The 72,089-nt window shown below is 40.2% G+C and overlaps 2 protein-coding genes across 3 annotated transcripts in view; both read left to right on the top strand.

Moving 5' to 3' along the window:
* Positions 1-38,252: 38,252 nt before the first annotated feature.
* LOC145165793 (protein CLAVATA3 INSENSITIVE RECEPTOR KINASE 1-like) lies at positions 38,253-42,498 on the top strand. 2 transcript variants are annotated; one of them, XM_079084686.1, is made up of 11 exons: positions 38,253-38,922; positions 39,227-39,359; positions 39,476-39,547; positions 39,638-39,781; positions 39,868-39,939; positions 40,022-40,081; positions 40,171-40,268; positions 40,347-40,493; positions 40,627-40,968; positions 41,565-41,959; positions 42,047-42,498. In XM_079084686.1, exons 1-11 carry the CDS (start codon positions 38,811-38,813, stop codon positions 42,362-42,364), a joined length of 1,893 nt encoding a protein of 630 aa, XP_078940812.1. In that variant the 5' UTR covers positions 38,253-38,810; the 3' UTR covers positions 42,365-42,498. The 2 variants fall into 2 exon arrangements, with proteins under 2 accessions (XP_078940812.1, XP_078940813.1); XM_079084687.1 differs by having other exon boundaries at positions 38,260-38,922; positions 41,568-41,959.
* Positions 42,499-71,087: 28,589 nt separating this feature from the next.
* Positions 71,088-72,089, top strand: part of LOC145165794 (protein trichome birefringence-like 2) — a 3,412-nt gene continuing 2,410 nt past the window's right edge. Inside the window, exon 1 of the mRNA XM_079084688.1 lies at positions 71,088-72,089. This exon is cut by the window's right edge and continues 212 nt beyond it. Coding sequence (XP_078940814.1) covers positions 71,445-72,089 — 645 coding nt within the window. The 5' untranslated portion in view covers positions 71,088-71,444.

The raw sequence follows: 72,089 nt of genomic DNA on the forward strand, positions 1-72,089 counted from the left end.
GAACCTGCATCCTTTGCCACATAAGCTCTTCCATGAGTGGGCTTTCTCACCTCTTCATCCTCAGAATCGGTTGACCAAACTTCAACGCCACCGAACTCATCTTCATCTGCATTTTCCTGCACAATTAAGGCATTCATTGAACTGTTATATGCCTTCTTTTTCTTGATCTCTTCCAACTTTCGCATGTAGTACGCCTCAACGTCTTCACCATCTCTTTTCTCAGCCATCTTCCTCAGCATGCAATCTTTGGCAAAGTGGTTCTTGCCGTGACAGTAATTGCAGTCGAATCCAGAGTCTCCTGCAAGCTTGCTCTCCTTCTTGTCGTCATCCTTTTGAGAAGTATTCTTCGCTTCATCTTTCACCTTCTCAGAACTGTAACTTCCCTGCCAGTTTCGGTTCTTATTGACAGGAAATTTCATTCGTGCAAACTTCTTTGGATTGGTGACCATCATAGCATATTCTTCGCCTGTAAGGTCACACTCAGACATATCCGACTCCTCCTCTTCTTCTGCAACGCTTTTTCCTTTTGAAACAAGGGCCAATGATCCCACACCCGAAACTACCTTCGCCTCCTTGGTTACCACACTCTCATGGGACTTAAGTATTCCCATAAGTTTTGCTAGTGAGTAAGATTTAAACTGTTCATGTGCTTTCACTGTTAAAACCACAGCCATCCACTCTGGTCTCAACCCATTCATGAAGGTTACCTTTTGCTCGATCAGCTTCCTTTCTATACCATGCTTGATCATCTTGCTTAGGAGATGATTGAAGCGATCGAAGGTTTGTATCAGTTTCTCTTCTGGTTTCTGTTCGAAAACTCCAAATTCTGAGAGCAGCAAGGTTTGAATAGAGTGTTCTAGATCTTCATCGGTTGAGTAGAGTTCCTTTAACCTATCCCAGATTTCTTTAGCCGTCGTGTATGAACCAACTAACCGAAAAGTGTCAGATTGCAAAGCGAATTTGATCATTCTCATGGCCTTCACATTACATAACAACTTGTCCTTCTCATCCTGCGACATTTTATCTACGTCCGCTACCAGCTTATTATATTCTTTTTGACTTTTCACAGTCGTGTTCGTTCCAGAGTGAACAAACGGCCCAAGCGTGATAGCTTCCCAAATGAGATAACCATTATCTTCAGATCCTACCACGTAATCTTCAAAGTGATGCGCCCATACTTCATAGTCTTGTGTGTAGAGAATGGGAACCCTTGTAGTGGATCCAATGCTGTTAGAGATGTTGATGGGATTAGTTTGAGAATCTTCGTGAGACATGGTGAGCCTTTCCTTAGAACCGCTAGAATCAGACCTGTAAACTTGAGATTAGGGTTTTATCAAACACACGAGTTACCATCGACAGGAAGAAGACGGCTTCTATATATTTGACAAAAGCGGAAACCCTAAAGACTTCTTAACACAGAAGGAATGTGTATTGATCACACAGTCTCCTGCTCTGATACCAATTGTTAGAACAAAGTTCTAATAGGATCGATAGATTCTAAGCAGATAAACAATTAAAGACGTAATTAAGAACACAGGAATGGCTTTAAAGATGTCGAATGATTAAACTTTAACACCTCAGAAGAGCTCGATTAAGAACTTCGACTGTAGAGGTGTTTAGGGTTACAAAAGCAATAATCACTATAATCACGTTAGTTTCTAAGGCATACATGCATGCACTATTTATAGCTAAACCCTATAATAATCATGGATGGACAGGCCCAATCCGGATATACAAAATAAGCCCATGACGCAACATACAATACCCAATACAAACAAACCCGATTACCCCTTCCCGTTATCCTCACTTTACGTCCCTAAAACATCTAACACAAGGGACCTAGTCTAAGGACTTTCATCGGGGTGACAACACATGCTTCGGGGGTTCCTCAGCAATTCATGTCAAATAAGGCAACCATGTGGGGGATGGAGTACTGTTGGTGAGCACACAGTTCAAATAAACACCTACAGGTTGCGAGCCTGCTAGCGTTCCACTGGACTGTCTAGAATAGTCTGTGGTCGTCATCTATACTCCGCTAGATGACTAGATCATCAATAACATCTATAACGAGGCCTCTCATTATTTTATTTTGTCACACAGCAACTATTACATCTACCCATGTTTTACACAACACATTTTGTAGATATAAAATACATATACAGTTTAAATCATTTAAAACATGTATAAAATCGTTCATCCAACATAGATAGCAAGTATACAGATCATATGCACACGTAGCACGTAATTTATATAAAATACTTCATATCTATGTGTAAGATGAAAGTAACTATGCACTCACTTGATTAGGTGGTGACTCTGCACTTGGACATCACTTCGTTACTTTTAAAACAATTTCCTTCGACAAAACCTAGTATCATTACCACTAGGGTTTAGTCTAATATTTACCGAGACTAATTAATAGTCTAGCCATTATTACTATTATATAAGCGTTAAGCAACACTCTTATATAACTCATAATAATAGCCCAAATTATTATTTTAAGGTCCTAATAATGTTACTATAATTAATTAGAAGCTATATTAAAAATAGCGTAGGCGTAGCTCAATTACAACGGGTTTTCTTGAAAACCGGGCTTCGCTTGGAGCAGCGTTTCCGAACCGAAAGACCCTTTTTCTCGGGACTCCGGGAGCCTCGGGGCTTCCTTCGGGTGCTAGGGGGTTTACCTAGGCTCAAGGTTGTAAAAATCGCTCGACGGTATCTCGACGGTCGACTGTTGTTAAGGGATTAATCGGTCTTGGCGAGGATTAATCGGGGACCATAGATTATTAATAAAATATTAAAATTAATTAAATATTAATATATCTTAAGAAAAACAAGTACTTCAAAATTAGAAAATAAGAAAAATTGTAATTTGAAAAATTGGAAATACGAAAATATGAACATTTTGGTATAATATTCGAAATTTTTAAAATTTGAAAATTTTGGAGTAAAAAAAAAGTTGGTTTTTTGAATTTTTTTAATTTTTTTGACATTTTTTTGTCTTTTTTCGACTTTTTTGACTTTTGTTGACCGATTAATCCCGCTAAGGCCGATTAATCCCGCCAAACCCGATTAATCCTAAATTTCCGATTAATGCCCTAATCCTCGACGGTTGGAGAACGCCAAGCGATTAATCGCCGATTAATCCCGATTTCTGCAACCATGCCTAGGCTTAGGGGGGGGGGGGGGGGTTAGGGGGTAGTGAGAGAAAGTAGAGGGAGAAAGTTGTGGTGGAATAAGTGAAAAAGTCGGCTTCCTTCGCAAGGTATTTATAGGAGCTGATCTTCGGACTACGCTGGGCGTAGCCCTCTGTTACGCGGGGCGTAACTCGGATAGAAACGACAGGTGGCGAGAATCCAACAAAGGAGAATTCAACGCATCGGCCGCCACGTTGGCCTTCCCTGGATGGTATAGGATCTCACAATCATAATCCTTCAGCACATCCAGCCACCTCATCTGTCGCATATTGAGGTTCTGTTGATCCATCAAATACATCAAACTCTTGTGATTGGTATAAATGGTGCACCGCACTCCATACAAATAGTGCCTCCAAATCTTGAGGGCAAACACCACTGCCTCCAATTCCAGGTAGGGGTGAGCAAAAACCGAACCACAAACCAAAAAACCCGAAAAAACCGCAAAAACTGAAACCGAAATGAAAATCGATGGTGCGGTTTTTAGTTTTGCGAAAACCAAAAAGCTCGGTGCGGTGCGGTTTCTAGTGTTGCAAAAACCGCAAAAAACCGAACCGCACCGCATATATATATATATATATATATATATATATATATATATATATATATATATATATATATATATATATATATATATATATATTAAGTGTTGATATTTGTAAGAACCAAGAACTCACGACAATTAAAATTTCTATAATTATATAAATATCTATCTTATCTTTCATCGGATGGTTGTATATTTTTAAGCATACATTCAATGATATTTACAATAAAAAATAATGTTTATGAAATTTTTTAATATTTAAATATGAAGAGTACTAGTGAATATAGCATCATTTTTATGAATACATTAATTGATATTATCGCCTGTACCTGTGAAACAAATATTATTTTTAATTCGTATTATATTCAAGCGTTAGAAACGTGTTGGATGAGTGGTGATGTAATTTGATTACAAACCAAGAGGTGGTGGTATCGGTTCATCTCCAAAAAATGATTAGCACTCCTCATCCGAATCAAAGTAACTCGCCGACTTACTTGAGTTTTAGTAAAAAGGCAAAACAAAAACCAAAAAAAAAAAACTGACAAAAAACCGCAAAAAAACCGAACCGCAAAAAACCGCAAAAACCGAACCGCATAAAAACCGAACGGTGCGGTTTCTAACCTTACAAAAAACCGAAGTTGCGTTTTTCGGTTCGGTTTTGGCCAAAAACCGCACTGAACCGCAGCATGCTCACCCCTAATTTCAGGTCGTGAGTGGGGTAATTCGCCTCATGAGGCTTCAACCGCCTCGAGGCATAAGTTATCACATGCCCCCTCTGCATCAGTATCGCACCTAACCCTAAAATCGACGCGTCGCAGTACACCACCAAATCATCTAACCCCTCGGGCAGTACTAGAATTGGAGTCTCGCATAATTTCCGTCTCAGGGTCTCAAAAGCCAACTGCTGATCCGCACCCCATCGAGAAGTCACATTCTTCTTGGTCAAGTGGGTCAAGGGCACAACAATCTTGGAGAAATCCTGGATGAATCTCTGATAATAGCCTGCTAGACCCAAGAAGCTACGGATCTCGGAAGCATTCTTCGGTGCTTCCCACTGCATCACTGCCTCAACCTTAGTTGGATCAACTGAAATACCCTCCTGATTGATGATGTGCCCCAAAAACTGTACCTCCCGCAGCCAAAAATCACACTTGGAGAACTTGGCATACAACCTCTCTGCCCTCAGAGTCTCCAATACCCCCCTCAAATGTTGCTCGTGCTGCTCCTTAGTCTTAGAGTAGACTAGGATATCATCAATAAAAATGATCACCGACCGATCTAGCATCGGTCGACACACCCTGTTCATGAGATCCATGAACGTTGTTGGGGCATTGGTGAGCCCAAACGGCATCACCACAAACTCATAATGCCCATACCGAGTCCTGAAAGCCGTCTTCGGTATATCCTCATCCCGAATCCTCATCTGATGGTATACTGACCGAAGATCAATCTTGGAAAACCAAGACGCACCCTGCAGCTGATCAAACAAATCATTGATCATTGGCAACGGATAACGGTTCTTCACCGTTAGTTTGTTCAGCTCCCTATAATCGATGCACATCCTGTGTGATCCATCCTTCTTTTTCACGAAAAGGATCGATGCTCCCCACGGGGAACTGCTCGGACGGATGAACCCTCGGTCTAGCAGCTCCTGACGTTGCGTAGATAGCTCCTGCATCTCGGGCGGTACTAGTCGGTATGGTGCATTCGCTATCGAGGCAGCACCCGGCACCAAATCAATGTGAAACTCAACCTGCCTCTCCGGAGGCACTCCTGGTAACTCTTCGGGAAAAACATCTCGAAATTCATGTACAACCGGCACACTGCCCACCTCTGTCGTGGTCTCAACCCTCGTATCCGAGATATAGGCCAGCAATCTCGTACATCCCTACTGCAGAAATCTCCTTGCCCTCGCAGCCGAATAGAGGGTCGGCCCCTGCGAGGCCCTCTCACCATGTATAACCAGTTCTCCTCCACTTGGGGTTCGAACCCTCACTAACTGATGCTCGCAATCGATCATGGCCCCATTGGCCCCCAACCAATCCATCCCGACAATCACCTTCAGCCCCCGCAACAGTATCAGAACCAAGTCAACGCGAAACCTCTCTCCAAGCACATTCAAGACACAGTCCCAATACACCCTCGCAGCACTCATAGTGCGGTCGTCAGCAATCTCTACCTCAAGTGGGGAATCTAAGGTTCCCGACGCATCCCGAAACTTCTTGCTAAGCGCAAGAGACACAAATGATCGGGTAGCTCCCGAATCAAACAAAACATGAGCTGACACACCATTGACCAAAAAGGTCCCAATATATAAACACAATGCACATATAATCAATACAAATAAATAGAGATCAGAGAAGAATAAACATGTACCCGCCACAACGACCTGATTTAGAGTGTTACACCACTAATCCCTCAGTACGAGTCTGGCATGCCCTTCCCGGCCCTTAGCACGTATCTTGAATGCTCATGAGCCCTCAGTATGAGTCTGGCATGCCCTCCCTGTCCCTCAACTCATATCTGGTATGCTCCAGGGTTTGTTGACTGCAACACGGAGCAGTACAACCTTAAACCAACCCACACAATATGTCGATATATAACAGATAATAACATATACAGATAAACAGACAATATCACAGGTAGTCCTATAGATCTACCAACTAGCATGTATATCTATTCAATACTCTCTAGCATGCTCATACGCTCAATCCTCACACCCTAGATGAAGGTTATATATCTCAAAGCTGGCCGACTGACCCCACACCACTCATCCATGAAACTTCCACCAACCCTGCAACACTCGTATATGCTAGCCATACATAACATTGGAACCTATAGACTGTCGAATATCTGATCCTACCCTAAGCCCTTCATCAAACAAGAACAGGAAATAAGGCCAGACTAAACATTCTCAGACTATAAAATCTTAGTTATGCATGACCATGATGCATACACTAAGCTACTACAATAATGATGTTAATTCCATTAGAGAAGAACCCTAGGCTACCAGGCATCATATAATCAGGTAATTCTATCATGCAAAATCCTGAAGATCCCTAACCTATTGCTATCATGCTGTTCTAACATATCACAATATCAAATAACAGTATCGGATTTTGGGGTCTACTTACTGGCTCCGGCTGATCGTACAGATCGCATCCTCCTTGATTATTTTGAAAACAATTTGAAAAATCATTTTAAAATCTTTTTCCTTAGTTTGAGAATGGATTCACACGAGTGTTCCTCCAATTCACTCAAACCAAGGCTCTGATACTAACTTGTAACATCCATAAAATTCATGAAAATTTTAAACTTTTATAACAACCCTAAAATCATCATTGTTTACAAATAGTTTTCCAAAAACATGTCAATATCAGAGTAATCCAAAAATCATGAAACAAAACATAAGGAGGTGCGCGATCACGCCTTCACCTTCCCGCGATCCTCTAAGGTACCTAAAACATAGTCCAAAACCTTAAGGCCAAGGCTTAGTGAGTTCCCCCAAAATACCAATACACAAGGAAATTGCACAAACATAATAACAGCATGCACAATATCAATACACCCCCAAACCGAAACGGCGGAAACGTTCGGGGGTGGAGGACATCATGTACAGTATCACAACAATTTAATAATAGTAATCAAAGCAAACACAACCATTACATTGATAAAATATAGTATTTACATCTGTTCATAACATAGTTGTATGACATCAAAAGGTATAACAAAAGTATAAAAGACGCTACTCTATAAGGCTTCGTCTTCTCAAAATCTTGCGGTGTACCTGTCTACTGATTTCCTGAGAATACAAGTGATATTGAAAGTGTATCAACATTTAAGTTGGTGAGTTCATAAGTATGTTTTAGTGATGGAAAACTCGTCTTTGTACTTTGAAAATGCTAGTATGTTTCTCCAGAAAATCCAATATTTTCTATAGTGATTGAAATGTAGACATGTATGTTCTTTAAAAATGTATATTGTAGTGGTGTGTTTGGTACTAGAAAATAGTGTATTGAAACTGTATGTATACAAAAATCCTTGCATAATTGTCTGGATATCATTAGTTGTAGTGTAAAGTAGTGTATCATTGTAGTATTTGTATGAAAACTTTGTATGAATGCCTGGGCACCCCCAGCTGTAGTGTAGAGAAGGGTATCATAGAGTACTGTAATTTTATTAAATAAAATAAAATCACTGAAGTAGTAATTAATCCCGTAAACATATGTGTTAATTATATTGTTGTGAGTTTCATATAACCATGCTTGATATGACCTAGTGACCTCTAAGACGTTCTTCATGCATCTGAAAGTTATGACATTTGTCACCCCAGTCCTGCCGGCCTGACTGTAGCTAACAGTCGAGGTGCGGGATTGTCAGTCTCGTATAGATCTATACACAATCTCACGCTCTCCCTCTAGGAGACTCTGGTTATACTGTATAGGATTTAGTTCTGTACCATGGTGGATACTAGTGAAGTAGTGCCTCACAACCCTGTGTTAACTAGTTTACGTGTAGTGTAGTGTACTAATGTTTTCTTGTATTTGAACATGTATGAATATCCTTATAGTAATGTACTTGTAATGTAAAATAATTATATTTAAATAATTATTTAGCAGTGTATACTTGTACCAATGTATTAGAGTAGTGTTTCCCAAACTATACCTATTATAGTTTGAATAAATGGTTTGATTATGTGTATTGTACTTAGCGAAATAGTGTAGAGGTTTCCAAACTATACCAATTATAGTTTATTCATAATGTTCTGTAATGTACAGAAAATGTTTGCAATTTAATCGTATGAAAGTAAAATACCCTTATGTTCGACATATTACAAAAGGGTTCAAATATATAAAATATTTTTAGAAAGTGTAGCGAATGCTCGTTTTGAAACAATTGTAAAGGTCTTAAAAATGTTCGTATAAACACAAAAGTCCTTGTGTTTTACTTGTATCCCCGCCCCTAAAAATATAAAAACATTGAAAATGTAGGGGTATGAACTCACTTGTATGTGCGCTTGAGTTTGGAATAGCGAAGCGGTAGAGACGATCCTCGGGTAAGCGTAAGCACGAATAACGTTATCCTAAAATAATTATATTCAACGTCGTATTTAAATTAATAATATATTAATTTAAATAAAGTGTTAATTAATTAATTAAGTAAAGAATACTTACAAGAATTAATTGGAATAAATGGGAAACGTTGGAAAAATGGGGTTTACAGCTGGAACAAATGAGTTTACGGTTGAACAAGTGTGTTCACGGTTGGATCTTGAAGATTATGAAGATTTGAAGATTTGTTTGAAGATTTGAATGAGGGTTGAATGTTCTTGATAGGAAATATGAAGATTTGAAGGAATAGGGGCGTAAACACTTGAAGATTGAGAGAAAAAGGAACTATTCGCGGTTGAAGATTGAGAGAATTTTGGGGTGGTTCACGGTTGAGAAATGAGAAATGTATTGATTTAGGGTGTAAACATATATGTAGGGGTGTTTACAGTTGAAATGGTATTGGGCCATAGGGTTTACGGTCCATTAATGGACTTGAATTGGGTTTTCATCCCAATAAGAGGGTGTTCACAGTTGAGCTTGGCCTTGAACACATGCTTTCATTTTGACTAGGCCGTAAACCCTTCCTTGGATTACTTTTGGATCGTGAACTCAATGTTTCCTTTGACTTTGGGCCATGAACTACCCATTTTGATTTCATTTTGGCCGTAAACTCCATTTAGGAGTGTTTTGATGATTTAAACTTTGAATTAACTCAAGTATAGCCCCTTAACTTTGAACTAGTGTAAGTTTGAATCAATCATGTGTGATTTTATGTTAAGTGTTGGGATTTTAGTACCTTACTTATATGATTTTCACATGTATTTGTATATAAGTTAAATAAACACACTTGTAGTTTAGAATCTTATTAAAAGGAAATAACGGGTTATCACAGAATCTTATTAAAAGGCACCATATCGGTTGGCTCCTCCCGAGATGCATGAGTTGTCTATGCAGCTGCAAGAGCTGCTAGACAAGGGTTTCATGAAGCTGAGCAGTTCACCATGGGGAGCCCCGATCCTGTTTGTGAAGAAGAAGGACGGGTCACATCATATGTGCATAGACTACCGGTAGCTAAACACGGTAACAGTGAAGAACCGTTACCCAATTCCAAGGATAGATGATTTGTTTGACCAGCTTCAGGGAGCATCTTGGTTCTCCAAGATTGATCTACAGTCAGTATATCACCAGATGCGAGTCAGGGATGATGATGTGCAGAAGACAGCTTTTAGGACTCGCTATGGTCATTATGAGTTTGTGGTGATCCCGTTTGGGCTCACCAATGCTCCACCCGCGTTCATGGACCTCATAAACCGCGTGTGCAGACCGATGCTGGATCGGTCTGTAATAGTTTTCATTGGTGACATCTTGGTTTACTCCAAGACTCAGTAGCTGCATGAGGAGCATCTGAGGGAGGTGCTAGAGACACTTAGGAGGGAGAGACTTTTTGCAAAGTTCTCCAAGTGTGAGTTCTGGTTGCACGAGGTGCAGTTCCTTGGGAATATTGTCAACCAGAAGGGTATTCTGGTCGATCCGGCCAAGATAGAGGTCGTGATGCAGTGGGAGATTCCGAGGTCTCCAACTGAGATTTGGAGTTTCCTGGGTCTGGCAGGGTATTACAGGAGATTTATTCAGGACTTCTCCAAGATTGCAGTTCCGTTGACCCGACTGACCAAGAAGTCGGTAGTTTTTTGTTGGGGACCTGAGCAGCAGACAACCTTTGAGACGCTCAGGCAACGATTGTGCGAGGATCTGATTCTCACTCTGCCAGAGGGTGTAGATGACTTCGTAGTTACTGTGATGCTTCGATCACAGGCATGGGATCAGTATTGATGCAACGGGGTCATGTGATAGCTTATGCCTCGAGACAGCTGAAGCCTCACGAGGCTAACTATCCGACGCACAATTTAGAGTTGGGGGTTGTGTTGTTCGCCCACAAGATTTGGCGGCATTACCTCTATGGGGTCCGTTGTACCATTTACACGGATCATAAGAGTTTGAGATACCTCACGGATCAGCTGAATCTGAACATGAGGCTGCGTCGGTGGTTATATGTGGTTAAGGATTACGATTGTGAGATCCTTTACCACCCGGGCAAGGACAACGTAGTCGCCGACCCCTGAGCCGCAAGGCGGTACGGCCCCGATCCGAGGCATCTGTCTGAGGATGACAGTGATTACTCCACTATTGGAGCAGATTAGAGAGGCACAGGTTGAGGGCCTGAAGGAGGAGCGTCAGAAGTGCAATAGGATTGTGGGCCGGTGGCCTCGTTTGATTATGACAGTCAATGGTTGTTGACCTTGCATGGGAGAGTCTGGGTTCCGTACTGGGGCGGAGTACGGCAGGTTCTGATGGATGAGGCCCATAAGTCGAGGTTCTCCATCCATCCCGGGGCGACAAAGATGTACATAGATCTTCGACCCGATTACTGGTGGCCCTGCATGAAGCGGGATGTAGCTTGGTACATAGAGAGATGCCTGACCTGCAGGAAGGTCAAGGCAGAGCATCAGAGGCCTCAAGACAAGATGCAGCTGTTAGACATCCCTGTGTGGAAGTGGGAGGACATTACTATGGATTTCTGTAACGCCCTGACTCTCAAGTATAAACTTTCAGTCTTGTATTTCCAACTTTTAAAGTCGACTCGACGAGTTGGATGCCCTGACTCGTCGAGTAGGCACGGTTTTGGTCGCGGGTCTTAAGTGACCGACTCGGCGAGTAGGAGCTGAAGGATGAAACCCTAATTTACGGGGTTTCACAACCTATTTAAAGGATAATTAGCCTCCCTTGGCCTCCCCTCACCGTCCCCTTGAGCTCTAAAACCCTAATTCGTGTGTGTGCCCCATTTAGTGTGATTTTTCAAGTTTGGAAGGAAGATTTTGTTGCAAGGAGCTTAAAGATCAAGAAGTATGAGGCAAGGAACGTGTGTAGATCTGAAGTCTACCCCATTTTAGCATAATTTTAAGGTATCAAGTCATTACCTTGATCTTCTTCTAGCTAGATCCTTATATATTTGAGTTTTGGGGCCATTCTGGGCATTTGGTGCTACATTTCGAGTGATGAACCAAGATCTGAAGTTGCAACTTCAGATCTAGGCTCATCTTGGCCCTTACAATCATAAAGTCTCAGTCTTTAGCATGCTAGTGTAATTCCTTTGCCTAGAACCTCTTCTTTAGCTTGATTTAAATATTTAGCACCTTGTATGTACGTAAAGTTTGCAACTTTACGTAAGAAGTATGCCTTAAGAGCTTAGATCTACGTTATGGAGCTTTGGAATGGCTTAAAAAGCATCTAAATGGAGAAAAGACTGAAGGTAATCGACGATTTGCATGGTCAACTCGACGAGTCCGATGAAGATTGTCGTGCAACGACTTCTGCATGGACTCGGCGAGTCAGTAGGGTGACTCGACGAGTCAGCTAGGGTTTTCCCGACATTTGGACACGTAGGAACTCGACGAGTCAACCAAGGATTTTACGAATTCGCGAGTTCAGGAAGGACTCGACGAGTCGGTGAACTGCACTCGACGATTCGGGTCAACATGGACTGTTGACCTTGACTGTTGACTTTGAATTTGACCAAGGGTTGACCAATTTGACCTCTGGGGGTATTTTGGTAATTTGGAAATTTATGGAAATGGTTTATGGTAACTATAGGTGGTGGAGTTCTTGTCGGTGATTCGAGAGTTTGAGCTTATCACTTCAGTGCGACATTTGTGAGGTGAGTTATCCTCACTGTACTAAGGGGTCTAAGGCACCAAGGCCGGCCCATTGGATTCGATATCCCAGTAGTTGATTACGTGTTGAATATGAGATGATTATGCATGCTAGTTTGCTATGCCAGTTAGGTAGATCTGTAGAACTACCTGTGTTACTGTTCGATTATCCGTATGTGTTATTAGTTGTATATGTAGACATGTTGTGTGGGTAGGGTTGAGGTTGCACTGTCTCGTGTAGTGACTAACAAACTCTGGAGTATGCCAGATATGAGCTGAGGGCCGGGAAGGCATACCAGACTCATACTGAGGACTCATTAGCATACCAGATATGAGCTGAGGACCAAGTAGTATGTCAGACTCGTACTGAGGGCAAGTCAAATATGTTTCACTTGTAGGACTGCAGGGGGCAAGCCAGTCATAAGTTGTGGGCACGCAAGCAATCCAGACTTATGCTGTGGGCTTGGAGGCAAGCCAGATGTGAGCTGTGGGCCCGAAAGGCAAGCCAGACTCACACTGTGGGCCCAAGGGTAATCTAGTCTGTAGAGCTGTGGACCCATTGCATGTTGTTATTATGTGTATTGTTTGTTATGTATCAGTATATTGGGGGAAACTCACTAAGCTTCGGGCTTATAGTTTCAGTTTTGGTTTCAGGTACCTCAGATGGTCGTGGGAAGGCAAAGGCGTGATCGTACAGCTCCTCACTTTTTATGACCATGTTTCTGGGATACTCTGATATGGAATTATTTTGAAAACAAATTTGTAATAACTGTTGGTTGTAAATGTTTTAAAAAGTTTAAATTTGGCTTGATTTTTATGGATGTTACAATTTCATCACTAAGCTCCCCAGGACCGCGCGTGGGGTTGATGCGATTTGGGTCATCGTGGATCGGTTGACCAAGAGCGCCCACTTCATACCGATCCAGGAGAGCATCTCGGCCGAGAAGTTGGACGAGATTTATGTTCGAGAGGTAGTGGCACGTCATGGAGTGCCTGTCTCGGTGGTGTCAGACCGAGATGTCCATTTTACTTCCAGATTTTGGAAACGGTTTCATGATGAGATGGGTACTCATCTCCACTTCAGCACTGATTTCCACCCCCAGACAGACGGACAGAGCGAGAGAACAATTCAGACTCTCGAGGACATGCTTTGTGCATGTATTTTGGATTTCGCTGGCAGTTGGGATACGTATCTTCCGCTAGCGGAATTTTCGACATATTACAAAAGGGTTAAAATATATAAAATATTTTTAGAAAGTGTAGCGAATGCTCGTTTTGAAACAATTGTAAAGGTCTTAAAAATGTTTGTATAAACACAAAAGTCCTTGTGTTTTACTTGTATCGCCCCACCAAAAATATAAAAACATTGAAAATGTAGGGGTATGAACTCACTTGTATGTGCGCTTGAGTTTGGAATAGCGAAGCGGTAGAGACGATCCTCAGGTAAGCGTAATCGTGAATAACGTTATCCTAAAATAATTATATTCGACATCGTATTTCAATTAATAATATATTAATTTAAATAAAGTGTTAATTAATTAATTAAGTAAAGAATACTTACAAGAATTAATTGGAATAAATGGGAAATGTTGGAAAATGGGGTTTACGGCTGGAACAAATGAGTTTACGGTTGAACAAGTGTGTTCACGGTTGGATCTTGAAGATTATGAAGATTTGAATGAGGATTGAATGTTCTTGATAGGAAATATGAAGATTTGAAGGAATAGGGGCATAAACACTTGAAGATTGAGAGAAAAAGGAATTGTTCATGGTTGAAGAATGAGAGAATTTTGGGGTGGTTCACGGTTGAGAAATGATAAATGAATTGATTCAGGGTGTAAACATATATAGGGGGTGTTTACGGTTGAAATGGTATTGGGCCATAGGGTTTACAGTCCATTAATGGACTTGAATTGGGTTTTCAGCCCAATAAGAGGGTGTTCACGGTTAAGCTTGGCTGTGAACACATGCTTTCATTTTGACTAGGCTGTAAACCCTTCCTTGGATTACTTTTGGACCGTGAACTCAATGTTTCCTTTAACTTTGGGCCGTGAACTACTCCTTTTGATTTCATTTTGGCCGTAAACTCCATTTAGGAGTGTTTTGATGATTTAAACTTTGAATTAACTCAAGTATATCCCCTTAACTTTGAACTAGTGTAAGTTTGAATCAATCATGTGTGATTTTATGTTAAGTGTTGGGATTTTAGTACCTTACTTCTATGATTTTCACATGTATTTGTATATAAGTTTAATAAACACACTTGTAGTTTAGAATCTTATTAAAAGGAAATAACGAGTTGTCACATATGGTTCGCACCAGATGTGCATTGATTACTGGGAGCTGAACAAGTTTACAGTAAAGAACCGTTATCCTCTTTCGCGGATTGACGACCTCTTTGATCAGTTGCAGGGTGCATTTTGGTTCTCCAATATCGATATGAGGTTGGGGTATCATCAGGTGAGGGTAAGAGAGGAGGATGTGGAGAAGATCGAGTTTCAGAATCGTTATGATCATTACAAGTTCATGGTGATTCCATTTAGGCTCACCAATGCGACTGCAGTGTTTATGGATTTGATGAATCAGGTATGCAGGCTGATGCCTAATCGATCAGTTATTGTGTTCATCGATGATATCTGCAACGCCCCGTTCCTGGTACGCATTTAATCTATTAAAATATTCATTTTGTAAGAGCTACTCGACGAGTTGGTAGCCCTAACTCGTCGAGTAGATGCTAGTTTGGACGCGGGGTTTAAGTGGTCTACTCGACAAGTCGAAGCCTGGACTCGACGAGTAGGTCCATCAGGAGGAAACCCTAATCTTCAGGGTTTGCACCCTATTTAAACATCATATCTGGCCTCCACCCCAGCCTCTATCACCTCCAAACCATAATCTCGAAACCCTAATCCATCTTGAGTGATTTTGAGCAAGTTCTTGCCATTTTGAGTGTTATTGTGCCTTTTGAAGCTTGTAGAAGAAGAAAAAGATAGAAGGCTCAAAGGGGAAGAAGTAGATCCAGGAGCTACACTCCATTTACTGCATTTTCTGGTAATCTAGTCCCTAACTTGATCCTTCTTCTCTTAGATCTATTTGTTTACATTTTATGAAGGAATTGGTTCAAGAACCTTAGCCCTTGGGATTGGGATGTCCCAAGTGATGTATATCTCAGATCTGGGATCTAAGAAGGGTTCCATGGCATAAAGGTGCAAACTTTACGTGTCCTACAGATGATAAGAGCCTAGATCTAGTATACTGTGCTTTGGTTTATGGTATTATGGCTTGTGGACCAAGTTTTATGTCTTAAAGAAGTTAGGGTTTGGGTTAAACCCATTAGGAAGGACTAAGGACGGGTAAAGTTGGAAACTTTACCCTTAAGAGTGCATTTCCAGAATGTAGATGAAGTTTGGAACATAGATCTGAATGGTTGGAGCTTAATCCATTGAGATGGCTCAATCAGACAGGGGAACTCGACGAGTTGAAGCGGGTTGTCCCGATTATTATGACAACAAGAACTTGACGAGTCTGTTAAAGGACTCGACGAGTTGACTCAGTTGACCACGAGTTTAAGCATTTAGGGACTCGCCGAGTTGGGATATAACTCGACGAGTTGGGTTGACTGGGAGTTGACCTTGACTTTGACTTTGACTTTGACCAGGGGTAAAATGGTCATTTTACCCTAAGAGAGGATTAGCATATTCTGATTAAGTGTTATTATGGAATTGATAGTCGGAGAGTCGCCGGAGCAGCAGACAGGGATTTCTCACTTGATTTTTCAGCAATCAGTTTTGCAAGGTGAGTTTCCTTCAGTAGGAACGGGTCTACAGCACCAAGGTCGGCCCGTATATGTGATATGTTAGTAGCTGAATGTGGGTGGGGCCCGAATCTCATAGCTGAAGGGTTTTGAGCATTCTAACACTCCTAGGGTGTACATGCAACCCTAGAAACATTGGATCTATGTTTTACTTAATACATGCAAAATTGATTTTCCAAGGTTCTTAACCTATCTAGCATAACATGGGGAACTTTTAAACATAAATGCTAGAAGAAGAACATACCTTTTGTAGTTTGGATTCCTTGAGAACCTTGTGAGCCTAGCACCTCAAGTGTGTTGCCTCAAATGTATCACACAACACTACAACCCTTGGAATAACCTTGAGAGAAGTTTTACTAAACCTCAAAATCGGATTGCCCTCTATCTTGTACAAGTAGTAGTCCGCTTTTGCTTGCATAGGGTTCTTTAAATAGTTGTGGCACAAGTAGGGTTACACCATGTAAACCCTAATTGTCATGGCTTTCCATTTTCCATGCTCCATGGGTTTGTAACCTCCATGGATTATCCATGGATCACCTTATGGGTTTTAACCCAATCCATACAAACCATGGATCATTAGCCCACTATACAAGAATAGATGATTTACACAATCAACCCCATATATTTAATTAGTCTCTTTTTGATCACTTAATTAATTCCAAATTAATTCTTTGATCAATACTAATTAAATAATATTATTAATATATTAGAACTTATAATATATTAATAAACCTTAAGTGTCCTTTCTCTCATTTTGGTCTATCCAAGTATTGCAATGCCATGCAACCCAAATGGACCATGCCAACCGGGTCAAGTACATACCAGAAATAGTTATGGACTTAGACACCTTATCCAACAGTCTCCCACTTGGATAAGTCTAATAACTATAACTCCAAGTATGACTCCAGGAACCGATCAGCAATCGTAGCTCTTTCAAGGTCTCGCGGAATTGAGATGATGATGATACGCCATTTAAGATAAGTGATCATATAATCCTCTGTTCTAGATATCAGCCGGACAAATACATGGAACATTGTCTTACTTATTGTCCAGCTGTTTGTTTCACGATTTCCGATTTGTTTGACATAGAACTTAATTGAACACATTAACTTAGTTCTGACCGGGCCCAGTACATGGGTCAACACAAAATCATCGAGGGGCCCAGATATCGCTTCTAATCCAAGAAGGAACAGATAAACTTCGACTCATATGCTTGTTCTACTACTTGTTGAATCATACACAAATGCACGTTTTATAACATCGAGTTACCAATACGTTTTCATACAATCAATGCATAACCAACTCATATGCAACAAGTCATATCTCTAGGTTTGAAGACTTATATGATATTACCGTCTCGCGATCACTAGAGATAAATTCCATGAAGTGATACCAGCGAGCATGGGTTGAATCCAATACTCAGAACTTATGAGCACTCATGAGTGTTGTAGCAACACTTTGCTATGTCCAGTACCTTGGACATCTACAAGCCAACTCATGACAGTCTTGATTCATATCTACTTCCAACATATGACCGACTGTGGAGAATTTGAATAATATGATATACCATAACATAATTATTCTGGAAGTCAAAACATGCAAAATGAAACGATAGTAAACGATTGACAAAAGATAGCAACACTTTACTCATAAATAAACAACAACTTTTATTCATCATTAAATGTCAATTACACTTTACACATTTCAAAGCTATCTAACTACTAAAACTAATATCATCCTTCAGCCTTATGCGCCTCGCATGCTGGAGATGCTTAACCCCGCCCAGTCCCTTCGTGAGGGGATCTGCCGGGTTCTCATCCGATGATACCCTCTTTGCGACGAGGAGTCCTTCTTCTATTCGATGTCTGATGAAATGGTATTTTCTGTTGATGTGTCTGGATCTCCCGTAATCCCTTAGTTCCTAGGCTAAGGCAACTGCACTTTCACTGTCACAAAAAATCTCCATAGGCTACTTTATAGCCGGTACAACCCCAAGGTATCCAATGAAGTTCTTTAGACATATAGCCTCCTTTGCTGCCTCGCTTGCCGCTATATACTCTGATTCGCAAGTTGAATCAGCCACTGTCTCCTGCTTGGAACTTTTCCATGAAATTGCTCCTCCGTTTAAGGTAAAGACCCAACCTGACTGAGAGCGGAAATTATCCCTATCAGTCTGAAAGCTAGCATCAGTATACCCTAAAACTCTCAAGTTATCACTCACACCGAGGGTAAGGACCCAATCCTTAGTCCTCCGCAGGTACTTGAGAATGTTCTTTACCGCAATCCAGTGAGCCTTGCCAGGGTTCCCCTGATATCTGCTGACCATGCTCAATGCAAAGGCCACATCAGGACGAGTACAAGTCATAACATATATGATCGAGCCTACAACGGAAGCATAAGGTACTCGACTCATCTCAGCTATCTCAACCTCTGTACGCGGGCTCTAAGTCTTACTCAGTCTGGCGTTACTCTGGATCAGTAACTCTCCTTTCTTGGAATTTTGCATGCTGAACCTATTCAGCACCTTATCCAAGTAGGTACTCTGACTAAGTCCAATTAGTCTTTTACTCCTCTCTCTCAAAATCCTTATCCCTAGGATATATACAGCTTCTCCAAGGTCCTTCATAGCGAAACACTTCCCAAGCCAGGACTTCACTTCCTGCAGAGTTGGGATGTCATTTCCTATGAGTAGTAAGTCATCCACATACAGTACCAAAAAGTTAACTATACTCCCACTAGCCTTGACATATACACAAGATTCATCTTCACTCCTCGAAAAACCAAACTCTTTGACTTTCTCATCGAAACAAAGATTCCATCTGCGAGGTGCTTGTTTTAATCCATAGATGGATTTCTCAAGCTTACACACTCTATTAGGGTACTCTGCACTGACAAAACCCTCTGGCTGACTCATGTAAACATCCTCAGCCAACTTTCCATTAAGGAAAGCGGTTTTGACATCCATTTGCCATATTTCATAGTCATGAAATGCAGCAATGGCTAGCATAACCCTAATAGACTTAATCTTCGCTACTGGTGAAAAGGTCTCATCATAATCAACTCCCAGAGTTTGAGAAAACCCTTTGCAACCAGTCGCACCTTATAAGTGTGTACATTACCATCCATGTCGGTCTTCTTCTTGAAGATCCACTTGCACCCAACTATCTTACGACCTGGTACATTGTCAACCAAGTTCCAAACTTGATTGTCATACATGGATTGTATCTCGCTATCCATAGCCTCTTTCTATTTAGCAGCCTTAGGGCTTGCCATGGCTTCCATGTAGCTGTTAGGTTCATCCAGACTTACCAGTGTGGTATCACTGATAAGTGTATCACCTTCCGTAGTAATATGGAAACCATAGTAATGCTCAGGTGCATTCCTAACTCTCGTGGAATGCCTCAGAGGTACAGACTCTTATGTTGGATCAACAAGAGTTTCCTCCTCAGGTTGATTGCTAGGGTTTGAGGTTCCTTCACCACTTGACTCTTGAATTTCTTCAAGGTCAATTTGCCTCCCACTGTTTCCTTGGCTTATGAACTCTCTCTCACGAAAGACTCCTCTCCTTGCTATAAAGACCACATTATCACTGGGTCTGTAGAAGAGGTAACCAAATGATCTCTGTGGGTAGCCGATGAAAATACACCTCTCACTTCGAGGTTCGAGCTTATCGTGAGACTCGCGCCTCACGAAAGCCTCACAACCCCAAATCTTGATGTGGTCCAGATTGGGAACTTTTCCAGTCCACATCTCGTGAGGTGTTTTGGCAACCTTTTTGGTAGGGACTAGATTAAGGATATGGGTGGCAGTCTCTAAGGCATACCCCCAAAATGAGATTGGTAGCGAAGCTCGACTCATCATGGAACGAACCATATCCAACAAGGTTCGATTGCGCCTCTCAGCCACACCATTCAACTACAGTGTCCTGGGAGGTGTCAATTATGAGACAATCCCACATTCCTTAAGATAGTCAAGGAACTCTGTACTAAGATACTCACCACCTCGATCGGATCGAAGCATCTTAATGTTCCTGCCCAACTGATTCTCCACTTCCTGTTTGAACTCTTTGAATCTTTCAAAGGTCTCTGACTTATGCTTGATTAAGTAGACATATCTATATCTACTAAAATCATTAGTAAAAGTCACATAGAAGCGGTTAGCATCTATTGTGGTTGTTCTGAAGGGTCCACACACATCAGTATGTATGAGATCCAACAAACCTTCACCCCTAGCACAAGTACCAGTGAAGGATGACTTTGTTATTTTCCCAAGCAAACAAGATTCACAACTATCATCTGACTTTAGGTCAAATGACTCCAAGACTCTATCCTTTTGGAGTTGGCCTATGCGTTTTTTGCTTACATGTCCAAGACGACAATGCCATAATGATGCTTTATCCAAACTAGTTGTAGAATCGATACACAACACATTATTTTCTAGGTTATCTACAACCGACACAGGTTCATACACACCATCACAAGGTAATGCTTTAAAATAAAGAACATTATTAAAGAAAGCATTAATACCACCACTATCATTATCAAATGAAAAGGTAAAATCTTGTTTGTACAAACCATGAAAGGAAATAATATTTCTTGCCATTTCAGGCAAATAACAACATTTATTCAAATCTAATGTTAACCCACTACTTAGCAACAAATAATAAACTCCAATCTTGGTGACAGGTGTAACTTTCCTATTTCCCATGATCAAGTTTATCTTCCCATGCTCCACATTCTCACTTCTTCTTAGTCCCTGCAAATCACAACATATGTGAATACCACAACCTGTATCAAGGACCCAATAATTAGAATAGGGTGAGTTATTAGACAATATAGTGTAAATACCTGCATGGTTGGGTTTTACTTTCCCATCCTTAACATCTTGCTGGTACTTTGGGCAGTTTCGCTTCTAGTGCGACTTTTCATGGCAATAGAAGCATTCAGCCTCTTTAGGGTTAGCAGAAGGAGTGACAAAACCTTTCTTGGTTCCACTTGAAGAGGAGCCATCAAGGAACTTTCCATTGGTACCCTTCGAAGGGCTCTTCCTCTTCTTTCCTTTGCCTTGCCCGATTGCCAAGACAGGGTCCACGGAAGGAGTAGAATTAGTAACAACCGACTTACCTTTAAGACCACTTTCTGCGGTCTTCAGAAGTCCTTGAAGTTTGCTGAGTGTAACTTACTCCTTGTTCATGTGGTATGTCATACGGAATTGATCATGACACGAAGGTAGAGAGTGCAAAATGATATCAATTGCCAACTCCTCTGGGAAGTTCACATTCAGTTTCAGAAAACGGTCCACATACCTTTGTATTTTCTGCATGTAGCCCGTGATGGGTTCACCATCCTTCATCCTGGTTGTTATCATGGATGAGATGATTTCATACCGCTCTTGACGAGCACTCTGATGGTAGCGCTCCATCAAGTCCTGGTGCATCTCAAAAGGGTAGAAATCCTCATAGGACTTTTGGAGCTCGTCTGTCATTGTGGCCAACATGATGCATGCCACTTTGGTAGCATCTCTCTCATGTGCCTGATATTCAGCGATCTCCTCAGGAGTAGCAGATGACTCATCAAGTTCCTTAAGCTCCTTGTCAAGGACATATTCCTTGTCCTCATACCGAGTAACCATCCTGATGTTCCTGATCCAATCCATAAAGTTGGATCCATCGAATATGACTCTCCTACAAAGGTTCATGAGAGAGAAGGAGTCGGTAGGGTTTGAGCCAGAAGCAGCATTGTTGGAAGACATCTGAAAAGAAGAAAGACAAGTTTAGATTAGATAAAATGATAGTCCTTAATAAGACACCCAAATGTAATATTAATGCTAAGACCCAACACAATAGTTTATAACTTAGAAGAGGGATGCCGTAATCCAAGCTATAAAATATTTGAAGGTAGGTGAATGACGATTCACCAATTTCCACCATGAAAAACAAAATGAATTATTAGGTTTTAATTGGTTTTGAAACTCCTAGATACTTTGAGATTCATTGAACTTTTCAATGGCATGTTTCAATCTCGAGTGTGCCCTTCAGGTTTTGTGACTGAGATGCCGAGGATCACAAAACAAGGTGTGAAGTAACCATACAAATTACTTGGTACCCTTAATATTTACCCCTCAATCGATGTGTCGGTTAACCACACGCGCTCCATCGATACTATGATAAATATTAAGTTACCCTTTGCCTACCTTGTTAAGTCCAGGTTAGTGTGCCGGTTAACCACACACGCTCCACTAACGACTTAATCAAAGTGCAAAGTGTAATTTCATGGGTTAGCACCTTATTCACATTTTCCTAAAGTAACTAAGATTGGGAATTTATAAAAACATTTAGTTACTTTATTTTTCATCATACTTTTAATGAGGATTTAAAGTCTTTGTCCTACCCGTTCGGCTAACGACCCTCCACCAGTCAAGGAAGCGGTGGGTGACAGTGGACACCCATTAAGCTGCCATTTTATAGGCAACAACCTTATACCCCCCTTATAGACCGGCTTCGTGAATGAGGCCTACTAACGGTAAAACGACTTGCTCTTATACATATATATATATATATATATATATATATATATATATATATATATATATATATATATATATATATATATAACTTATAATATTATAAAGTATAAGGGTTGAATTTTAACTTTTAAAATTCTAGGGGTTGGAACTAAAGTTTTTAAAGTGACTTTACATGTTCCAAAACTTGAGGGCAAGTTTTGTAACTTTCAAAACTTTTCATCTTTCATAACTTATGAGTTAATAAAATGAGAGACTTTTCATTTTATGTAAGCTATGTGTTTAATAATGGACTTTAAAAGAATGACTTTTGGTAATCCATAACTTGAGGACAAATTATGGATTCCATTAAAACACATAATGATCAAGAATTAAACTAACAAGCAAGTTACACATAATTCCTATGATCTTCTAAACTCATAAGTTCATGAATGTTCATATCAACAATTTCAAGAATCATAAATAAACCATATAAAACTTGAAATTTTGATAATAGCCATTGAAAATGGATTAGCATAACCATTACACCATCTAAAACAAGTTTTATAACACCAAAACAGTGTAGGATAATGTTTCTAGTCCATTTCCAGCAGCAAAACTCGAAAATCTGCATTCAGGGGCTCCTACTCGTCGAGTGCAAGAACCTACTCGACGAGTAGGATGAATTAACTCATGGACTCGTCGAGTCCCCCATGGACTCGGCGAGTTCATGCTGCCGAATGCAGAAAATTGAGTTTTTTCAACAAGTTTGCATAAAGTATCAAATAAACAAGCCTAGGCTCTGATACCACTGAAGGGTTTTGAGCATTCTAATACTCCTAAGGTGTACATGCAACCCTAGAAACCTTGGATCTATGTTTTACTATGATACATGAAAAATTGATTTTCCAAGGTTCTTAACCTATCTAGCATAGCATGGGGAACTTTTAAACATAAATGCTAGAAGAAGAACATACCTTTTGTAGTTTGGATTCCTTGAGAACCTTGTGAGCCTAGCACCTCAAGTGTGATGCCACAAATGTCTCACACAACACTAAAACCCTTGGAATAACCTTGAGAGAAGTTTCACTAAACCTCAAAATCAGATTTCCATCTATCTTGTACAAGTAGTAGTCCGATTTTGCTTGCATAGGGTTCTTTATATAGTTGTGGCACAAGTAGGGTTACACCATGTAAACCCTAATTGTCATGGCTTTCCATATTCCATGATCCATGGGTTTGTAACCTCCATGGATTATCCATAGATCACCTTATGGGTTTTAACCCAATCCATACAAACCATGGATCATTAGCCCACTATACAAGAATAGATGAATTACATAATCAACCCCATATATATAATTAGTCTCTTTTTGAACACTTAATTAATTCCAAATTAATTCTTTGATCAAAACTAATTAAATAATATTATTAATATATTAGAACTTATAATATATTAATAAACCGTAAGTGTCCTTTCTCTCATTTTGGTCTATCCAAGTATTACAATGCCAAGCAACCCAAATGGACCATGCCAACCGGGTCAAGTACATACCAGAAATAGTTATGGACTTAGACACCTTATCCAACAGTAGCAGCCTAGAGTGGGCGGGGCCCGATTCTTATAGTATTATTTGAGTATAGATATGTGATTGTTTGGTAGATATACTTGTTGTCTGTGTGATACTTATATGCATGATTAGTAGTGGAGTGTGGGCGGGGCCCGAATCTCCTAGACAGCGGAGTGTGGGCGGAGCCCGAATCTCCTATACAGTGGAGTGTGGACCGGGCCCGAATCTCCTATACAGCAGAGTGTGGGCGGGGCCTGGATATCCTAGACAACGGAGTTTGGGCAGGGCCCGAATCTCCTAGATAGCAGAGTGTGGGCGAGGCCCGAATCTCCAAGAGAATAGGCGGGGACTGTATCTCCTAGTTGCATGATATTTTTATGGTATGTGGTAGTTTGGGGAACTCACTAAGCTTCGTGCTTACAGTTTTCAGTTCTCGTTTCAGGTACTTCCACTAGCAAGGGGAAGGGCTCGGGATGATCGCATGGCACACACCACAGCTTCAGCCTGGGATGTTTAGACTCTGATATTTTCATATGATTTGATACAGTATTTTGACACAATGTTTTGAGATACACGATTTATGGTTTTCTTTATGATGATGGATGACTTACGGTTTTATTATAAATGATTTTAAAAAGAAATTTTTGGTCTGTATTTTTGGGATGTTTCAATATCTTGGTGTATTCAAAGACCAGAGAGCAGTACGAGGAGCACCTCCGAGAGCTTTTGGGAGTATTGATGCGGGAACGACTGTATTCCAAGTTCTTGAAGTGTGATTTTTGGTTACGGTTGGTCCATTTCTTGGGGCATCTCGTTAACCAAGACGGGATTTTGGTCGATCCGTCCAAAATCAAGGCGGTTATAAAGTGGGAGGTTCTGAAGTATCCTATGGAGATCAAGAGTTTCTTGGGATTAGTAGGGTATTATCGGAGGTTTATTAAGGACTTATCCAAGATTGTAGTACCCCTCACTCACCTAACAAGAAAGGGCGGGATTTATGTTAGGGACTTGAGGAGCATGTTGCCTTTGAGACACAGCGACAAAAGTTTTGTGAGTCCCCGGTGTTGACCCTTCCGGCGGGTGTCGAGGATTTCGTTGTACTTTATGATGCATCCATCACTGGTTTGGGGGTGGTTCTTATGCAAAGAGACCGAGGGATTGCATATGCTTCTTGGCAGCTGAAGCCGCATGAGGCATGTTATCCTACTCATGACCTGGAGTTGGGGGTAGTGGTATTTGCCCTCAAGATTTGGAGACATTATCTATATGTACCATTTACACGGATCACAAGAGTTTGTGATATCTTATGGACCAACCAAACCTGAACATGAGGCAACTCATGTGGCTGGACGTGGTCAAGGATTATGACTACGAGATCCTTTACCATCCGGGTAAAGAGAATGTAGTAGCGGATGCCTTGAGCCGTAAGTCGGCTGGATCTTCAGTTGGGGATATATGTATGAGGATATCCATTGATTCTCTACTTCTGGATTTGATCAGAGGGGTACAGATAGAAGGAGTCAAGAAGGAGAACTAGAAGCAGGAGAGGATCAGGGGCGAGATCGACTGGTTTGTCACCGATAGTTGGGAATTGTTGACCCGGTGTGGTCGGGTTTGGGTTCCAGTTTCTGTTGGGTCGGACAGATAGTGTTGGAGGAGGCTCACAAGTCTCACTTTTCGACACACCTGGGAGCTACCAAGATGTATTGGGATTTGAGACTAAGTTACCGGTGGTCGTGTATGAAGAGGGAGATAGTCTGGTATGTTGAGAGGTGCTTGACCTGTAGAATGGTCAAGGCCGAGCTTCAAAGGCCGCATGGCAAACTGCAGGCTTTGTAAGTTCCCATGTGGAAGTGGGAACAAATCATCATGGATTTTACCACCAAATTACCGAAGGCTGCCAATGGATTTGATGTTATATGGGTCATCGTGGATCGATTGACCAAGAGTGCCTATTTTTTGGCCATTCGGGAGAGTTCCTCGGCTGAAAAGTTGGCCGATGTGTATGTTTGGGAGATTGTTGCTCGAATTGGGGTTCCGGTCTCTATTGTATCTGGCCAAGATGTTCGGTTCACTTCCCGATTTTGGCAGAAGTTCCATGAGGATCTGGGTACGAGGCTACATTTTAGCACTGCTTATCATCCGTAGACCAATGTCCAGAGTGAGCGGACCATCCAAACAATTGAGGATATGTTGCGGGCTTGTGTTATAGATTTTGGTGGGAGTTGGATTCCTACCTACCTCTTGCGAAGTTTTCCTACAACAACAGCTATCACTCCAGCATTGGTGCCCCGCCTTTTGAGCTCCTGTATGGTCGAAGATGTCGTACCCCAGTTTGTTGGGGAGAGGTTGGTCACAGAGTCATGGGAAAGACTGGGGTAGTCCATCAGACCACAGAGCTTATACGACAGATCAGGCAGACACTGCAGACAACTCAAAGTCGGCAGAAGAGTTATGCAGACCGATGTCGATCAAAGTTGGATTTTCAGGTCGGTGATATGGTTCTACTGAAGGTATCACATTGTAAGGGTGTGATACGCTTCAGGAAGAGGGGGAAATTGGGTCCTCGGTATATTGGACCGTTCCTTGGGATAGCCATGGTAGGTCGGGTGGCCTACCGGTTGGATTTGCCGAGTGAGATCAGTCGGATCCACATCACTTTCCATGTTTCGCAGTTGCGGAAGTACATGTTGGACGATGAGGCAGTGGTTCCTTTGGAAGATATTCAGGTCGATGAGCGTCTGAATTATATTCAGAGGCTGATAGCATTAGTGGAGAAAAAGATGAAGGTGTTGCGCAACAAGGAGATACCTTTGGTAAAGGTTCAATGGCAACATCGGAAAGGCTCCAAGTGGACCTGGGAGCCAGAGGCAGAGATACGAGAGCATTACCCTACGCTATTCGCAGTAGATGACTTCGACGATGAAGTCTAGTTTAATTGCGGGAGAATTGTAACATCCCGATGTTGAGGTAATTTCAGTTTTGGACCTATGTATGGATAAGTATAGCATTTTAGTCCTTCAATGCAAGAAAGAGGGCAAAAAGGCCCACAATGGCATTTTGGTAATTATTGACAAGGAGTAGTACGATGGGCGTACGTTGTGTACGATGAGCGTACTAGGGAGGACCCTAGTAGCTGGGCGTACACCACGTACGCCAGGTGTACGTAATAAAACCTCAAACCTTAATTTTTAGGGTTTGGTCCATATAAAAGCATCATTAACTCTTCATTCATCATCCCCCCTTCAGCCTCCAACTTTCATTTCGTTCTTTGAAACCCTAATCCTTTGTATGTGATCATTTGAGCTCAAAAGTGTGTGTGTTTGGTGCTTTTGAAGCAAGGTGAAGAAAGAAACATCATCTTGGGAGATCAAGGCCTTCAAGATCCAGGAACACCTCACGTTCAAGGTCTATTTTGAGGTATAAAGCTATGAACTTGATGAATCTATGCATATATCTAAGTTAGCCATGGAGTTTGTGTCATTTTGGTCCCACTATTTGGGTATTTGGAGTATGAGCCACTCTAACCCCTTTAAGTTGTCCTTTCAGTCACTTTGAGGTGTTTAGAAGCATAAAAATGTAGTCTTGATCATATCATTCCTTCCATGCATGTGTTTTGAGGTCTTAATGGGCTAAGTGGTTGAGGTTTTTGATGCTAAGACGTTTTTAGCGATGCAAGACCATAAAGTTGGAAGCTGTATGGTCAAAAACGTTATTTGGGACTTGGATCTGCATTTGGATGTGTTAAGTCGAAGTATTAAGCTCAACATCAATTAAGTGGGAAGCTACTGCGTACGCTGAGCATACTGAAGGGTACGTTACGCGTACGCAGAATTGGCCCGATGCCTCGGACCTTGAGTACGCCCCGCGTACCTTCGGAGTACGCCTCGCGTACGAAGCCTGAGTCGACTCGGCTATGTTGACTCGGTTGACTTGGGGATTTTGACCAGTTTTGATCAAGGGTATTTTGGTAAAATGTTATTAATTTGGAATGTGAAATGTTTGGCATTTAGGATTGGGTTGATCCAGTTGTCGGAGCTAGGAGCTATTCGGACCGCATTCAGACTGTGAGGTGAGTTTTCCCCACTGGACTTATGGGTTGAAGGCACCAAGGGCGGCCCATTGGATTGATACCTGGTTTTACCATATGTTGTTATGTTGTGGTGATCTGTTAGATCTGTATCCTGGTATATAGGATGTTGTTATGCTGTAGTGATCTGTTAGATCTGTATCCTGGTATATAGGATGTTGTTATGATCTAGTGATCGGTTAGATCTGTATCCTGGTATATAGGATGTTGTTATGCTGTAGTGATACGTTAGAACTGTACGACTACCTGTATATGCTAGCTATTGATTGTTATGGTATATATTGATATGTGATGGTGTACTGGGTTGAAGCGGTCTTGGTTTATGCTGAAGGCCAAGATACCCAGGGCAGTCCGGATAGACTGAAGGCCTGCATGGCGGACCAGTCAGGCCGAAGGCCCAGTAAGACGGTCCAGTCATGTTGAAGGCTCTGTGTGCATGTTGTTGTTTGTTATGTTTATGTGGTGGTACTTTGGGGGAAACTCACTAAGTGTTGGCTTACAATTTTAGTTTTGTTTTAGGTACTTCTGAGGGTCGTGGCAAGGTGAAGGCACGACCGTACACATCCTTGGTTTATGTTGATGGATCTTGGGAGACTCTGATTTTTAATAATGTTTTGAGAACAATGGATATGTAAACAACTCTTTTTATAAAATAGGTTGTTTTGAAAAGTTTAAATTTGTTGTGATTTTTGAGACGTTACAATTATGTTCTTAATAACAACTACACACTCACCTAACAAAAGTTCCTGGTGATTGGTGAATCGGGCAGAACTTCTCCTTACACCTTTTTTCCAAAAGAAATAGATGTACATAACGCTAAGTATTAGTCTAATTTCATATTTCATGGGACTTATTATCCTAAGGACTTAGATTCCTCAACAATCCCAAAGTCTACTTTAAGATCTATCAAGTAAGGATCATCCAGACAGGAAAGTTGGGAGGCATGACCATTTCGGCGTATAGCCTTTCTGAAATCCAACAACCAAGCAACATGACCATTATAATCACCTCTCCCATTAAGTAGATCAATCAATATAATGACTTGGAATTATTGATAAATCTTAACTATAGGTTCCTAGCAACGACTTATAATTGTAATTATAAATTACATGGAGGCAGAGTAAGCGTAGCCCACTTACAAAGTACTATTGATGAGAACTAGAATCTAAGCGGATAGAATACTGACTCAGGACTTCCTACTTAAAGATTACAACTAGCTGAGCACTGAGTGGTGTCGCAGGCCAGAAATGAAGAAAAAATGGTTCATAGGAGGGAATATCGAGAGAGAGAGAGAGAGAGAGAGAGAGAAATGTTATAGGGGCAATGGGTGATGAATGTATACAGAAATGAGCAATATTTATAGGATTTTGAAATGCACGCCGCACATGCCATAGGGGCGTGCCACGCACAGTGATCTCGCTGGCTCCAGTGGCCTTCTGCCACGTGTCGCGTCGCCGTTTGCCCACCCTGCTTCCTTCTAGAAGGTGACACATGTCACACTCTTATGGAGCCACGTGTTGTGTTTTTGTGGAGCCACGTCAACGCGTCTCTCGGAGGAAGGCGGACCTCGACCAGGCAACATGGCGCCCTCTTGTGGTGCCACGCCATTAGCGCGCGTGACGCACTTTGCGCGCACAATTTTCCAGATTTTCAAAATGCCGTAACTTCTTCATACGAGCTTCATTTTCGACGTTCCTTATATCCCCGAAAATCTCTCAACGATATCTACAACTTTCCTTCAGATCCTAACAGCTAACTCACACTTTATCAAAAAAAAATATTTTTCATAGTCTTAGGCTGTTGAATTCGCTGTGGAAAGTCATAACTCTCTCATCCGATGCCCGTTCTCGACTGTATTTATATCGTCAGAATCCTATTAACGAGACTAGGATTCTCGTTTATATTGTTTCGGCTAACAATCAACCGAAAAGATTTTCGATTTCTGCACGCACACTACTGCCTAAAACTTCGAAAAATCATAACTTCCTCTCACGAAGTCAGATTTGGACGTTCTCTATATGCACGTTTTCGGTTTAACGACTACTACGATTTTTGTTTAGATCACTAAGGCTAAAAGTACTTTATAAAAAAATTACTTTTTACGATACGCAGAGTCGTGCCGGTTTACTCGCGAAACTTCGAAGAAGCATAACTTCTTCATACGAAGCCGGATTTTAACGATCCTTATATCTTCGGAATCCTTAATACGTAAACTACAACTAGGTTAAAATTATTTGTCATAAATAATCTTTTATTTTTGTCGCGTATTTTAATCGTATTTATTTTATTATTAAATACTTATATAATTTACACATAATATTATATAAAACACATAAGAATATAAATATATGAATAATCCTTTCTTTTTTATTCATATAAATATTACAATAGCTGACCAAAGTAATTACAGACTATGAATAATCTAGCAGGAAACGCGGGCGTTACATATCTCGTTATCTTGTGGGTCTCCCTCATTGCCTCCATCGATGTCTCTACGAGGTTGACTGTGAGGCCGTCCATATCCGACCATTTGCAAGACCTTTTCTCTAATTTCAAATGATGCAAACACTACTCAAATGGCCTGAAAGTCAAATACGCAAACAAAAGAAATTTTTGTCTAGTTTCTTTTAGGTAAATTGAGTAATCTAACCACTTTTTTTATTGTTTTTTTTAAAACAAATAACCTTTTTTTGGCAAAATGACCACTTGGTCCGGAATGAGTTGTTCTAGACACGATTTCAAATTTGGTTAAACGGATAGTAATTCTGACCCGGTAATCTGGTTCTCCTATAAATACCATTTAAACCCGTTTCGAACTACACTTGGACATCCCTTGTTTCGGACTACACTTCGACATCCAATTCCAGATACATTTACAACTGAAAATGTCTTCTGATAGTAGTGAAGAAATATAGTTTTTATTTGTAAGTTTCAAATTTGTTTCTAATTAAATGCATTTATTTTTTATTAGACGTTAAAAAATGTTTAGTTTACGCAATTATATAGGTATTATAGGGTTTTATGTGAATTTTAACATTGTTAAGGAAATTATAGGATTACATAGACTTATACATCTATACTACATGATACATCGTAATAAAAAAACCCTAATTTTTGTTAGTCCGGAACGTGTCCGGAATCCGAAAATCAAGTGCGGAATACGAAAATCATGTCTGGGATACAATGAACTGGGTTCGGAATTTTGGTCCGGACTTTATGGTCCGGAATACCGTACCCAATTTTTGGATTCCGGAACATACATACAAATATCCTAATTCCAGAATACTATCAAAAACCCTAATTCCGGAATACAATCAAAAACTCTAATTCCATTTTGGAACATACATACAAAAATCTCTAACTAATAATTCTTTTGATTGTAGCACGATAAAACATACGCAATGGTTGTTACTACAACCTGCAGACCTGAACTTGGGCGCGGAATCATGGTACGCTTACAAAACTGACCAGTTTGTGCAACGATGTTTAGGAAATCTTGTTTTGGTGATTTCGTGCACATGTCGACGGGTGTCGAATGTCACCCTTTACTATGTCACTATCTTATGTGAAAGGAAGCTACTACTTTTGATCAAGTTGACCTAGAAGAGCTTCTATTTCCGGTTGGCGACTATCGGGTTTGCTTTGATAGGAAAGCGTTCTGCTTGGTCACCGGCCTGTGGTTTGGGGATTATTTCAATCCCAGTTTTGGTTTTGCAGCATTCAGAGAATGTGTGTTTCCATTTGTGCCACTTTAACGTTCGGTGAGTATGGATGACCTTACGAACATGTTCAATAACTCACTTCATCAATTAAGCAGTGAAGACGTGGTGAGAGTCTCTCTGTTGTATATGCTAGAGAAATGATTTTTGGGGAAATACCCATGACAACTAGTTACTAATGAACGTATGTCACTCGTCTCTAATTTACATGAGTTTAACAGGTATAACAGTTTTTTACCCACATTATATCAAAATGATACATATACTTATTAAGTGTAATTTTTTGACATAGGTACCCATGAGGCAAATTGATATGGGATTTCACTTACAAACAACTGTGTACTGTGTTTGATAATATTGATGACCATTTAAACCCAAATGCGGCAAGAATCAACAGTAGACACATATATACTCTGCAGGGATTTGTCTATGCATTTAAGGTATGTACACTATGTTTAATAACAGTTTTTAAACAACAAGTATTGTAACTTTGTTAACTTGGTAAGTTGTTTGTCATCTTAATTTTGTATATTTGGATCTTCGAGACATTTTCCAACAATAGTATTGTTGGTTCCCCTATACCGGGTGTTATCCCTCATGCAGTTGCATACCCTATGATGAGGCATTTGCATGCACCTGATTGTGAACGTATTCTTGATGTTACTAATGTATGTAGTTTAGTCCACCTTATAATTTATAAGTTGATATGACGTAAATAACTTACGATTAACCTTTATATATTGTTTTTTTATGCAACGTCCCCCCCCCCCCCCAACGAGTTGTTGCAGCCTACTGCATAGGAGGGTGCTGCTAGGTGGTAGATTGAGAGTGTCTAGTGGATAGATGTTGCATATTACGCTAATGTTTGAGTTATGGTTTTCTTTGTTAATGTTTTAAAAGAATTGTCTTTTGAAGATGTAATAAAAACAAGTTTATCCTTAAAACAATATTATGATATTGTACATACATCACTACGGGTTTTTTAAATCAATAGTATCATACTGTTGGCTACATTTTTGACTAGTATGTTTACTCTTAGACTGAACATTATTTTTGCCACTTGACTTGGTCCTACTTGAAGATTCATTTTTTGTTGACTCTGTGGGAAACGAAGCGTCACAGTTTCTGCTTGTGTGACCGATCCTTTGGCAATGGCTACATTTTTTCTGAATCAGACCTTCACCTTGGGATGTGATACGGTTATGGTTTTTAGGTCATCCAGCTTGTCGTTTGTCCATCAATGGTGGCAAAGAAACCATGACTTCATCCAATTCTTCGTATTCAGCTGGAACTGGAACAGGAAACACAAACTCTGTATATGTTAACCGATATGTTTCCATTGTGAAATATGATGACACCCATACATCGCAGTGTTGACATATCAGTTCCTTGAATACCGCCATAGCATGAGTATAAGGTATACCCAATAATTGCCATTACCCACACATGCAGTAACGACTTTGCAAGTTTACTATACCATTTTTCATTTGACAGTCACCTCATATCTGCTTTGATGAATCTGGTATACGCGAAAACCATATGATTTGTTGATCCTCCTATCGATGACCTTCTTAGCATACTCAATGACATTTTTTGCTTTCAGCTATAACAAACATTTACGTATACGTTGTCATGCACAGTAAATTACACTATAATTATAATTGAACTATTACAATATAGGGAAACACTTACCTCCAGCATTACGTCGGTGGCACCACCATTGTTGCATAGTTGCTCGAAAGAAATTGATCAACATTGTTATCGGTAGTTTCCTTACGTCTCTTGATAATGTATTGATTGACTCGGCACTGTTTGATGTCATAATATTGTATCGAACCACGAGGAAACACAACCTTGCCCATCTCTCGTTACCGATTCTATCTAGCTATGTCTGAAAATCATCGTTTGGTGTATGGTGTAGCCTACTCAAGCTTTCCTTGAAATCAGACTCGCGGTATGCCTTTGCAGCCTCCCAAAACAAAATCTATGTTCTCTCTTGCTTGCTGATCTTTGTTCTCATATTCATCAACAAATGGCGACAACAGAGTCCGTGATATGCATTCAGGAAGACGACTTGAATGGCCATTTCAATTGAATTGGCTCTATCTGATATAATAGCCAAAGATGACATGTCCCTAATATATTCTTTGAGTCTTGATAAAAACCTAATCCATGACTCTCCACTTTCAGTTTTCCCAACACCAAATTAAATAGGAAGGATTTGGTTATTACCATCTATGCTTATTGCTAGGGACATGGTGCCCAAGTATTTCCCTTTAAGGTGTGTACCATCAATGATAATAACAGGATGCAAACATCTTTGAAACGCTAGAACCTAAAAAGTAATTAATAATCTAATTAAAGCAAATGCATGCGTATGAACATTAAATATAAAGAAGTAGGTATATAAAATATATTACCGCGCAACCTATAGCCATGAAAAAGTATTCAAATTTGTTGTCATCACTCGTCTTTATATGAGTAACATTCCCTAGATTCCTCTTCTCCAAGTTGTAACAGTATACAGGTAGTCTAAGAAAGCTTTCTTCAGGGGTTCTTCTCAATAGATTTAGAGCATATATTTTAGCAGTCCATGCTTGCCAGTATGAAACACGTACACAAAGACAATCATTTAAAGTTCGTTGTATCTGTTTCCCCCGCAACATATTACCGTTACTATCAGCTAATATACCCTTCAAGAAGTGACCCAATACCTTTTTGTTGGCTTGTCGGTGATGGGGACGTAGCTGTGTGTTTCTCCGATAGTTTAACCATTTGAAATGAATCAATAGTATTATGTTTTGTTGCCCTAATCCGCTAGTCACAATTATCCATATAACAAACAACTTCAAAACTGTCTTTGTAGATTTTTTCACTTTATATTGGAAACCTTCACTAACACTTTTCTTTACTAAATTAAGCTTAAGTTCTTCTTTGTTTTTGAAGAGTTGGAATAAATTAACATGGGAATTATAGTTGTGTGTTGTGGCCCCTTTATGATTTTTTTGAGCTAATTCGGGCAGTGGTAAAGGATCAGGCATACCCTAATGGGTGAGTTGTGTTTCTTTAGAATCGGAAAAATAATAAGGAAACTTTTCTTGTTGTGCTTTTCCAGGTTGTGTTAAGGGATCAATTTCCTCTTTTCCATCTTCATGATCATCCTCATCAAATTCAGTGTAACTCTGAAAATGTTCTACTGGCTCTTCATGTGGAACTATATTACGATCATCAACCAACATCATTAGTTTTGCCTCATCATTTGCAGATCCATCAACATCAACAGTAAGGTCATCCTGAACAATGACCTTACCTTTAGACCTATAATCATCCCCATGTATAGGGTCCTCTTAAGAAGGAACATGGTTGGTTGTCATGGATAATAAATTACAAATTTGGTTACTTCCAGCACCGGAAGAACCATTTCCAGAATGATTTTCCCCGAGAAATCGATTAGTACCACTATCCATAATATTATTAACAACAAATAATTGTACTGTGTTGGGAGACATAGTAGTAACAAAACTAAGAAAATATCTAACATCACTATCGTTAAGAATCTGCATAACTATATTTGATCAATGACATTAAAAAGATAAACAAATTTAAATTGTGTATAACATAGACTTGGAAGCAACCAATGTAACTAACCCAATGAAGTTGATATCATTGGTTATATCTACACCAAAGCATGTGTAATCCGGAGCAAGATACTGTATACATCCGTCGATACGCTGCTATTGCCTTCCACTAGAAACTGGAACTAAGAAAAAACTCGTATACATACTCATTCCAGAATGTTTTTCGAAAGTATAGAACACACAAATATATTAAAAACACATATGTATTTCATATTTGCAAGAAAAACATAGAAAAAACCCTAATTCTATCTCTCCGGAACGGCACTCCGGAATGTATGGCCGTTTCAGACGTCAGTCCGGAATACACTTTTTCAATCTGGAAGGGTACACTTTTTCAGTCGTGTCCATTGCCCAAAATAAGCAATTGTATATAAAGCACCTTATGAAATTAGGCCATTGCTGAAAAGGGTATGTCAATCCGATGACTAATGACTGTAAATTACCATTTTCAACAAAATCAACATCGACATAGCAATACGTCATACATTTAAACGAGCAATTTGTCGGATCCACTTGTTTGTAGTATCGGTCTATTGTCGATTCATCATGACAAAATCTATTCTAATAAATGAAGATTCATTTTGCCACATGTCAATATCTTCTAAGTTTTGACACTTGTCATTTTATGGTATTTTTAAAATAAGTAATACTCACATGTCAATTTTTAGGTTTTTTCAATCTTTAAAATTAAAAACTCACATAATACTTAATACTTATACTTATATATAAAGTATTAAATTTATAAATGTTATAGTAAATTTCAATAAATACATTTATTCTTTCCTTATTTCAAAATTTATTTTAAAAAATAATTAATGTTTACATTTTGATATTTAATTTTTTTAATCAACCTGTGTAATACACATGTCTTACACCTAGTACTTGATATATGAAAACCATATGTTTTCCTACCTAAAGGGAAGGGGTGGCAAATCAGGCCAACGTGTCGTGTTTTTGTCTGACACGACACGACACGACAATGTTTTATGTAACACGAACACGACACGACATGATGTCGTGTTTTTTCTAACTAACACGAAAACGAACCAATTAAAAAACGATAAACACGACACGACACGACAAAAATAACATAATATAACAATCAGTTTATTTAATTAATGTTTAATTATACATAACACGACAAACACGAGTAACACGAAAAACACGACAAATAAATGCCAAATCGTGTCAATTTCGTCGAATTTTGAACACGAACACGACACGACACGACATCGTTTTTTACACTTGACACGAACACGACACGAACACGAATTCGGATTTCAGTTTCATCCCAGTTTCGTTTCGTATCGTGTATTTTTGTCGTGTCATGTCAACAATTGTCACCTCATGATTACACTTTGATTTTGAGCGAATTTGAGAGCATTAAGTGTGGATTTTTTATTTTTATTTTTTTTATTGGTTGGTGAACATCATAGCGACATCTTGATTCGAATTGGATATTACCCCATGAAAGTTATAGATGACACCTGTATAGTTCGTTATTTAAAATGAACCATATCAAACATTTTTCCATTGATTTTCACATACATAATATAATCTTAAGTTTTCTTTTGTCTATATCTTAACACGGTTTTCTTGTAATTCTTTATTACATGATAAGCAGGTTGCGTAATTCTCATGATAACTCAAACCTGTCAATTTTCGGATTACGAATAATTACGTTTAAAGCAACTATAATAATATAATTCGAACAACCCTGCATAAATGATATACCCCAACACTTAAGAAAATATATAAACAACTACCATATTTTAATATATACAATTAAAAATGTAAAGTGGAGAATATTCAAGGGACAAAAATACCTTTGGTATTTGGGAGTCGTAAGTGTGGGGAAAACAAAACCTAGAGATAACAACAACAGAATGTTTTGTCATTTAACTCCTCGTTTTCTTCCACATATTCCCATTTTACAATTTTCAAATAGTTTATATTCCCTAAACTAAATGGCTTAAATTATGAAGCTTATCATTTTATTAAAATCCTAATCCTAATCCATAATACGACCGAACTTGTGTCGTTTGGAATAATTATAAAATGTTTAACTTAATATAGTGTCTAACAAAATATCGATTAATAATAACAAATGAAGACACACTTCAGAATTATAATTAGAATGGTGGACCATATGAGGTGAGCTTTTTGTAGAAAAAAAGACACACTTCAGAATTATAATTAGCATCAGCTTTTTATAAAACAAAATCATATATCAGAACACTGTTTTTATGGGTAAAAGGTGAGCTTTTTGTAGAAAAAAAAGCAAAAAATAAAAATAAAAAAAAGCAACAAAGACCAAGACAAAGACAAGGCACGTGATCTGCCAAGATATTACCTGCAAGAAAAAGCTTTTCTTTTTTGCTTTTTTGGACATCTCATTGTTCTCTCTCTCACACAGATACAGACATCCACCCTTCAGTCCAATCACTGAATAAAAAGCAAATGTCTTTGTTTTCCCCCGAAAAAATCCAAACAATTATTTGATTCTTTTCATAAAAATAATTTGAAAAACTAACCAATTCAATTATTTAAATTCCCTTTTGTATTGGTGAACCCCCCTAATCTCATTGTGAGGTGTTCTTGGTGCCTACTCTCACCAGCTCTAAGATTTTGATTGTATCTTCAAAGGATAACATTCAAGGCTCAAGAACTGCGTACACCCAGATCTCTTAATTTCAGGAAACTTGCCATTTGGGGGATTTTATGACGTGGGTGAAGTGCATTTTTGAGATTTTGTTCCTTTTGAAACAAGATTAAAGTTGGGATTTGAAAGAAAATAGTGGGTTTTGCTTGATAGGCTTCTGATTCTGTTCTTAATTTTCAAAGCATAGCTTTTTTCGTATTTTGGAGTTGGAGAAGAAGACAAGCATATATAGCATATAAATATGGTGAAAAAAACCATTTCACAAATGTGTTGTGTTCATGTTCGTTGATGATTCTGTGCACAATTTGAAGATTCTTGAAGCATGGAGATGAAATTATGTGTGTTTGAGACATTGCGATTAGGGGTTTTATGTCTTTTAACATGGCTGAGTGTCGCATATGCAACTCTTTCTCCTTCTGGTGTCAATTATGAAGGTCAGTTTTCATTCTCTTTTTGTTTCCATATTTGGGCATTCTCTTCATAATCTATTTTTGTACGCTATCATTCCTTGTTCATTCTTACTCAACAATTTTCTTCTTCAATTTGGGCAAATTTTTATTAAATAAAAGCTTATTCTTCTTTAACTCCCTTTATCCGTGAGTTTTAATCGGATAAATAACATCATACGTAGTTATTTGCTAAGGAGTTTTGTTTCATAGTCCATAAAACATATGAAAAAACTAACAACTGTGGTGAAAATGGATTAAAGATCATTAAAATCGTTCGTAATTGATGCAGTTGTAGCTCTAATGGCTATAAAAGGCGATCTAAAAGACCCACGAAATATCATGGACAATTGGGATTTATCTTCTGTAGATCCTTGTAGTTGGAGGATGGTTACTTGCAACCTTGATCGCTCTGTATCTGCTTTGTAAGTTTTTATTAAAAACCTATTCTTTCTATTAACTTTATAAAACTTTTCGACAATTTTTCCATAAATTAGTTCTCAAATACTTCAAATTTTTATGGGTTTTGATTCTTGACCAGAGGGCTACCTAGTCAAAACTTATCCGGGACATTATCGTCAGCAATAGGAAATCTTAGTAACTTGCAATCTATGTAAGTTTTTCAGTTACTCTTGTTCTTCACAAGATATCAAACCACAATTATAATCTTTATATAAATTGATAATTCGATATACTTTTGTAGCACACTACAGAATAATGCAATCTTTGGGCCTATTCCGGATTCAATTGGAAAGCTTCAGAAGCTTCAAACTCTTGATCTATCAGGAAACATGTTCAATGGTCAGCTTCCTAGTTCTCTAGGGGACCTCAACAGCCTTAATTTTTTGTAAGTTTTGATCTTTATTTAAACAAAAGATTTATAAAAACACGTAAATTTTACTCATTTTGAATCAAATTCTTTGAGCAAGACAGGCGTCTGAACAACAACAGTCTTTCTGGCCCTGTTCCTCAATCTTTATCCCAAGTTGAAGGCCTCACTCTTGTGTATGTTCTTTTTCTTACATAAAAAATGTTGGAGATTAATATTTAATATTATCTTATTGTAAAATTTCACTTGTTTATGTAGAGATGTGTCCTATAACAATCTGACTGGTCCTTTGCCAAAACTATCAGCAAGAACTTTTAGGTGAGATTTTTTTCCTCTTTGTGTAAAAAAAACAATTTCATCGTTTTCTTTTTCTCATATTTCTTTATCTTTTTTTTTTCCGCCTTCAGAATCATAGGAAACCCTTTACTTTGTGGGCAAAATTCTGTAAATAATTGTTCAAATATTTACCCCGAGCCTCTCTCTTTCCCACCAGATGGTTTCACAGGTATTCATATTCATCTTTTTTCTTTTTCTTGTGTGTGTGTGTGTGAAATTAATGATTCTAACATTATACTTTCACCAGACCAATCTTCATCAAATGACAAAACTCGTCATTTGGCTGTTGCTCTTGGGACAAGCCTCAGTGGCATTTTTGTAATAATCTTGATTGTCGCGATGCTCATTTGGTGGCGATACAGGAAAAATCAACAGATATTCTTTGATGTTAATGGTTCGTCAATTGTCACTATTGTCTTTATTATATATATATATATATATATATATATATATATATATATATATATATATATATATATATATATTTGTCATATTTTTTTATAAGAAAATAAGGTTATGTTATGCAGATCAATATGATCCTGAGGTATGTTTGGGTCATTTAAGGAGGTATACATTTAAGGAGCTTCGGGCAGCTACTGACCATTTTAACGCGAAGAATATATTAGGGAGGGGCGGATATGGAATTGTTTATAAAGGGACATTGAATGATGGGACAATAGTGGCTGTTAAAAGGTTGAAGGATAGTAATACTTTTGGGGGTGAAATCCAATTTCAAACTGAAGTTGAAACAATAAGTTTGGCTGTTCATCGTAACCTGTTACGGCTTTGGGGGTTTTGCTCAACTGAAAATGAACGCCTTTTAGTCTATCCATTTATGCCCAATGGCAGTGTGGCATCTCGATTAAAAGGTTCACCGTCTTCCATTTTCCCACTTTCCATTTCATGCAATTGTAACATTCATAACGTTATTTACTCTTGTTCATACGCTTCATTCGGTCTAGAAAAAGAAAATCTTTTTCACAAAAGGGTAAAATGGTCATTTACTCTTATTCCGACTGTTCGTTCTGTCTAAAAAAGAAACAATCTTTGTTCACAAAAGGGTAAAATGGTCATTTGCTCTTAGTCACATGGTGCATTCCCTTTAAAAAAGTCTTTGTTCACAAAAGGGTAAAATGGTCATTTGCTCTTTTTTCGGTCGGTTCGTTCCTTTTAAAAAAGAAACACTCTTTGTTTACAAAAGGGTAAAATGGGCGTTTACTCATATTCAGTCTAAAAAAAAAGAAACACTCTTTGTTGACAAAAAGGGTAAAATGGTCATTTACTCTTATTCAGACGACGGTTCATTAAGTCTGCAAAAGAAATGCACTCTTTGTTCACATATAATATAACTTATTCCACAAAGACATTATTTTATCCACTTAAAGAATCTTGCTGCCTACCAATTTTGATGATTGATAGAGAATTTGATTTGTGTATTTATTTGAATAATATTGTACTTTTTTAGCAGATAATATGGAGGGAAGACCGGTATTGGACTGGTCAAGGAGAAAAAACATAGCACTAGGAACGGCAAGAGGTTTACTATATTTACACGAGCAGTGTGACCCAAAAATCATTCATCGTGATGTGAAAGCCGCAAATATTCTTTTAGATGAAGATTTTGAAGCGGTTGTTGGTGATTTTGGGCTGGCAAAGTTGTTAGATCACCGTGATTCCCATGTCACAACCGCCATCCGTGGCACTGTGGGCCACATCGCCCCCGAGTATCTTTCAACCGGTCAATCCTCATCAAAGACTGATGTTTTCGGTTTTGGCATCCTACTTCTTGAATTGATAACCGGACAGAAAGCTTTAGATTTTGGAAGAGCTGCCAATCAGAAAGGCGTAATGCTAGATTGGGTATGCTCTCCTCCTTCTCTCCTTGATTAATAGAATGAAAATGGAATGTAAAGATGAACCGTTACTGACAATTCATTTGTGTTACAGGTAAAGAAGCTTCATCAAGAAGGGAAGCTAAACCTAATGGTGGACAAAGCATTGAACAATGATTTTGATCGAGTGGAGTTGCAAGAAATGATTCAAGTTGCACTCCTGTGTACTCAATTTAACCCTAGTTATCGGCCAAAGATGTCGGAAGTGTTGCGGATGTTGGAAGGTGAAGGGTTGGTTGAAAGATGGGAAGCGTCACAAAGAGTTGAGACCCCACGATTCAGGGGTTTAGAAGGGATTCCACAAAGATATTCGGATTATATAGAAGAATCTTCACTTGTAGTTGAAGCAATGGAGCTTTCTGGTCCAAGATGACATGAATGTTTCGGTGTTATATATATATGTGAGTTTTTGTGTGGTTGTGGATATTTGTTGAATGGATGTGTAAAAAGGGTAGAGGGAATCTTGTGTTTGTTTATGATGGAATGAAGTTTGATGCAGAAGTGAAATTGAGCAAATAGCAAATGTATATCTTTTATTCTTTTTTCCAAAAGCGATTTGGTTTAACAAATACACGTCAAAGCGTTTATATGTTAATTTGTGTATAGTTTTACTTTTGGTGATTGTATGGTCTTTTTTTCGAAAGTAAAGTGAATCTTTCGATAATATTCTTTCCTAATGGATGATGTATGCAACTTTGAAGTCTGAGACTCCGAGGGACTATAGATGTAAGGCTGGCTTTTTGTGTAATTACTAATTACACAAAATTTCACATATGGTCCTTAAGCTTAAGCTTTTCTGTTTGTTCCTAAACTAGTCCTTACGAAACCTGTTTTTGTTTTTTTTTGGGATGGTCTACAAAGCAAACCTTATACACAAACAATCCTTATGACTAACACAATTAGTTTTTTCTGTTAAATTAAATGAAAAGACTATATTGCCCTTACACATCATAACACACACATTTTCTGTCTATCTATTTCTCCTTCACATAAACACTAAGCACAAGAACATACACCCTCTCAAGAACACACCACATACCAACGTCATCGTCCATCACCACCATACTCTACCACCGTCCATCACCGCTATCCACCTATGGCTACCATCAACTACTCTTTCCGCCGCCACCACTAGATCTGTATTGAGCCACCACCGATCTCCTCTTTAGATCTTGGTTCATTAGAATCTACAAATGCCAAAGCATATCTGATGGAAGAAACCTTCTCTCTCTCTCTCTCTCTCTCTCTCTCTCTCTCTCTCTCTCTTTCTCTCTCTCTCTCTCTCTCTCTCTCCATACCGTCACATTCCCCCTAAATCCTAAAGAAACCCTTACAAGAACAATCACGTTTTCCATCATATTTTACCATCTTGAACCTTCAAAACATCATCCTCAGCTTTTGATTTTCGAGTTCAAGCATCGAGACTTTTTCTTTTTGATTTTTGAGTTCAAGATAAGCCTAACTATTCAAAGTTCAAGCTCGATTTTCATCAGATCTGCCATTGTTGTTTGAGCATCAGATTTGTCATTGTTGTTTATCCAAGCTCGTTTTTCAAGTTCAAGAAACCCTAACTTCATCGGATTGCCAATGTGTGTGTGATTTGATCTCCACGTGTGTGTATGTGTATGTGACGATTTTTTATAGGCGTGTCGTTTTTCAGATATGGTGGTGGTGGTATATGATTGAATTGCTACCACCATTTTTATGGCAAATTACAAAGTTGTGATGAAATAACAAAACTAATGAAGGATGACAAAGGAAAATACATAGAGGATGCTCAACCTTATATTTTTCTAAGTTAGGGCTTAAGGCCCCAAATTCTCAAAACTTAACCCAATATTAATATATCTCAAATCTCAATTAGTCAGTTACTAACTGTCTGATAGGCCACATCAAAGTGAGCGATCTTGATTCTTGAAGACAAAACACATGCGACACATCAGTGTAATCTTGAAAAATGAAACGCCATATTTATTTTCTATTCTTCTATCTCGATTCTCAATTTTCAAATCATCAACACCAAACGGTATGTGTTTCACATCTTTTCAAGTTTTCCATGATCTATTAGGGTTAGCCGATTAGGAGTTAATTATTTTCAGTTATCCATTGATTACAAAATATAAATTTTCAATTGTCAAGTCTTGAATACTTCTATGTGAATTTTGCCTTTAAAGTTTTCGAATTTGGGTTGGAATGAAATCAAGGAAGCAGTGAATGAGTCAAGCCTGTCAAGCAACATGTATTTTCATTATTCCATGTATTTTCGAATTTCGGAGAGCATACTGTAACGCCCGTGTTTCTAAGCTAGGCACTAATGATGATGTAATAGTCTAGGTCAACCTTTGTAACTTGTTTTGAAATAATAAGATGTATTATTTGATTATTATGTGTTTTATGCTTAATTATTATAATTTAATGCAATAAGAATAAAAATAAGCGTCGAAAATAAATATTAGATAAACCCAATATCTATGAAGGAAGTGTAGTGGTCGTTACAAGGATTCCGGATATATAAAGAATGTCGAAATCCGAGTTATAACGAAGAAGTTATGACCTGTCGAAGTTTCACGATAGAACCGGTACGCCACTGCGTGACGTAAATAGTGAATTTATGATAGAACGATTTTTAGCCTTAGTAATCTAAATGAAAGTCATAGTGTTCGTTAAACCGAGAGCGTGTATAAACAGAACGCCCAAATCTGACTGTGTATGAGGAAATTATGATTTTTCTAAGTTTCAACTTAACAGTAGACAACTAAAAAACTCGAATTTTAGATCGAGTGATTTTTAGCCGACACAACCTAAACGAGAATCGAAGCTCTCGTTAATAGTAGTACAACGGTAAAAAGACAGACGAAAACGGACATCGGATGAAGAAGTTATGAATTTTTAACGCATTTTCTTGTTTCGGTCTGTTAAAAATAATAATATTAAAAATAAAGTCAAAATTACCCGACGGAGTCTAAACGAAAGTTGTAGAGCATAATTTTACCTACGCGTGCATATAAAGAACGTCGAAAACGGAGCTCGTATGCGAAAGTTATGGATTTTAGAAGTTCGGGACACAAAATTCGAGAAAATCACTAAAACCGAGGAATTTCGCATGGTCAGCCTCCGGCCACGTCACCCTCGCTCGCAGCATGCCGCGTGTCCGAAATTGATGAGTCTTCCGAGGCCAGCTGTCGACCCGTGTCGCACCCTCCTCGCACCGAAGGATCGGTCCAATCAGAGACTGACGCGTGTCTCGCCACCTGCCCTGTCCGAAGCTCGCCGCCTGCCTCCCTCGGATGCGAGCCACGTGCTTGCTTCTCCTTCCTTCGGATCCGAGGCTCGCACCTATATATAGGAGGTGCGAGACCTCCCGGGTAATTTTGGAAAATCCTCACTTTTTCACTCCTAAACCCTCTTTTAAGCTACTTAGCATCCCCGAAGCCCCGAGATCATACCCAACACCCGAAACACGTTCCGGAGTGCCCGAAGAGCCTGAGAAATTTGTCTTTTCAGTTTGAAGCTCAACCCTCACAAGACCTGTTTTTTTTTCATTAAAGCTCCCGGTTTCATCGGAAACGATCATTTTAAGAAACGAAGTGCTGCCCGATTATCGTTAAATAAAGTGAGTGTATAGTCACTTTCATCTTACACATAGATATGAAGTATTTTTTTATAAAATACATGCTATGTGTAATTATATTGATTGTTTATTTGAGATGACTGTTGAATAGATGTTTTATACAAGTTTTAAACTGTATATGTATTTTTATCTACAAATATGTTGGGTAAAACATGGGTAGACGATATAGTTGATGTGTGTTAAAATGATGAGAGGCCTCGATGTTGTTGTTGTTGTTGTTGTTGTAGTCATCTAGCGGAGTATAGATGACGACTACGGACCTTTCTAGACAGTCAGTGGAACGCTAGCAGGTTCGAAACCTATAGGTGTTGGTGAACTATATGTTCATTGGTGTACTCCATCCCCCTCATGGTTGCCTTAAGGACATGTATGGCTGAGGAATCCCCTTAGCAGTAGTGTTCATCCCGATGATGATCCTTAGGCTAGGTCCCTTGTGATAGGTGTTTAGGGACATAAAGTGAGGATAACGGGAACAAGTAATCAGGGTTATTGTTGGTTGACGAAATTAATAAATTTATTGTTTGTTGATGAAATTAATAGAATTATTATTATTTGTGGGTTGAAAACCCTATATACTCACTATGTAGCACCTGGTTCCTGGTATGTATTTTATTTAAGTATTTTGCATTTTTGGCCTGGGACTCGGCGAGTTGAAGGCCCAACTCGTCGAGTAGAAGCGGATTTGATACGGGATTTAAATGACGGACTCGTCGAGTCGGCTTCCAGAGTCGACGAGTAGACTCTGACTGGACAAAACCCTAATCTAAGGGTTTGCACCCTATTTAAGCATCTCATCCAGCCACCCTTCGTCCCTATTGCCCTCAGAACTCTCCATATCAAACACTAATCGTTTGTGTAAAGATCTAAGGCCTTTGTGGTGATTTTTGGTGGTTTTGGAGCATAAGAAGGAATAGAAAGGCTCGAGGGATCAAGAGAAGACCAAGGGAGTTCAAGTTTGTGCATCATTTGCAGCCCCCAGAAGGTATAAAGTCGATACCTTGCTTGTTCTTTTGATAGATCCCTTTTTGGGGAGAATTAGGGCTTTTATAAGCCATTATTGGTAACCAACCATGATTGCAAGCATGGTTGGGGGTTGAGGCTTCAGATCCAGGTCCATGAAGGAGTTACAAGGCAGAAAAGGGCTGCTTATGCACCCATGGAAGCCCCCATGCAACTTAAGAGTCTCTTTTAGAGCCTTTTAGGCTCAAAGTCCCATGCATGCATGTAAAGTTCGTAACTTTACGTGCTAGATCGAGTTTAGGGACCTAGATCTATCATTTGGACAAGAGTTGTACACCAGAAATCGAAGAAATAGACTTGGACAGTATCGACTCGGCGAGTCATTCTTGGGACTCGGCGAGTCCGAGGCTTGGCTCCCATTTTCTGTTATGATTCAAAGAGACCCAGTTGAGTGTCAGAAGGGTTTTAGAGGGTCCAAGGGAGTGACCCAAACGTATTGGGATAAGCCATAGTCTTGGAGTTCATAGGACTCGGCGAGTGGATGAACCAACTCGGCGAATCCAAGGCAATCTCCCAACTCTGAAGATGAACTCGACGAGTTGTTCATTAGCTCGGCGAGTCGAGGACCGGACTGGTTCATAGGATGAGGATGAACTCAACGAGTTGTTCATACAACTCGGCGAGTCGGATGAAGGTTCATTCGATGTTCGTATAGAAGGAGAACTCGTCGAGTCATTCCTAAACTCGACGAGTAGAGTCGTAGATGAGGACAGTTAAAAGGATAGGGACTCGACGAGTTGGCGGCCCAACTCGGCGAGTCAGGTCAACTGGAAGTTGACTTTGACTTTGACTTGGACTTGGTCAGGGGTAAAATAGTCATTTTACCCTAAGAGTAGATATCAGGTTCTAACTGAGTGTTTTGTGGGGATTATAGTCGGAGGATTTCCGGAGCAGCCGCAGACAGAGATTTCCCGCGCAGGTTATCAGCAGCTACTCGTACGAGGTGAGTTACCTTCCAGTAGCGGTGGGTCTACGGCCACAATGCCGGCCCACCAGTAGGAGTGTATGTTAGATGATTTAGGAGTGTATGTTAGATGATTGTCTTTGTGATATCATCTAGGTTTGCTACTACCTGATATGTTATATCCTGGCATGATATGTTCTATGTGATAGTAGTAGAGTTCGGTTGTTAGGACCAAAGGGTAGGTCAGACATCCCAGATATGTTTGACAATATGTGACGATATGTTTATATGCTGGCATGATATGTTCTATGTGATAGTAGTAGAGTTCGGTTGTTAGGACCGAAGGGTAGGTCAGACACCCCAGATATGTCTGACAGTATGTGACGATATGTTTATATGCTGGCATGATATGTTATATGTGATAGTGGTAGTAGGAGGGGAATAGTCCCCAACTTCGGTTGTTATGACCGATGGGTAGGTCAGCACCCCAGAATGGCTTGACATGGGTAGGTCAGCACCCCAGAATGGCTTGACACGGGTAGGTCAGCACCCCAAAATGGCTGTACCGGGTAGTTCGGCACCCCAGAATGGCCGTACCGGGTAGGTCGGGCACCCTAGAATTGCCCGGCAGTATGTATGCTATATGATTGTATGGTATGTGGTACGATGGGGGAATTCACTAAGCTTCGTGCTTACAGTTTATAGTTTTGATTTCAGGTACCACTTCAGCAAAGGGGAAGGAGCTGGCGCGGTAGCAGCACATCATACACACACGCATTGATTTTCCGCACTTGAGATATTCTGGGATTGTACTCTGACATGTTGCTATTTTATGATTTGGGTTTTCAGACATGATATATTGATTTACGGAATGATATATTTTATGTGGTTTTCTTATGAATGCTTTTATAATCAGTTAATTAAAATGAAATTTTTGGACTCAAAATTTGGGATGTTACACACTAGGCTTCCAAGCCTGACCCACTCAGCTTTTTATATTACAGGTAGTGGACCCCGAGCATAGTCAGATGATGATGATAGATTTTTTGGATTATAGGCCAGTAGTTGTAAATAACTGTTGTAAGGCTTATAATGTACTGTTTATGCTTTTGATCTGTATCGGAACATGACATCCCGAGGTTTTGATATAAAATGAATCGAGAAAGGCTGAGGCAAGACCAGGGAACTTGTGATGGATGTGATCCCTCTAGATGTATCAGTATCACTGACGGTTGTCATTGTGTATTGCAGAATGGTGGTACTACGTCCGAGGCCAGCAGTTGGCAGCTCAGGAGAGGGATCGGGTTCGGGCTCAGGTTCCGAACCAGTGGATGAGAGGCTACGCGAGTTCATCGCGTCCGAGATCACTAGAGGCATCCTTGATGCGACCGTGGTCATCTTTGGGTCGATCAAGGAAGGGATTGTCGAGCTGATGGAGGATCGCCTCCGGACGTTTAGGAGCGACATGGCGACCAGCCAGTCGGGATCATGCACACTGTCCTTTAAGGACTTCAGGGGCAGTGGTGCGCCGGATTTCCATGGGGCGAAGGACCCCATTGTGGCCAGACGGTGGATTGCGGACATTGAGTCTGCACAGTTGACCAGCTTCTGAGATATGTAGCAGGGTGTTTGAGAGATAGGGCCAGGGATTGGTGGGAGTCGGTTGGTGACTCTCTGGGAGCCTCGGCTGTTGAGGCTATGACATGGCCGGACTTTGTGACCCAGTTCAGGAGTGAGTTCGCGCCAGCTGTGGAGCTTCAGCAGCTGGCCAGGGAGTTTTTGGATATGAGACAGACTACGGAGACTGTGGCGGAGATCACCGCCAAGTTCCGGGAGAGGGCGTTACTGGTGCCCCAGTATGCGGGAGATGAGGACATGAGGAGGACCCGCTACCATGACATGCTACGAGCTGACATTCGGGAGCATGTTAGTTTTTCAGTTTGCCCTTCCCTGGATTCCATGATTGCCAGGGCAAGGGAGAGGGAGATTGATCTGGAGCATATCCGGAAGAGGAGGGTAGAGGAGGGGCAGACGACTGGGGCTTCGGGGAAGAAGCCCAAGGGATCAGATGGTAGGCCGAAAGGCCAGTCAGGACAGGGCCGCTGCAGGAAATGCGGCAGGCCGCACGAGGGGGCGTGTAGGTTGGGATCGTCGGGCTGCTATAAGTGCGGAAAGACGGGGCACTTCAGCAGGGATTGTACCGCCCCTGCACCCACTATTCAGACATCTGAGTTGCTGTGTTTCAACTGCAACCAGAGGGGCCATAAGAAGGCCAATTGCCCTCAGTTAACAGCAGCAGCGCCAGTGAAGGCGCCGGCTCCAGCGACCCTGCGGATTACGGATGGCCGACAGGGCAAGGCAGAGGCTCCAGTTGTGAGGAGCCGGGCCTTCCAGTTGACTACCGAGGAGGCACGCGCCGCACCCGATGTGGTGACGGGTATGATTCTTCCCCTCTGATCTATTTATATGATGTTTATGATATTGATATATGCTCTGTATATACGTGTTAGGATCATTCCATGTGAACTGTATTCCGGTACAGGTGTTGTTTGATTCAGGTGCCACTCGATCTTTTGTTTCTCTTGCGCTCAGCAAGAGGTTTTCTGAGTCTTCGGGCGTTTTGGATTGCCCTTTAGAGGTAGAGATTGCCGATGATCGATCGGTGCGAGCATCAGCAGTTTTCCGAGATTGTGTGCTGAGGTTATTCGAGGAGCGTTACCTGGTAGACTTGGTTCCCATTCCGTTGCGTGGGAACAAGGTGATTATAGGCATGGACTGGTTGAGCCCTAATGGAGCAGTGATTGACTGCGCGCAACAGTTGGTACGGATCAGGACCCCAAGTGGGGGAGAGCTGGTGATTCAGGGTGAGAGGCCACAGCAAGGACCGACTTTATGTTCAGCAGCAAGGGCTAGGCGCTACCTACAGCAGGGTTGCGCCGGGTACGTCGCGTATGTTATGGATACCCGGGAAACGGGTAAGGCGATGGTGGGCGATGTGCCCGTAGTACGAGAGTTTGCGGATGTATTCCCAGAGGAGTTGCCCGGGATACCTCCGGAGAGACAGGTGGAGTTCAGGATCGACCTAGTCCCTGGTGCGGCTCCGATAGCCAAGGCACCATATCGGTTGGCTCCTCCCGAGATGCAGGAGTTGTCTACGCAGCTGCAGGAGCTGCTAGACAAGGGATTCATCAGGCCGAGTAGCTCGCCTTGGGGAGCCCCGATTCTGTTTGTCAAGAAGAAGGATGGGTCGCATCGCATGTGCATAGACTACCGGGAGCTGAACAAGGTAACGATGAAGAACCTTTACCCACTTCCGAGGATGGATGACCTCTTTGACCAGCTACAGGGAGCATCTTGGTTCTCCAATATTGATCTGCGTTCAGGATATCATCAGATGAGGGTCAGAGAGGAGGATGTATAGAAGACTGCGTTCCGGACACGCTATGGCCACTATGAGTTCGTGGTGATGCCTTTCGGGCTCACCAATGCTCCTGCCGCGTTCATAGATCTCATGAACCGCGTATGCAGACCGATGTTGGATCGGTCTGTGATAGTTTTCATCGATGACATCTTGGTTTATTCCAAAACGCAGGAGCAGCATGAGGAGAATCTGCGAGAGGTTTTGGATACCCTGAGGAGGGAGAGCTTGTACGCCAAGTTATCCAAGTGTGAGTTCTGGTTGCGCGAGGTGCAGTTTCTTGGGCACCTAGTCAACCATAACGACATTCTGGTCAACCCGACCAAGGTGGAGGCCGTGATGAGATGGGAGGTTCTGAAGTCTCCATCTGAGATTTGGAGTTTCCTGGGATTAGCCGGCTACTACCGGAGATTCATCCAGGATTTCTCCAAGATAATCGTACCCTTGACGCGACTGACGAAGAAGGTCGTAGTCTTTCGTTGGGGGCCTGAGCAGCAGGCAGCGTTTGAGACACTGAGACAGAGATTATGCGAGGCGCCGATCTTAGCCCTGCCAGAGGGCGTAGAGGATTTTGTTGTGTACTGCGACGCGTCTATTTCGGGTTTGGGCGCGGTATTGATGCAGAGAGGGCATGTCATCGCCTACGCTTCGAGGCAGCTGAAGCCTCACGAGGCGAACTATCTGACGCATGATTTGGATTTGGGGGCTGTTGTGTTCGCCCTCAAGATTTGGCGTCATTACCTATATGGGGTCCGTTGTACCATTTACACGGACCACAAGAGTTTGAGGTACCTCATGGATCAGCCGAATCTGAACATGAGGCAACGTCGGTGGGTGGACGTGGTGAAGGATTATGATTGCGAGATCCTTTACCACCCGGGAAAGGCCAATGTGGTGACAGACGCGCTTAGCCGCAAGGCATCACCGATCAGGGACATCTGCATGCAGATGACCGTGGTGACTCCGCTGCCGGAGCAGATCCGAGAGGCCCAACAGGAGGCTATGAAGGAGGAACATCGGAAGAGTGAGCATATTGTGGGTCAGGTTTCCTCCTTCGACTATGATATCCGAGGATTGTTGACCCTTCACCATAGGGTGTGGGTCCCCTATCATGGAGGCGTGCGTCAGACGTTGATGGAAGAGGCACACAAGTCCAGGTTTTCTATCCATCCCGGGGCGACAAAGATGTATATGGATCTTCATCTCGACTATTGGTGGCCCTGCATGAAGCGGGATGTGGCATGGTACGTGGAGCGTTGCTTGACCTGCAGGAAGGTCAAGGCCGAGCATCGGAGACCTCACGGCAAGATGCAGTCGTTAGATATTCCCATGTGGAAGTGGGAAGATATTACCATGGATTTCATCACCAAACTTCCCAGGACCGCGCGGGGAGTAGATTCTATATGGGTCATCGTGGATCGATTGACCAAGAGTGCTCATTTCATACCGATCCAGGAGAGTATATCGGCCGAGAAGCTGGCCGACATCTACATTCGGGAGGTGGTGGCTCGGCATGGAGTGCCAGTCTCCGTGATTTCTGACAGGGATATGCGGTTTACTTCCAGATTTTGGAAGAAATTCCACGACGAGTTGGGTACTCGTCTACACTTTAGCACCGCTTTTCGCCCGCAGACCTATGGGCAGAGCGAGCGGACCATCCAGACACTTGAGGATATGCTGCGAGCGTGCGTGTTGGACTTCGGTGGTAGTTGGGACACCTACCTTCCATTAGCTGAATTCTCCTACAACAACAGCTACCACACGAGCATCGATCGTCCTCCCTTTGAGATGTTATATGGGAGAAGGTGCAGGACCCCGATATGTTGGGGTGAGGTTGGCCAGAGGGTCATGGGGAGCACCGAAGTGGTGCTCCAGACGACAGAGAAGATTCAACAGGTCCTGAGCAGGCTTCAGACTACTCAGAGTCGGCAGAAAAGTTATGTCGACAAGCGCCGATCAGACCTTGAGTTCCAGGTCGGGGATATGGTTCTCCTGAAGGTGTCGCCATGGAAGGGCGTCATCCGATTCAGGAAACGGGGCAAATTGGGCCCCAGGTTCATTGGACCGTTCAGGGTTCTAGCCCGGGTGGGCAAGGTGACGTACAGGCTGGATCTGCCAGCCGAACTCAGTCAGATCCACAACACTTTCCACGTCTCCCAGCTGCGGAAGTGCCTGGTAGACGACTCAGCAGTGGTGCCCTTAGAGGATATTCAGGTCGATGACATCCTGAATTACATTGAGCGGCCTGTGGCGATCCTTGACCGGAAGTCGAAGGATCCGAGGAACAAGAGGGTTGAGCTGGTGAAGGTGCAATGGAAACACCGGAAGGGCTCAGAACGGACTTGGGAGCCGGTGGATGAGATGATGGAGCATTACCCAGAACTTTTCCAGGAACGAGCAGCAGACTTCGAGGACGAAGTCTAAAATAAGTGGGAGAGATTTGTAGCACCTGGTTCCTGGTATGTATTTTATTTAAGTATTTTGCATTTTTGGCCTGGGACTCGGCGAGTTGAAGGCCCAACTCGTCGAGTAGAAGCGGATTTGATACTGGATTTAAATGACGGACTCGTCGAGTCGGCTTCCAGAGTCGACGAGTAGACTCTGACTGGACAAAACCCTAATCTAAGGGTTTGCACCCTATTTAAGCATCTCATCCAGCCACCCTTCGTCCCTATTGCCCTCAAAACTCTCCATATCAAACCCTAATCGTTTGTGTAAAGATCTAAGACCTTTGTGGTGATTTTGGTGGTTTTGGAGCATAAGAAGGAATTGAAAGGCTCGAGGGATCAATAGAAGACCAAGGGAGTTCAAGTTTGTGCATCATTTGCAGCCCCCAGAAGGTATAAAGTCGATACCTTGCTTGTTCTTTTGATAGATCCCTTTTTGGGGAGAATTAGGGCTTTTATAAGCCATTATTGGTAACCAACCATGATTGCAAGCATGGTTGGGGGTTGAGGCTTCGGATCCAGGTCCATGAAGGAGTTACAAGGCAGAAAAGGGCTGCTTTTGCACCCATGGAAGCCCCCATGCAACTTAAGAGTCTCTTTTAGAGCCTTTTAGGCTCAAAGTCCCATGCATGCATGTAAAGTTCGTAACTTTACGTCCTAGATCGAGTTTAGGGACCTAGATCTATCATTTGGACAAGAGTTGTACACCAGAAATCGAAGAAATAGACTTGGACAGTATCGACTCGGCGAGTCGTTCTTGGGACTCGGCGAGTCCGAGGCTAGGCTCCCCTTTTCTGTTATGATTCAAAGAGACCCAGTTTAGTGTCAGAAGGGTTTTAGAGGGTCCAAGGGAGTGACCCAAACGTATTGGGATAAGCCATAGTCCTGGAGTTCATAGGACTCGACGAGTGGATGAACCAACTCGGCGAGTCCAAGGCAATCTCCCAACTCTGAAGATGAACTCGACGAGTTGTTCATTAGCTCGGCGAGTCAAGGACCGGACTGGTTCATAGGATGAGGATGAACTCGACGAGTTGTTCATACAACTCGGCGAGTCGGATGAAGGTTCATTCGATGTTCGTATAGAAGGAGAACTCGTCGAGTCATTCCTAAACTCGACGAGTAGAGTCGTAGATGAGGATAGTTAAAAGGATAGGGACTCGACGAGTTGGCGGCCCAACTCGGCGAGTCAGGTCAACTTGAAGTTGACTTTGACTTTGACTTGGACTTGGTCAGGGGTAAAATAGTCATTTTACCTAAGAGTAGATATCAGGTTCTAACTGAGTGTTTTGTGGGGATTATAGTCGGAGGATTTCCGGAGCAGCCGCAGACAGAGATTTCCCGCGTAGGTTATCAACAGCTACTCGTACGAGGTGAGTTACCTTCCAGTAGCGGTGGGTCTACGGCCACAATGCCGGCCCACCAGTAGGAGTGTATGTTAGATGATTTAGGAGTGTATGTTAGATGATTGTCTTTGTGATATCATCTAGGTTTGCTACTACCTGATATGTTATATGCTGGCATGATATGTTCTATGTGATAGTAGTAGAGTTCGGTTGTTAGGACCGAAGGGTAGGTCAGACACCCCAGATATGTTTGACAGTATGTGACGATATGTTTATATGCTGGCATGATATGTTCTATGTGATAGTAGTAGAGTTCGGTTGTTAGGACCGAAGGGTAGGTCAGACACCCTAGATATGTCTGACAGTATGTGACGATATGTTTATATGCTGGCATGATATGTTATATGTGATAGTGGTAGTAGGAGGGGAATAGTCCCCAAGTTCGGTTGTTAGGACCGATAGGTAGGTCAGCACCCCAGAATGGCTTGACATGGGTAGGTCAGCACCCCAGAATGGCTTGACACGGGTATGTCAGCACCCCAGAATGACTGTACCGGGTAGGTCGGCACCCCAGAATGGCCGTACCGGGTAGGTCGGGCACCCCAGAATTGCCCGGCAGTATGTATGCTATATGATTGTATGGTATGTGGTACGATAGGGGAACTCACTAAGCTTCGTGCTTACAGTTTATAGTTTTGATTTCAGGTACCTCTTCAGCGAGGGGAAGGAGCTGGCGCGGTAGCAGCACATCATACACACACGCATTGATTTTCCGCACTTGAGATATTATGGGATTGTACTCTGACATGTTGCTATTTTATGATTTGGGTTTTCAGACATGATATATTGATTTACGGAATGATATATTTTATGTGGTTTTCTTATGAATGCTTTTATAATCAGTTAATTAAAATAAAATTTTTGGACTCGAAATTTGGGATGTTACACACTAGGCTCCCAAGCCTGACCCACTCAGCTTTTTATATTACAGGTAGTGGACCCCGAGCATTGTGACAACCGTCAAACTCTAGTCAAAGTCAAATAAGTCAAACCGGTCGAATTTAATTAGTGCCTGTATGTTAGAAGGTATTCTATGAATAAAAATGTGCATTTGTATGTCAAAAATTCAAGTGTCTCGAAAAATCTATGTGTTAACAGTGTAAAAACCCTAAAAAGGGAGTTAAACGCATCAAAACATGACTAAGGACCCTTTCGGGGACTTAAAACGATCATTAACGAAGCATAACGGGGTTCACGAACCTTGCATTACGAGATTATACGATAATAATGGCTAAGATTAAATCTCTCTCAAATCTCTCCAAGTATGTGAAATCTCTCCCAAATCTCTCCAAGTATATGAAATCTCTCCCAAATCTCTCTAAGTATGTGAAATATCTCCCAAATCTCTCTAAGTATGTGAAATCTCTCCAAGTATGTGAAATCTCTCCCAAATCTCTCTAAGTATGTGAAATCTCTCCAAGTATGTGAAATCTCTCCCAATCTCTCCAGGTATGCCAAATCTCTCCAAGAATGTGAAATCTCTCCCAAATCTCTCCAAGTATGCCAAATCTCTCTCAAAACCTCTTTTGATTTATTTTAATTATTTGGGACATTCCGACACTTGACTTGGTGAAAAACCATTCGAAACGGAAAGATACATTGGAAAATAGCCTTTTAGGGCCGAAGTCCCTCTATAGGGACCAAACCCTACTTGAACCGGAGTCCCCTTGTGTAGCCGCAACCATCTAGCCGCAGCCAGCTAGCCGCAGCCAGCAAGCCGCAGCCAGCGAGCCGCAGCCTCCGAACCGCAGCCATCGGACCGCAATGACTAAGGACTGGAATTACTGAGGACCGAGGCTGCTGAAGACCGCAGCGCTGAACCGCATCCGAACTCGCCTCCGGTCCTTCCTGACGAACCCGCCTGCGGTACCTGCTCGGACCGCAGTCCGTTTCCCTTCGGATCCAATTCAGCGACCAAGCCACTCCGGTTCCAAGGCTGCCAAGACCCGAAACCAAGCCTTGACTTCGGATTTCCCATTTTCCACTCGGTTTTCGACCACGACTTCGTTTTAAGCCCGTTTTTCATGATTTTAACGTGGGATTTTCACCAAAATCCATATTTTATCATTTTTAACCCCAAGGACTCTTATTTTATTTATTTCTCACGAATTTATTAATTAAAAATCATTAGTTTATATTAAAAGATATTAACCCCACAAGTGGGTCAAGTGTGCCCACTTGCCTTCCATGTGTCATCCTCTCAATAGTCCAACCCTATCCACATCACACAAACCAAGTTAAACATCCCTTCAATCTTGCAAATTGCTCCAGCAAAATTTATATAAAGAAATCCCTAGAGGATTTCTTGGTTCACTTTGATAAATCCTTCACTTACACACTTCTCATATCACCTCAAGAAAGCTTCTTTCTCTCTACTTTCCACCACCTTGTGCAAGTGTTCTTGAGTTGCTACAACACTTTTTGGTAAGTATTCCATCTAAACTCAAGTGTCATTCCATAATTTCATAACACTCTTGGATCATTAACTCATATCTTAACACCAAAAATCGTTCTTAGGATCATCCAAACTCTCTCGTGTTCATCAAGTGTTCTTGACTTGATACTCCTCGTCTTCGACCTTCCACTCTTCCAAGAATCACTCAAGGTGAGTTCATACCCCTACATTTTCTAGTTTTCTTCAGTTTTCAGGGGGGAATACATGTTAAAACACCAAAACATATTCAAAACTCAACTTGACAGCTTACAACAGAAAAGTTGTGACCTGTTCACGAACTGTTTTACCCAACTTAAACTTAATATTTTTCAAAACTGTATAATATTCAAGTAGTTCAGGTTTATACCTTTAAAATGAATACTTGCACACCTCCATACGATTTTTCTACAATTTATGGTGATTTTTACAAAACTGTCTATCACTACAGCAACAAAATCAGACCAGGTTGTGAAAATGAACATTTTCACACTAGTTTGAGACCACCAAAAATTATGGGAAAATTTATGAACATAGTAGACACTTTTTCCAAATACTCAGAGTTTGCGGATTCAGTTTTCTACTTACGATGATTTTTCTATAATTACTCAAAAACAGTGACAGTTAAGGGTAAAACTGTCAAATGCATATTTAAGAGTTATTCACACCATGTAACATGTTGAGCAAGGTGTGTAAGCTTTATAATTAGTATTTCCAATGTCCTTTATTTGAAATACATATACATGCGTAACAAGGTTTCATACCATCATACAACACTTTTGATAAACTATAATAGGTATAGTTTTGAACGCTTCATTTGTCAAAGAAAACAATAACATTATCGATTTACAAAACGAACTTTCACTACACACTACGTGAACTTGTTAATGAATATTTGTGAGACATTCTCCTTCGGGGTACTCCAAGTACCACAGAAAAGTCCTTTAGTTATAATCATAATCTCTTGGAGTGAGAACGTGATAGTTGTGTATAGATCTATACTGGGTCCGACAAACCCGCACCTGAGCTGCTTGCAACAGCTAGACCAGCAGGTTTGTGGTGACAAGTGTCATAACTTCCCGACGCCTAAAGAACGTCGCATTCAAGGCCATCTAGTCTTTAGTATGATTATAACATCTCGCATGGAATATTAACACAACATACAATTCACGGAAATTCTAAGGCTTGTTACAAAGGAGTTTTATTTAAATATAAAACACACACCTAAGTATGACGATTTACTTACACATACTAGGCCTTGTTTCAATTCAGTTTACAACAAATCTTTTAGAAAATATTGGATTTTCTGGAAACAAACTTGTAACAAACGTTAAGGAAACAACATTCATTTTTATAAAATACTTATGAACTCACCAGCTTTATGCTGATACTCTCTTTTCAAAACAACTTGTATTCTCAGGTAATCAGTAATACAGGTAACCGCAAGATTTCTGAAGTCAAGACGCTAAAGCGTAGATTATTTTGCTACATTTTATCATCATATGTAATTTAATTGGAAACATGTATTTTGGCAACAATGTAATCTTTTAAATTATATCTATGATGGTTGTGTTTTACTTTCTTCACTATGGTTATGATACTGAGTATGACGTCCTCCGCCCCCGAACGTTTCCGCCGTTCTGGTTTGGGGGTGTGACAAGCATAGTCGGATGATGATGAGAGATTTTTTGGATTATAGGCCAGTAGTTCTAAATAACTGTTGTAAGGCTTATAATGTACTGTTTATGCTTTTGATCTATATCGGAACATGACATCCCGAGGTTTTGATATAAAATGAAAATATATATTTCTTTAAGAAATGTTTTGATAAATTTTTGTCATGTTTTGTTTTGGGGACAAATTCCGCAACATCTTTTAAAAAGATTACTCTAATTATATATTAAAAGCATAAATTAAATCGGTCTTTTCTGGCCGAGAAATTTGGGGACGTCACAGTTGGTATCAGAGCATTAGTTTAAGCGAACTAGGAATTTGTAGGATTTCTAGACTTAAACTTAGAATACTAAGTGATGATTGTGAGGTGAGTTTCTACCATATTTTAGACACGAGCACTAATATATTTTAGGAAAGATGCCTAAAATGTTTTTATGTGCTAAATGCTATATGTTTGCCATATATGCCATTATTTGTTCGGATCTATGGTCTGTTGCCGACCGGATCTGGAAACCTTATGTGTTCAGGATTCTAAGCGTACGACTACGATATTAGAACTAGCATGTAAACGTTTCGGAGTGATAAGGAGAATCTAAATATCTATCGTGAATAAAGATCTAAATTCGCATTATTTGGTGTATAGATTATAATGGCAAGAACTCGAAGTGGAGCTGGAGATGCAAACAGAAACCAACAACCTCAACCCCAAGTGATGGAACAGGTGCCTATAGCAGGAGCTGCACCAGACCCCATCACCATGGCTGGAGTACAAGCCATGATTCAGACAATGATGGCTGAACAAAGGGAGGAAATGAGGCAAATGTTGCTAAACAACAGGAGTGAACCTTCAATTCCTGTTGAACAACCTGAATTAAATGACGATCAATCTGAGGAAGGAAATTATAGTAGATCCGTTGGTCAAACTGGACCACTTGTGGTTAGGAGGAATAACCAAGAGGATGGAGTGGAGAGAAATGGATGCAAGTACAAAGACTTTATGACTTGCAAGCCATCAAATTTCACTGGAAAAGAAGATCCCGTCGGAGTAATGGATTGGATCTCGGAAATGGAATTGGCTTTCATGACATGTGGTTGCCAGGGCAAGTTACAAACCACATTTGCAGTGCGTCAGTTCCGAGGTGGCGTTGTTTGCTGGTGGAACACTCTGGGGAAGACCCTAAGCCCTAATGAGCCACTGCAACTGACTTGGGCAGAGTTCTTGGTGCAATTCAAGCGCAAGTACTGCTCGGCCCAAAATGTGCTTGAGCTAGAAAACCAATTTCTGACGTTGAAGAAGGGAAGTATGACCATTGATGAATACACAAATAACTTCACAGACAAAATGGAGTTTGCTTTGCGTATTGTCCCAGATGAGCCGACAAAAATTGACAGGTACGCAAAGGGACTTCCATGGGAGTATGCGGTGCCAGTGCATCAGGCACTTACTTTGGAGGCAACTATCTGGGCTGCCAAGTCTGTTGAAGATATGATTAAGGGGAGAGCTTCCAGCAAGGTTGAAGTTGGCGAAAAGAGAAAGTGTGAAGGAACTTCAGGTTCCAACAAGAAGAATAAGTTCTCGAAGTCTGGTTCGGGAAAATTCGGAGGAGGAGCCGAAGCGAAGTGGTGTGACAAGTGTAAGAAGAAACATGCTGGGAAATGTAGCGAGGAAGTCACTTGTTATAAATATGGAAAACCTGGGCATTATGCCAATGAATGCACCTTTATTAAGAAAGTCTGTTATGAGTGCAATGAAGAGGGGCACATTTTGAAGGATTGCCCGAAGAAGAAGGATACAGCAAAGCCCAATCTCCCACCAAAGCCAAAAGCCAGAGCTTTCCAAATGACACTTGAAGCTGCAAAGGATGTAACGGATGTCGCTTCAGGTACCTTTCTTGTAAATGGATTTCCTGCCAATTTATTGTTTGATTCCGGAGCGAATTACTCCTTTATATCACATAAATTTGGTGAAAGACTAGCATTGCCTATAGAAAAGCTAGATGATGCCCTAATTGTAGAAGTTGCTAGTGGCAAATTCATACCTGTTAGCGATTGTATTAGGAATATTGTCATCGACCTGAATGGAAACGACTTCCAAGAAAAGCTGTTACCCATCGAGTTAAATGGTTTCGACATCGTTTTAGGGATGGATTGGCTTAGCGCCAACGATGCCGAAATATTGTGCAAGAAAAAGATAGTAAGGGTAAACCCGCCTAAAAAAGAGTCGTTTATGGTATACGGAGATAAGCGCAGAGTAACTTCTGGAATCATTTCCCTAATGAAAGCCATAAAATGTTTATCTAAAGGATGCATTTCATACTTGGCATTCGTGATCGATGCTAAGAAGGAGAAAAAGGATATGCAAAGTATACCAGTGGTGTGTGACTATCCGAAAGTTTTTCCTGAGAATCTTCCTGGATTGCCTCCTGATAGACAAGTGGAGTTTACAATAAACTTGTTACCAGGAACAACACCAATAGCAAAAGCCCCACATCTATTAGCACCGACAGAGATGAATGAGCTTATGACGCAACTTTAGGAGTTGTTGGACAATGGTTTCATTAGACCTAGTTCATCACCCTGGGGAGCTCCGGTGTTATTCGTAAAGAAGAAAGACGGGTGCATGAGAATGTGCATAGATTACAGAGAGCTGAACAAGGCAACAATAAAGAACAAGTACCCGTTGCCAATGATTGATGACATGTTTGATCAGTTGCAAGGTTCGAGCTATTTCTCGAAGATCGATCTTAGGTCAGGATATCATCAGCTAAAGGTAAGAGAGCAGGATATTGAGAAGACTGCGTTCAGAACAATATATGGACACTATGAGTTCTTGGTTATGTCGTTTGGACTAACCAATGATCCAACAGCTTTCATGGATTTGATGAACAGGGTTTGTAAACCATTCCTCGATAAATCCGTGATAGTGTTCATAGATGATATTTTGATTTATTCAAAAAGCAAGCAGGGGCATGACAAGAATCTGTGTGAAGTGCTAGAAGTTCTGAAAAAGGAGAAGCTGCATGCAAAGTTCTCCAAATGTGAATTTGGATTCAAGAAGTCCAATTTTTGGGTCATGTGGTTAACTAAGAAGGGATAATGGTTGACCCAGCGAAGATTGAAGCTGTGATGAAGTGGGAACAACCGAAAAGCCCCACGGAGATTCGAAGCTTTCTAGGATTAACTGGATATTATCGAAGATTTATCCAAGGCTTTTCTTCGATAGCCGCTCCATTGATAGCTTTGACCCACAAAGGAGCTACTTATACTTGGAATGAGAAGCATAAGGAAGCTTTTGAGAAGTTAAAGAAGAAATTGTGTGAAGCACCGATTCTTTCTTTACCTGAAGGAGTTGATGACTTCGCAGTTTATAGCGAAGCATCTGGAGTTGGGTTAGGTTGTGTTCTGACCCAAAGGGATAGAGTGATAGCATATGCATCGAGGCATTTGAAAGAACATGAAAAGAACTACCCCACTCATGATTTGGAGTTGGCAGCGGTAGTATTTGCTCTAAAGATATGGAGGCATTGTCTTTATGGCACAAAGTGAAAACTTTTCACAGATCATAAGAGTCTCCAATATCTCTTTAATCAGAAGGAATTAAACATGAGGCAACGACGCTGGCTAGAGTTACTCAAGGACTACAACTGTGAGATACTTTACCATCCTGGTAAAGCAAATGTTGTCGCTGATGCTCTCAGTCGGAAGGTAAACCTTGAAAAGAAAAGGCCAAGAGTGTTGAGAATTGAAGTTGTCTCGACAATTGTGGAAAGTATAAAGAAAGCTCAGGAGGAAGCTTCAGATAAAAATGACCGAAAGGAAGAACGTTTGGGCAAAACGTTAGTGTTCGGTATAAACAACCAAGGGTTGAAGGTATTCCAAGATAGGATTTGGGTACCTAAGACGGGAGGATTAAGAGATCTTCTGATGGAAGAAGCTCACAAGACCATGTACTCGATTCATCCCGGCAACACAAAAATGTATAGGGATCTAAAACCCTACTACTGGTGGCTGACGATGAAGCTCGATGTTGCAAAGTATGTGGCCGAATGTGTGACATGTGCGAGAGTTAAGGCACAACATCGGAAACCGTATGGGAGTTTAGAACCTTTACCTGTACGCATGGGTAAATGGGAAGACATCACTATGGATTTTGTGACTAAATTGCCCAGAACAAAGAACGGTCACGACATGATTTGGGTTGTTGTTGATCGATTCACAAAAAGTGTACATTTCATAGCAGCCAATGAGAAGTGGTCTATGGAAAAGCTTGCAAAGGTTTACGTGAAAGAGATAGTGAAAACACATGGTGTTCCCCTGACGATTGTGTCAGATCGCGATAGTCGTTTCACGTCGAGGTTTTGGAGAAGTCTACAAGAGGAATTGGGTACAAAATTGTGTCTAAGTACAGCTTACCATCCGCAAACCGATGGTCAGAGCAAGCGAACAATTCAAACGTTGGAGGATATGCTAAGAGCATGTACCCTGGAATTCCAAGGTAACTGGGATTAGGGGTGTAAACGAGCCGAGCCGAGCCCGAGCCTGACCAAGCTCGAGCTCAGCTCGTTTAATTTTGAGGAAGCTCAAGCTCGATTCGAGCCTTAAAATGAAGCTCGGGCTCGGCTCGTGAACAATTTAGTGGGCTCGTGAGCCTAATCGAGCCTAAACGAGCCTCTATGTATGTATATACATACACACACACACACATATATATATATATATATATATATATATATATGTGTGTGTGTGTGTATATATATATATATATATATATATATATATATATATATATATATATATATATATAGGCTCGTTTAAGCTCGTTTAGGCTCGCGAGCCTATGAATTGAAGCTCGGCTCGAGCTCGTTTAATAAACGAGCCTCATATTTAGGCTCGAGCTCGGCTCAGGCTCGTATAATTCGATCTCGAGTCGAGCTTTTAACGAGTCGATCCCGAGTAGCTCGGCTCACTTACACCCCTAACTGGGATGAACACTTACCTCTAGTAGAATTTTCCTATAATAATAGTTTCCACTCAAGCATCAAGATGGCACCTTACCAAGCTTTGTATGGAGAAAAGTGTCAAACGCCGTCGTATTGGCTGGAAGCTGGGGAAAAGCAGTTTATGGGACCTGAAATAGTCCATCAGACTGTTGAAAAGTTGAAAGTGATTAGGGAAAGGATGTTAGCAGCTCAAGATCGTCAAAAGAGTTATGCAGACAAGAAAAGACAATCGATAACATTCGAAGTTGGAGATTTGGTTTTACTTAAAGTCTCACCATGGAAAGGACTTATAAGATTTGGTAAAAGGGGAAAGTTGAGTCCAAGGTTTATTGGACCGTTTAAAGTTCTTCAGAGGATCGGGAATCAAGCTTACAAGCTAGAATTACCAGAAGAACTAGATGGTATTCATAATACTTTCCATGTGTTTTATTTAAGGAAGTTCACGGGAGATGTTCCCGACATAATTCCAATTTATGAATTAAGGTTGGATGAAAACAAAAGGCTAATTGAAGAACCAGAGGAAATCGTTGACCGTAAGACTAAGAAGTTACGACGCAAGATGGTCGATTTAGTGCTTGTGCGATGGAAACATACGAATGGGCCAAATCTCACCTGGGAAACAGAGAGTGACATGATGAGTCACTATCCGCATTTGTTTGCTGATGTGTGATTCCGAGGACGGAATCATCCTAAGGGGGAGAGAATTGTAACGCCCGTGTTTCTAGGCTAGGCGCTAATGATGATGTAATAGTCTAGGTCAACCTTTGTAACTTGTTTTGAAATAATAAGATGTATTATTTAATTATTATGTGTTTTATGCTTAATTATTATAATTTAATGAATTAAGAATAAAAATAAGCGTCGAAAATAAATATTAGATAAACCCAATATCTATGAAGGAAGTTGTAGTGGTCGTGACAAGGATTCCGGATATATAAATAATGCCAAAATCCGAGTTATAACGAAGAAGTTATGACTTGTCGAAGTTTCACGACAGAACCGGTACGCCATTGCGTGACGTAAATAGTGAATTTACGATAGAACGATTTTTATCCTTAGTAATCTAAATGAAAGTCGTAGTGTTCGTTAAACCGAGAGCGTGCATAAAAAGAACGCCCAAATCTGACTTCGTATGAGGAAATTATGATTTTTCTAAGTTTCAGCTTAGCAATAGACAGCTAAAAAACTCGAATTTTAGATCGAGTGATTTTTAGCCGACACAACCTAAACGAGATTCGAAGGTCTCGTCAATAGTAGTACAACGGTAAAAAGACAGACGAAAACGGACATCGTATGAAGAAGTTATGAATTTTTAACGCATTTTCCTGTCCCTGTCTGTTAAAAATAATAATATTAAAAATAAATTCAAAATTAGCCGACGGAGTCTAAACGAAAGTTGTAGAGCCTAATTTTACCTACGCGTGCATAGAAAGAACGTCAAAAACGGAGCTCGTATGCGAAAGTTATGGATTTTAGAAGTTCGGGACACAAAATTCGAGAAAATCACTAAAACCGAGGAATTTCGCATGGTCAACCTTCGGCCACGTCATCCTCGCTCGCAGCATGCCGCATGTCCGAAATTGATAAGTCATCCGAGGCCAGCTGTCGACCCGTGTCGCACCCTCCTCGCACCGAAGGCTCGGTCCAATCCGAGACCGACACGTGTCTCGCCACCTGCCCTATCCGAAGCTCGCCACCTGCCTCTCTCGGATGCGAGCCACGTGCTTGCTTCTCCTTCCTTCGGATCCGAGGCTCGCACCTATATATAGGAGGTGCGAGACCTCCCGGGTAATTTTGGAAAATCCTCACTTTTTCACTCCTAAACCCTCTTTTAAGCTACTTAGCATCCCCGAAGCCCCGGGATCATACCCAACACCCGAAACACGTTCCGGAGTGCCCGAAGAGCCCGAGAAATTTATCTTTTCGGTTTGAAGCTCAACCCTCTCAAGGCCCGGTTTTTTTTCATTAAAGCTCCCGGTTTCATCGGAAACGATCATTTTTAGAAACAAAGTGATGCCCGATTATCGTTAAATAAAGTGAGTGTATAGTCACTTTCATCTTACACATAGATATGAAGTATTTTCTATAAAATACGTGCTATGTGTAATTATATTGATTGTTTATTTGAGATGACTGTTGAATAGATGTTTTATACAAGTTTTAAACTGTATATGTATTTTTATCTACAAATATGTTGGGTAAAACATGGGTAGACGATATAGTTGATGTGTGTTAAAATGATGAGAGGCCTCGATGTTGTTGTTGTAGTCATCTAGCGGAGTATAGATGACGACCACGAACCTTTCTAGACAGTCCAGTGGAACGCTAGCAGGTTCGCAACCTGTAGGTGTTGGTGAACTATATGTTCATTGGTGTACTCCATCCCCCTCATGGTTGCCTTAAGGACATGTATGGCTGAGGAATCCCCTTAGCAGTAGTGTCCATCCCGATGATGATCCTTAGGCTAGGTCCCTTGTGATAGGTGTTTAGGGACATAATGTGAGGATAACGGGAATAGGTAATCAGGGTTATTGTTGGTTGAGGAAATTAATAAATTTATTGTTGGTTGATGAAATTAATAAATTTATTATTATTTGTGGGTTGAAAACCCTATATGCTCACCAGACTCCCAAGCTTGACCCACTCAGCTTTTTATATTACAGGCAGTGGACCCCGAGCATAGTCGGATGATGATGAGAGATTTTTTGGATTATAGGTCAGTAGTTGTAAATAACTGTTGTAAGGCTTATGTACTGTTTATGCTTTTGATCTGTATCGGAACATGACATCCTGATGTTTTGATATAAAATGAAAATATATATTTCTGTAAGAAATGTTTTGATAAATTTTTATCATGTTTTGTTTTGTGGACAAATTCCGCAACATCTTTTAAAAAGATTACTCTGATTTTATATTAAAACATAAATTAAATCGGTCTTTTCTGGCCGAGAAATTTGGGGATGTCACACATACAGTTAATTGCAAAGAACTCCTGGGTTTCAAATACAGGCACAATATGATTTGGGATGTCTTGGTCGACATATTCAAGCATGCCGGGGTTTCTGCCAAGAAAGAGGCTCATGTGAATTTCTTGACTGACCCGATAGAAGGAATGTCAACCCTTAGACCGACTGACATTTTTATTTTTGGATGGGTTGGAGGGAAAACGCATGTGTAGAACTTACAGGGTATCCACTATCGTAGGCTTGAGGGCTGGTGGTTTCACGGCGGGACAAACTGCATTAAAAGCTGCTATATGCAAGGTCACTAAACATGAGAAATCGTGCATGGAAAATCAACACGTGTTCATACCATTTGCATTTGATACGTTTGGTTTCCTTACGCCGGATGTGATAGAGCTTCTTAATAGAGTACAACGGATCATGCATAACAATGTTATATCCCCTAGATCTATGAATGTAGTCTTCAAAAGAATTGGTTTTACCATACAAAAAGACTTAGCAGCGTAACTTGTTGCCTGTTTGCCTTCTCATTTGTTGTACGATGATAACTAAGTTTTATTAATAATAATAATAAGAAAAACAAAGTAATTGGGATTAACACATTACATTAAGTGTATAAGTTAATGTTTATATTAAACCAAATGTTGATCGCTCACAAATCTATTTCTACATAAGACGTTTATTAAGGGTGTTATTGCTTTGAAAAATGCATGACAGGCCATTCCATATATTCAAGAAATGCAAGCTCCTCCGATACTGTCAAATGTGGCTATCATTGTAAAGATGAAGAATATATTTCTTCCATGCTTAACCCATTCGGCCTAGATCATTTGGACTTCTGTTGTGATGAACTATTTTCACCTGAGATATATATTTTAAGGGATTTTTTAAGATGTACCCTAAGGGCACATATAAGAAACATTAATTATGAAAAATATTACCATAATTAATAATTGAAATGCATTTATTATGGAAATTATTAATGTATCTCACATTTAATTATAGTAATAATCTTTATAATTAATGTATTTCATATTTAATTATGATAATATTTGTTATAATTAATGTTTCTTATATGTGCCCTTAGGGCACATGTTAGAAAATCGACAAAAGTGCAAGAATGGTCCATGTGGTTAGGTCGAAATTGCCACTTTGGGCCAAACAGGTTTGGACTAGCACTCATGGTCCAAAGGTTTTCATTTTCTTGCCACTTTGGTCCAATTTACTTTAAATTTTTTAATAATGACCATTTTGCCCTTTGATTTTACTTTTTCAATTTTTTTTTATTTATTCAAATGCTTTTATAATTAAAAGAAAAATAAAAAAGAAAATCTCTCTCTCTCTCAAAAAATGGAAACTTTTGTTTCAATACCAAGAACTCAATCCACCATTTTCATCTTCTTCAAAACCCAAATCCACCGTTTTCCTTTCTCACCCATCGGTCCTCTCCCCTAGCCCAAACATCTCCGTCGAGCTCCACCATCCACGAGACCAGAGCGCTGGGAAAAACAGATCGGTGGTTTGATTACCACCAACATCTTCGACCTCAGATACACCAGAAAATCCAAGTTTCAATCTTGTTTTTGTGTTGTGGTTTTTATCGGTCTTTTATGTCGGCTTCCTCCGTTTCAGATCTTCAATACATTGTGTGTGTGTGTGTGTTTTCTCTGGTGTGTGTGACTCTCCAGTTCAGATCTTCAAAATTAGTACCAACTCTATACAGGTATTGTTCATCATCTTCTCCACCTTCTCATCTCCTTTTGTAATCAGTACCTTCTGCTTCGTGGAACTAGGTTTATTGGCTTACTGAAATAGAGGATGGAAAATATGATTTTTGAACAGATCTGGGATGTTCATGGCGGCTAGGGTTTCTTGGTGGTGATGCATCGTGTGCGCTAGGGCTTGCTTTAACATCAGATTTTTGCATCTAGTTTTGAAATCTGATTTGTGAATGTTCTTGGATAGATTAGTGCTTTTGTAATATGATTTTGAATGTTTTGTGTGCTTTAAAATCGATGAACATTCAAAGATAGATTGTTGATTTCTAATTTGATTTTGGTTATCAATGCTTAATATTTGATGATTCATAGTTGATCAACTTTTCTTTTACAAGAAGATAAAACAAGAAACAAAAATGATTTCTAATTTTTTATTCTTTTATAATGGTGGAATATGATGGTGGTGGTGACAGGAGGGGGTGATGGTAGCTGTAGGTGGTGGTTCTGGAAAGAATAGTGGAGGGTGGTGATTTAGATGCTCGGAGTAGATGCAGAGAGCTTCAGGTTCTAATGGAGAGAGAGAGAGAGAGAGAGAGATATTTTCTTTTTTATTTTTATTTTAATTACAAAAGTATTTGAATAAATAAAAAAAACTAAAAAAGTAGAAACAAAGGGCAAAATGGTCATTATCAAAAAATTTAAAGTAGATTGGACCAAAATGACAAGAAAATGAAAACCTTTGGACCATGAGTGCTAGTCCAAACCTATTTGGCCCAAAGTGGCAATTTCGACCTAACCAGGGACCATTCTTGCAATTTTGTCTAGAAAATCCCATATTTCAAAGCTATGCAGAGCTGGGAATATAATTATATGTGCAATTGCAAACGATATGATAATAGATATCCAAAAATAGAAGAAATGAAATAGCAATGTTAAAATAATATTTTTCTCTGCATCTTTTTGTCTCTTTGAAAACGCAAAAACAACAGGTATATTTGTGTTTCGGATTTGAAAGAAGCCTGAATTCTGAATCGATTGATTATCCCAAATCAAATTTCGTGGTAACCCAGACAATAAAATCTAAATCACAATTTTTGAAAAATATATATACAATACACGATTTTTGAATTATCCAAGTTATTATCGATATTTTTAAAATAAAAAATCTAACATTATTATTATTATTATTATTTTGTAAAATAACTAACATCAAATATAGTTTCCAAAATATGTTTTCAAATAACTAGTATGCAGTGTAATTTCTGACAACAATAGTAAATTTATTATATTATTGAGTGGTAAAAACGAACAATTTTACATTAGATGATAAAAAAAAAAGTTTCTTGCATCATTTAATTTTTTTATTTTTTTAAAACGGCAGTATATGTCTAGGATAAAACTTAGAATCTCCTTGTTAGTAACTCTTTGTTAGACCCTTGTTTTAATAGAATATAAAACTGTATTATATTTCTTTTTTCACAGTTACCTTATAATCCACATGTATAGTTCGTAGATGATGTTTTCACTCTCACATCTATCATTTCGTATATTTTTACAACTGTTTGATTTCGTTTGTCTATAATATATTTTCGATTCGTATATAATTTTCACTTTGTTGTTTCTACGGCTTTGGTTGTTTCACAGTTTGGTGAATGTAATGACAAAACTATTTCTACATGGATGAAAGATGTAGTTAGAAAATAGTTTGAGGGCTTTTCTGTAACTGTCTCTAAGAAGGGGCATGGGAAGTCGGTGTAAGTATAGCAAAGTGACACGACATGTGGCGGTGTGGCACACAACTCCATGCGCACGTTAGCATATGTCTTTTACCCCCATGTCCTACCGTCGACGTGTCCTCAATTCGGGACGGCCCGCCGCGAGCTATTTTCAAATTATTACATTAAAATACCAAAAATACCCCTCTCATTTTTTTCTCTTTAATTAGAGAATTTTTTTTTAATTCATACTAGTTATGTTAAAGTAATAGTAGATAATTTCCCAACCCTTTCTACTTCAGTGAATCAATGTTATGAGATTTGAACAATATATTATATTCTTAAATTTAAGATCTCTTAATAATTAAATTTAGTCATTTAGACAAGCTTTTTTTATAGTGATCTTTGCGATACCTTTTAACAAAACGTATAACCAAGTGTTATATTGTAACAAATTTATAAATTGTGTCGTATTATAATAACAAATATGTAATGTTCATACATTGCTTCTTACGCTGTTATTATGAATTTTGGGTTTATTGTTGTTATAAGCTTCACAAATAAGAGATTTAATTTTTAGAAATACAATTAGCCCGGATATTATATTACTACATGAATAAGACGACACTTGTCACCCTTGAATTCAATTGTTCAAAGGATGTTTTTTCGGGATCTTTGAATGGCGACTTTTGAATGACGACTGTTTCATACATTTACGCCATAATTCAAGTTATTCTTGAGATATAGTTAAGAAATTTCATTTAAAAACCCATTCAAGAGCAGTTATAGAGGTTCGTTGTCTGCATCGACATCAACCTTGAGGGCATTATTGTAATTCATCCCTCCATCATCTTCTCGCATGCATTTTGCAGTGGTGCAGCCAATCTACGCTCCTGCACTCTGCAAAGTGTCTCCAAGAAAGCCTTCACAAACACACGACTCTGTTTCATACCTTCAAAGAAGCTTTTGATTTAGATCAACAACATTAACATCATCTTCACTCTTGGAATCCTTGAATAACTTTAAACTTTTTCTTCTTGATTTTTCACACAAAAACACAGTCAGAGTGTGTGTGATTCTTGGAAGCTCTTTCACTTGTTCATGGTGTTCTTGTGTTGTCCTAGCCATGAACCTAAAGAAACTTGTGTCACTCTTAGATCTCATTCCAAATTGTGCATCTCCACGAAAGAAGGTAGTTTCTGGATTTGGGTTAGGGTTCGTTTCATTTTTCATTTTCTTATTTATGTTATTTTCTAATTTTTCTTTCATAAGCCCAATTTCAAATAAACTTTTCTTCCAAGGGTTTACCATCAGTAACAATACTTCTCTTATCGCTTGGTCTATCTCTTTTAGTAGTACATCCTCTCTCAATTCCACTTATTCTTCTTCAACAACAGCAATTTTTGTTGATAATGCCACACGAATAGCCCAAAACCCTAAAATCTTGGTTACCGAGAATAGGACTGAATCAAATAGTTCTAACGTGGATATCAGTCTTAAATTGCTCGGTTTTGATGATAAAGCGAATACCCATTTGGGAAATTTCACCGATAACGTAAAAAATGTAAGCTTTCATGGAATTTCTGCAAAAATTATTGAATTTGAGGATACCCATTTGATAAATGGAACCTTTAGTAGTGCAATTGCTCAAGAAAACGCAGATACGAGTGTTAAATCAGATGGTTTAGATCTAAATTTGACTTCAAGAAACACGAGCGACGACAAAGGTGATGGGATTTCGAAGAAAGTGGGGTTTGTGGACGCTGATACT

Source organism: Lactuca virosa, chromosome 3, assembly GCF_052849685.1.
Source record: "Lactuca virosa cultivar CGN04683 chromosome 3, Lactuca_virosa_CGN04683_v6, whole genome shotgun sequence".
Classification (NCBI taxonomy): domain Eukaryota; kingdom Viridiplantae; phylum Streptophyta; class Magnoliopsida; order Asterales; family Asteraceae; genus Lactuca; species Lactuca virosa.

Excerpts from the sequence above, each read along its gene's own strand:
- LOC145165793 (XM_079084686.1), top strand. The coding sequence starts at position 38,811 with ATGGAGATGAAATTATGTGTGTTTGAGACATTGCGATTAGGGGTTTTA. Across the intron at positions 39,940-40,021 it reads GTTGAAGGCCTCACTCTTGT|AGATGTGTCCTATAACAATC; the intron begins GTATGTTCTTTT and ends TTGTTTATGTAG. Across the intron at positions 40,082-40,170 it reads CTATCAGCAAGAACTTTTAG|AATCATAGGAAACCCTTTAC; the intron begins GTGAGATTTTTT and ends TTCCGCCTTCAG.